The sequence below is a fragment of the Pogoniulus pusillus genome, chromosome 22 (assembly GCF_015220805.1).
Source record: "Pogoniulus pusillus isolate bPogPus1 chromosome 22, bPogPus1.pri, whole genome shotgun sequence".
Lineage (NCBI taxonomy): Eukaryota > Metazoa > Chordata > Aves > Piciformes > Lybiidae > Pogoniulus > Pogoniulus pusillus.
In genome coordinates, this window is record NC_087285.1 from 3,238,984 (window position 1) to 3,299,931 (window position 60,948).

At 53.9% G+C, this 60,948-nt stretch overlaps 2 protein-coding genes across 5 annotated transcripts; one reads left to right on the top strand and one right to left on the bottom strand.

Moving 5' to 3' along the window:
* Positions 1 to 14,099: 14,099 nt before the first annotated feature.
* Positions 14,100 to 43,959, top strand: DELE1 (DAP3 binding cell death enhancer 1). Of its 3 annotated transcripts, none has more exons than XM_064161475.1 (12): positions 14,100 to 14,479; positions 14,640 to 14,751; positions 14,963 to 15,083; positions 15,404 to 15,547; positions 24,291 to 24,358; positions 26,480 to 26,573; positions 27,336 to 27,478; positions 28,943 to 29,101; positions 31,509 to 31,601; positions 37,126 to 37,282; positions 38,098 to 38,347; positions 40,219 to 40,785. In XM_064161475.1, exons 1-11 carry the CDS (start codon positions 14,373 to 14,375, stop codon positions 38,337 to 38,339), a joined length of 1,440 nt encoding a protein of 479 aa, XP_064017545.1. In that variant the 5' UTR covers positions 14,100 to 14,372; the 3' UTR covers positions 38,340 to 38,347; positions 40,219 to 40,785. The 3 variants fall into 3 exon arrangements, with proteins under 3 accessions (XP_064017545.1, XP_064017546.1, XP_064017543.1); XM_064161476.1 differs by having other exon boundaries at positions 40,413 to 40,785; XM_064161473.1 differs by lacking the exon at positions 40,219 to 40,785 and adding an exon at positions 43,345 to 43,959 and having other exon boundaries at positions 14,101 to 14,479.
* On the bottom strand, positions 43,357 to 59,346 carry PCDH12 (protocadherin 12). 2 transcript variants are annotated; one of them, XM_064161472.1, is made up of 5 exons: positions 58,941 to 59,346; positions 54,567 to 57,299; positions 54,004 to 54,098; positions 52,201 to 52,352; positions 43,357 to 43,721 (listed from the first exon to the last, which is right to left on the bottom strand). In XM_064161472.1, the coding sequence occupies exons 2-5, from the start codon at positions 57,171 to 57,173 to the stop codon at positions 43,357 to 43,359; spliced, it is 3,219 nt and encodes a 1,072-aa protein (XP_064017542.1). In that variant the 5' UTR covers positions 57,174 to 57,299; positions 58,941 to 59,346. The 2 variants fall into 2 exon arrangements, with proteins under 2 accessions (XP_064017542.1, XP_064017541.1); XM_064161471.1 differs by lacking the exon at positions 58,941 to 59,346 and having other exon boundaries at positions 54,567 to 57,374.
* Between the last annotated feature and the right edge of the window lie 1,602 nt (positions 59,347 to 60,948).

The window sequence follows — 60,948 nt, forward strand, 5'->3', positions numbered from 1 at the left end:
CTCTCGCTCAGTGACAAGAGCGCAGCTGTTGCCATCTTTTACTTACCTGCTGTGTGCAATATTTAGCTGGAGGGACACTGAAGTTTTCTGTTTTGTTAGTTATCAGGTCAATAACTCTCACCTTATCACTTCAGTTTCCATTCTGTTGATAAAACCTGTCAGCCTTCCTTGAGTGGTTCCTGGCCCCCAGAAGAAATCACTTTAAATTGGCACAACCAAGTGAATCTGGAAGGGATGTGCTGCTGCCTTAGCAAAGGGAAGGGGATGGGGGGGGGGGGGGGAAGGACTGCAATTTCTCTCCCTCTTCCTCCAATGTCCAAGTGTGTTGAAACCCTTCCTAGGCATTCAGCAGCTCGAGTCAGCTCGGGTCTTTGACTATGGCCCAGAGGAGATGTCTGTGGAGCTGAAATTGATATGTTTAAGTGCAAGAGACAATAATCATTTCTTGGAGTATGAGCTAAAAATACCCAGAAGAAAGTGGAATTCGTAATGGAGATTTTAAAGATCTGTGACATACCAGAGCCTGCACAGGGGGGTTTTAATGAGAGAGGAGCCAATTTAATTGGTCAGTGGGAGCAGATGCTTTGCTGGGTGAGCGGGCTCCAACCTCTCACATTCCACTTTAATGCCAGGAGCATCACTGCTGTGCTTAACATGGCTGCGACAAGCCCATGTCAGAGGAGCGCTGCTGTCAGGCTGGGAAGAACCTTGATAATCAACGTCTCTGGGTTGTCAGATCACAAGAGCCCAGCCAAGAGGAGGAAGCACTAAAAAGAAGAGGCCAAAGCTGACAAAGGAACCTTCCAAAAGGTAATTGCATGACCGACCGCCTGCCCGGCGCCATTTGTTTCAGCATCATTATGCCAGGCGTGAGGCTAAAGCCACTTGGAGAGCCCCTTAACAAGGAGCTGCTGAGCATCAGGGTTCAACCCAGCAGGCCTGCCCTGGGAAAATCACTCTGCAGTGTGTGACAGCCTCACAGGACACACACACACAGCCCCCACCCCCCCCCCAAAATAACTTTGCTGGACCCTTCAATTAGAAGCCATCACTGCGCGGTGCTCCGCTACTTGTGGCACTGCTCATCAATCAGGTTTGCTGTCACCGTGTCTCTTCTCATAGCAGTCACCAGAACGCTCTGAGCTCCCTCCAAAGGCATGTGACATTTACTGTCAGGGGCTGTCAACACCACAGGATTCTCCCAGGGCCTCGGAGTTCATCACAAAGCCACAAGATGTAGCCCCAAAATGCTCTCCCACTTCCAGCTCCGGCTTACAATGAGTGACTGAGGAGCTTTGCAGCGCTCAAGGGATGACTGAAACGGGGGCTCCAGCTACAGCTTCTCCCAAACACCTTCTTCTTCTCCTTCTCCTTCTCCTTCCCCTTCCCCTTCCCCTTTCCCTCCTCCTTCTCCTTCTCCTTCTCCTTCTCCTTCTCCTTCTCCTTCTCCTTCTCCTTCTCCTTCTCCTTCTCCTTCTCCTTCCCTTTCTCCTCCTTCTCCTTCTCCCTCTCCTCCTTCTCCTTCTCCTTCTCCTCCTTCTCCTTCCCTTTCTCCTTCTCCTTCTCCTTCTCCTTCTCCTCCTCCTTCTTTGTTGAGATACTGGAAGCTGTCCAGAGAAGGGCAGCAAGGCTGGGGAGAGGTCTGGAACACAAACCCTGCAAGGAGAGGCTGAGGGAGCTGGGGGTGTGCAGCCTGCAGAAGAGGAGGCTCAGGGCAGAGCTGATTGCTCTCTACAACTACCTGCAGGGAGGCTGTAGCCAGGTGGGGTTGGGCTCTGCTGCCAGGCAGCCAGCAACAGAAGAAGGGGACACAGTCTCAAGTTGTGCCAGGGGAGGTTGAGGCTGGATGTTAGGAGGAAGTTGTTGGCAGAGAGTGATTGGCATTGGAATGGGCTGCCCAGGGAGGTAGTGGAGTTGCCATCCCTAGAGGCGTTGAATCCAAGCCTGGATGGGGCACTTAGTGCCATGGTCTGGTTGATTGTCTAGGGCTGGGTGCTAGGTTGGACTAGATGAGCTTGGAGCTCTCTTCCAACCTGGTTGATTCTATGATTCTCCTCCTTCTACTGCTTCTTCTTGTGACAAAAATGCAACCACATGAGGACAGGATTGAAGCCTCTGAGGAGAAACTTCTTTTGTGTGAGGGTGCTGGAGCCCTGCAGCAGGCTGCCCAGAGAAGTTGTGGAGTCTCCTTCTGTGGAGAGATTCCAAACCCACCTGGACATCTGTGATCAGCAGGACAAAGAAGATTCAATCTGCCCCTCTCGTCTGCTCTCATGAGATCTCACCTGGAGTACTGCATCCAGCTTTGGTGCCTCATTCAGCTCTGCTGCCCCATCCAGCTCTGCTGCCACATCCAGCTTTGGTGCCTCATTCAGCTCTGCTGCCCCATCCAGCTCTGCTGCCCCATCCAGCTCTGCTGCCACATCCAGCTTTGGTGCCTTATTCAGCTCTGCTGCCCCATTCACCTCTGCTGCCCCGTTCAGCTCTGCTGCCCCATCCAGCTCTGGTGTCCCCAGCTTAAGAGGGACATGCAACTGCTAGAGTGGATCCAGAGGAGGTCACAAAGATGATCAGAGAGCTGGAGCAGCTCTGCTATTTGGACAGGCTGAGAGCTGGGACTATTCAGCCTGGAGAAGAGAAGGCTCTGGGAAGAACTTACTGCATCCTTCCAGTACCTGAAGGGGCTACAGCAGAGCTGGGAAGGGACATTTCACGATGGCTTGTAGTGATAGGACAAGAGGCAATGGCTTTGAGCTTGAGGAGAGAGTTAGATTGGAGATTAGGAAGAAATTCTTTCCAGTGAGGCTAGGGAAACATTGGAACAGGTTGCCCAGGGAGGTTGTGGATGCCCTCTCCCTGGAGGTGTGCAAGGCCAGCTTGGATGAAGCCTTGAGCAACCTGTTCTAGTGGGAGGTGTCCTTGCCTATGGCAGGAGGGTTGGAACTGGCTGATCTTTGAGGTCCCTTCCAACCTAAGCCATTCTCAGAATCTATAAACCTATGAGTCTATGAATCTCAGGCAATCTGCTGTGGCAGGTTTAGCTTTAGAATCACAGAAGCAGGTTGGAAAAGACCTTTGAGATCACTGAGTCCAAGCCATCACCCAACACCTCCCAATCGACTAAACCATGGCCCCAAGCGCCTTATCCAGCCTCCTTTTGAACACCTTTTAGGTTGAGCTTCTGGCTGTGCTTTAGCAGGAGGAGGGGTTGGGATGAACAATCCCTTCCAAAAGCCTTCTTTCCAGAATGCCCCTCATGATGAGCAAGCTGGGATGGTTTCCTGTGATATTTAGCCTTGCCTTCCTGCCCATTGATCCCACATCTGATGGCTGTTTAACGACACGGTGACCTAAGAGGAAAAACAATGTATAAGACCTAATAAATTGCAGCTGGCAGTATTGACAGAGTGTGTCGAGGCACGTTTGGCTTTGCAGCAGCATGCTATGAGGAATCTAATAAAGGAAAACAAACACATTTTCTTTGTCTGTGAGCTGTGAAACTAAATCATCTGTAATTAGGAGGTTTGGAGTAGGCTTGGTCGAAGTCGGAGAGTGGGGAGAGAGGGGAGAGGGTTTGAGCTGTAAATTTCTGGCTTGTTGTGTCTCAATGGTTTGGTGTTTCATGAAGTTGTTGTGCTCAGGATGCAGGAAAAGGAAAATGGAGATGAAAACTAGAAGATCAGTGAAGGGCAAGACTCTGTCCCACATAGAGTCATAGAATGGTTTAGGTTGGAAGGGACCTCAAAGATCAGCCAGTTCCAGCCCTCCTGCCACAGGCAGGGACACCTCCCACTAGAACAGATTGCTCAAGGCTTCATCCAACCTGGCCTTGCACACCTCCAGGGAGAGGGCAGCCACAACCTCCCTGGGCAACTTGTTTCAATGTTTCCTAGCCTCACTGGAAAGAATTTCTTCCTAATCTCCAATCTAACTCTCTCCTCAAGCTGAAAGCCATTGCCTCTTGTCCTATCACTACAAGCCATTGTGAAATGTCCCTTTCCAGCTCTGCTCTAGCCCCTTCAGGTACTGGAAGGATACCAGTGTCTCATCACCCTCAACCTGTGCCAGTCTCTCACCACCCTCACTGCAAAGAACCCTTGCCTAACATCTAGTCTGAATCTCCCCTCTGCCAGTTCAAACCCATTCCTCCTCCCCCTCCTCTCATTATAAGACCTTGTCAATAGTCCCTCCCCAGCCCTCCTGTAGCCCCCTTCAGATACTGGAAGGCCACTCCAAGGTCTCCTCAAAGCCTTCTCTTCTCCAGCCTGCAGAGCCCAAACTCTCTCAGCCTGTTCTCATAGCAGAGCTGCTGCAGCCCTGTGAACATCTTTGTGGCTTCCTCTGGACTGGCTCTAACAGTTCCATGTCCTTTTTGTGCTGGGGGCTCCAGAACTGCACACAGGACTCCAGGTGGGCTCTGGAGTAGATATCAACTTACTAATTAGGTGTCCAACCTAAATCTCCCCTGGGACAACTTGAGGCTGCTTCTTCTCATCTTATCATTTGTTCCTTGGGAGAAGAGACTGAGCCCCACCTGGCTCCAGCCTCCTTTCAGGGAGCTGTAGAGAGCAATGAGGTCTCCTCTCATCCTCCTTTTCTCCAGGCTGAACACTGCCAGTTCCTCAGCTGCTCCTCACCAGTCCTGCTCTCCAGACCCCTTCAGCAGCTTGGTTGCCCTTCTCTGGACCCACTCCAGCACCTCAATGCCCTTCTTGTCAAAACAGGCCCAGAGCTGAACACTGAACAAAAGAGTGCTTTCAATTACAAGGTTTTTTAAAAGGCCTCAGAACATCTTTAACCTCAGAGAACTTCAGTGTTTATTTTTAACTTGCCCTCTCCAATCAGCCTGGCTTCTTCTTTCCACCAGCATAAATACATTTCACTGAGGGGCACAGCATTCACTTCACTGAGGGGCACAGCATTTACTTCACTGAGGGGCACAGCATTCACTTCACTAAGGGGCACAGCATTTACTTCACTGAGGGGCACAGCATTCACTTCACTAAGGGGCACAGCTTTCACTTCACTAAAGGGCACAGCATTTACTTCACTAAAGGGCACAGCATTCACTTCACTAAAGGGCACAGCATTCACTTCACTAAAGGGCACAGCTTTCACTTCACTGAGGGGCACAGCATTTACTTCACTAAGGGGCACAGCATTCACTTCACTAAAGGGCACAGCATTCACTTCACTAAGGGGCACAGCATTTACTTCACTGAGGGGCACAGCATTTACTTCACTAAAGGGCACAGCTTTCACTTCACTGAGGGGCACAGCATTTACTTCACTAAAGGGCACAGCATTCACTTCACTAAGGGGCACAGCATTCACTTCACTAAGGGGCACAGCATTCACTTCACTAAGGGGCACAGCATTTTCTTCACTAAGGGGCACAGCATTTACTTCACTAAGGGGCACAGCATTTATTTCACTGAGGGGCACAGCATTCACTTCACTGAGGGGCACAGCATTCACTTCACTGAGGGGCACAGCATTCACTTCACTGAGGGGCACAGCATTTACTTCACTAAGGGGCACAGCATTTATTTCACTGAGGGGCACAGCATTCACTTCAGTGAGAGGCACAGCATTTACTTCACTAAAGGGCACAGCATTTATTTCACTAAGGGGCACAGCATTCACTTCACTGAGGGGCACAGCATTTACTTCACTAAGGGGCACAGCATTCACTTCACTAAAGGGCACAGCATTCACTTCACTAAGGGGCACAGCATTTACTTCACTGAGGGGCACAGCATTTACTTCACTAAAGGGCACAGCTTTCACTTCACTGAGGGGCACAGCATTTACTTCACTAAAGGGCACAGCATTCACTTCACTAAGGGGCACAGCATTCACTTCACTAAGGGGCACAGCATTCACTTCACTAAGGGGCACAGCATTTTCTTCACTAAGGGGCACAGCATTTACTTCACTAAGGGGCACAGCATTCACTTCACTAAGGGGCACAGCATTTACTTCACTAAAGGGCACAGCATTCACTTCACTGAGGGGCACAGCATTTATTTCACTGAGGGGCACAGCATTCACTTCACTAAGGGGCACAGCATTCACTTCACTAAGGGGCACAGCTTTCACTTCACTGAGGGGCACAGCATTTACTTCACTAAAGAGCAAAGCATTTCTTGCCCTAAAATGACTGTGTGATAGCAAACAGAGTTTTCTCAGCCTCTTCTCTTGCACTCCCCCTGCTGCCCCACTGACCACCAACATCTGAGTCCAACAACCCTGGCAATTTTCCACCCCATCCCTAGTCCATTAACCCAATTCAGATCTCATCACTTTGCTAAGATGATGCTATGGGAAACCATGGCAAAGGTCTCATTGAAGTCCAGGTAAACAACCCCTACTGGTCTCTCCTTGTTCTCCGAGCCAGTCTCACCACAGGGTGGCAAGGCATGGTTGCTCTTGTCAAATCCATGCTGGGTATTCCAAATCACCCTCTTGTCCTTCACATGCTGGAAACAAAGCTTCCAGAAGAAGGTGTGCCAGCACATCCAGAGATCCAGGCTTCACAGAACTGTCAGGGTTGGAAGGCAACCCAAGAATCATCCAGCTCCAACCTGCCTGCCACCATGGGCAGGGGCACCTCACATTAGATCAGGTTGCTCAGAGCCACATCCAGCCTGGCCTTAAAGACTTCCAGGGAAGAGGCTTCCACCACCTCCCTGGGCAACCTGTGCCAGGGTCTCAGCACTCTCAGGGGGAAGAACTTCTTCTTAATATCCAATCTGAATCTATACACTTCTAGTTTTGTTCCATTCCCCTCAGTCCTATCCCTACCTGACAGCCTAAAAAGTCCCTCCCCAGCTTTCCTGGAGCCCTCTTCAGATACTGCATGGCCACAGTAAGGTCTCCTGGGAGCCTCCTCTTCTCCAGACTGAACAGCCTCAACTCTTTCAGTCTGTCTTCATAGCAGAGCTGCTGCAGCCCTCTGATCATCCTCATGGCCTTTCTCTGGACACATTCCAGCACCTCCAGATCTTTCTTGTACCAAGGGCTCCAGAACTAGACACAGTACTCCAGGTGTGGTCTCACCAGAGTGGTCTCAGCAGCATGTCTAGATCATTCCTTCTCCTTACCTTTCTAGTACAGTGTCCAGCTCTCCTTACCCTTCTAGTATTGTGTCCAGTTCTCCTTACCCTTCTAGTACTGTGTCCAGCTCTCCTTACCCTTCTAGTACTGTGTCCAGCTCTCCTTACCCTTCTAGTACTGTGTCCAGCTCTCCTTACCCTTCTAGTATTGTGTCCAGTTCTCCTTACCCTTCTAGTACTGTGTCCAGCTCTCCTTACCCTTCTAGTACTGTGTCCAGCTCTCCTTACCCTTCTAGTACTGTGTCCAATTCTCCTTACCCGTCTAGTGCAGTGTCTAGTTCTCCTTACCCTTCTAGTACTGGGTCCAGTCCTCCTTACCCTTCTAGTGCAGTGTCCAGTCCTCCTTACCCTTCTAGTGCAGTGTCCAGCTCTCCTTACCCTTCTAGTACTGTGTCCAGTTCTCCTTACCCTTCTAGTGCAGTGTCCAGCTCTCCTTACCCTTCTAGTACTGTGTCCAGTTACATAACTGCTTGAGAGAGTCCAGCACTGAGCCACAGAGATGATGAAGGGAATGGAACAACTCTGTTATGAAGAGAGCCTGAGGGAGTTGGGCTTGGGGCTTGGAGAAGAGGAGACTGAGAGGTGACCTGATCAATGTTTATAAAGATGTGCAGGTGAGTGGCAGGAGGCTGAGGAGGAGTTTTTTCCCTGTGAGGATGGCAGAACACCAGGACAGGCTGCCCAGGGTGGGTTTTGGAGTCTTCCTCTCTGGAGATATTCAAAACCCACCTGGATGTGTTCCTGGTGTGATCTGGTATAGGTAATCCTGCTCTGCCCTTTTACATAGGATCATTGCTTGGAAAAGACCTTTAAGATCACCAAGTCCAACTGTTAAGCCAGCACTGCCAAGTCCACCACTAAACCATGTCCCTCAGCACTACAGTCATCACAATCCTCTCCTGAATACTGTGTCCTTTCAAAGTGGCCTTGCAACGACATTGGCCACTTCCCCCAGCACCCTTGGGTGCACAGAACAGAACTCCCACCACCACCAGGCAGAAAATCCCTAGCAAGGCACTCTGCACCTGCAGCAATTCCTCATGGCTTGTCACCTCTTCCTTCTCTATGCCTTTTCCACTCCCTGACCACAAGCTGCAAGGACACAAACTAGCTGAGCTAGAAAGACACAAGAAGCAGCCCTTGTGCTGTCCTCCTGCCTCCACAGTTCAAGCAGTTTCTCTCTGTGTTTAATTCTTCAGCTGTGTTACTCCACACCAGCCTCCACCTCTGCTCTTTGCTATCACAGGATCACAGCAAGCTAGGGATGGGAAGGGACCTCTGGAGATCTTTGAGTCCAACCTCCCTGCCAGGGCAGGACCATACAATCTAGCTCAGGTCACACAGGAACACATCCAGGCAGGGCTGGGAAGTTTCCAGAGGAGGAGACTCCACAGCCTCTCTGGGGAGCCTGTATCTTAGCTTTGAATTGATCTGGACAATCCCTTCCTCATCTTTCAGAATCCCCCCTCTGATCTCACCTTCATAGCTTCACAGAATGGTTGGAAGGGACCTTAAAGATCACAGAATCACAGGGGCTGGAAGAGAGCTCCTAAGCTCATCCAGTCCAACCCCCCTGCCAGAGCAGGATCACCTAGAGCAGATCACACAGGAACACATCCAGGTGGGTCTTGAGTATCTCCAGAGAGGGAGACTCCACTGTGATCATCCAGTTCCAACCCCCTGCCAGGGGCAGGATCACCTAGAGCAGATCACACAGAAACACATCCAGATGGGTCTAGAGTATCTCCAGAGAGGAAGACTCCACAGCCTCCCTGTGATCAGCCAGTTCCAACCCCCCTGCCAGAGCAGGATCACCTAGAGCAGATCACACAGAAACACATCCAGATGGGTCTTGAGTATCTCCAGAGAGGAAGACTCCACAGCCTCCCTGTAATCAGCCAGTTCCAACCCCCCTGCCAGAGCAGGATCACCTAGAGCAGATCACACAGGAACACATCCAGATGGGTCTTGAGTATCTCCAGAGAGGGAGACTCCACAGCCTCCCTGTGATCAGCCAGTTCCAACCCCCTGCCAGGGGCAGGGACACTTTCCACTAGCCCAGGTTGCTCAAAGTCTCATCCAACCTGGCCTTGAACACCTCCAGGGAAGGGGCATCCCCAACTTCTCTGGGTAACCTGTGCCAGTGTCCCCCACCTTCACTGGAAAGAATGTCTTCCTCCTCTCCAGTCTCAGTCTCCCCTCTTCCAGCTCAAAACCATTGTCACTCCAAGCCCTCGTAAAAAGTCTCCTCCTGGCTTCCTTGTAGGCTCCTTTCAGGTACTGGAGACCCAGTTTCAGCTGTGAAAGACAGAAAGGCAGAGCAACTGCATAACAGACATCATCCCACTGCTGTGGCATCCTCACAAGATGAATCAAACCAGAGCAGCTCTGCAGCTGCAGAAAAGACAGAGGGCATCACACAGCAAAACGCCAGGGACTCGAAAGGGAGCAAGGCCTGAGAGTGTTCAAAACACAGTGATTAGCCAAGGAGAACGTGGGTGAGCAAACACCAACACATTTAAGTTTTCTGAGCATTAATTACTGATATCAACTTGATGAGCAAGAAAATGAAGGCAAGACCCACAGAGCAGAGAGGCTGATGCAGCTAATTTTCATCCCCAAACAAACTGTGGCAGCTTAGGAAACACCCAGCTACTAGCACCAGACAATCACAAACACATTTACTAGAACAAGCAACTAAATGACTTTGTAATTACAGTGTTAAGCCAAATCTGGGGTGAGAAAGGATAAAAAGATTTGTGTCCCATACGACACACCAGGCAAAAAGAAAAAAAGGAAAGAGATGGAAAAGCAGAAGGAATTTAGTAGGTCCAAGCAAAGCTGATGAAAGAGAATATGGGATCATAGAATCATAGAATCAGTCAGGGTTGGAAGGGACCACAAGGATCAGCCAGTTCCAAGCCCCCTGCCATAGGCAGGGACACCTCAGGCTGCTCAGAGCCTCATAGAAGCAGTCAGGATGGGAAGGGACCACAAGGATCAGCCAGTTCCAACCCCCTTGCCACAGGCAGGGACACCTCAGGCTGCCCAGAGCCTCATAGAATCAGGCAGGGTTGGAAGGGACCACAAGGAGCAGCCAGTGCCAACCCCCCTGCCATGCCCAGGGACACCCTACCCTAGAGCAGGCTGCACACAGCCTCAGCCAGCCTGGCCTCAAACACCTCCAGCCATGGGGCCTCAACCACCTCCCTGGGCAACCCATTCCAGCCTCTCACCACTCTCCTGCTCAACAACTTCCTCCTCACCTCCAGCCTCACTCTCCCCACCTCCACCTTTGCTCCATTCCCCCCACTCCTGCCACTCCCTCACAGCCTCAAAAGTCCCTCCCCAGCTTTTTTGGAGCCCACTTCAGATCCTGGAAGGCCACCAGAAGGTCACCTGGGAGCCTCCTCTGCTCCAGCCTGCACAGCCTCAACTCTTTCAGTCTGTGCTCACAGCAGAGCTGCTGCAGCCTCTGAGCATCACTGCAAGGCCACTATCAGGTGAAGCTTAAATGCATTGCAAAATGCTTTAGTTCCAGTGTTTGTTCACCATGAGGCTGCCTAGAAACCTGAAACAGAGATTGGGGCTGCCTAAAAACCACTTTTCCCCAAGCAGGACTGTTCTCACCTGGGACCTACTTCGATCCACTCTCCTGTGTACAGCCCCACCACAGCTGCGTGGTCAGAGCCTTGGGGCTGCCACAGGAGCTGCTTTTTCTGCTGGCACAGGCTCTGAAAGGAAAAGATTTGTAATTACATGCCCAAAATAAAAGAGAAAAGCATCTCCTGGAAAGCCACACTTGGAGCTGAACTTGCAGCCAGCCAAGCATCAAATATGGGTAATACTGCCCAGGAACAATGTGTCCATAAGAGGAATTACCAGCAAAGAGAACACCATATTCTGGAAAGAGAGACAAACTGCCAGCATGAGCAAGAATTTCTGTGCCTGTGGAAGGAAGGAATAAAGCAGAAAGTACCTTGTTGAGCTGGAATGAGCAGAGGAGTGGCAATATTCATGCTGGTGGAGGAAAGCACCGGGGTAAGGCGACTATAAAGCCTATCTCCTCCTCGCACTGGCATGCCAGGCTCTCGGTTGGGAACTCTGCCATCTCCTGTCCTAACACCGTTGGAACAAACACACTGGCAGGCAGCAGGCAGGAGCTCAGAAGAGGCCTCTGCCAGCACCATCCATCACAAAGAGAAGAGGTGGACACAGGTTCACAGACAACCCAAACGTTTCAGCGCCGCATCTTGACGCAGCCTCTTTCAGGCATCCCCAAATGCTGCACGTTCCTCCTCGCCTCCCAAACGTCATCAATCACATTGCTGATGAGAGGAAGATTAACTGACTGAGGTTCTGATCACACCTGAAATGATTTTGCTGCTCTCAGAAGAGGACCTTGCAGGATGCAATTTCTCTTTGTCTAAACTCAGAGCGCTGGAATAGGCTTCCCGAAGAGGTTGTGGGAACCTCCTTCTATGGAGGCTTTCAAGGTCTGTCTGGATATAGACTCATAGAATCAGACAGGGTTGGAAGGGACCACAAGGAGCAGCCAGTGCCAAACCCCCTGCCACGGGCAGGGGCACCTCAGGCTGCCCAGAGCCTCATAGAATCAGGCAGGGTTGGAAGGGAGCACAAGGAGCAGCCAGTGCCAACCCCCCTGCCATGCCCAGGGACACCCTACCCTAGAGCAGGCTGCACACAGCCTCAGCCAGCCTGGCCTCAAACACCTCCAGCCATGGGGCCTCAACCCCCTCCCTGGGCAACCCATTCCAGCCTCTCACCACTCTCATGATCAACAACTTCCTCCTCACCTCCAGCCTCACTCTCCCCACCTCCACCTTTGCTCCATTCCCCCCACTCCTACCACTCCCTCACACCCTCAAAAGTCCCTCCCCAGCTTTTTTGTAGCCCCTTTCAGATGCTGGCAGGCCACAAGAAGGTCACCTGGGAGCCTCCTCTGCTCCAGCCTGCACAGCTCCAACTCTTTCAGTCTGTGCTCACAGCAGAGCTGCTGCAGTCCTCTCAGCATCACTGTAAGGCCACAGCCTCTGTGTTCCTCTCTGTGCTCTGTGTTAGATAGCATTGTCCTGCTCTGGCAGGGGGGTTGGACTCGATGATCTCCTTGGGTCCCTTCCAATCCTGAGCTTGTGAACTCACACCCAAATGTCTCCCTGCCCTGCTGTGGCAGGCTGCTCTGGGTCAGGAGAAGGTTAGCAGTAATTAGGTTTATTAGGTAAGCACAGGCTCAGGTATACCTCAGCACTCCCCACTGCTAATTTGTCCCCTATGTTTAGTATCTTCATCAGTGACACAAACAGCAGGATCAAGTGCACCCTCAGCAAGTCAGCAGGTGACACCAGCAATCAAGCTGAGTGGCACACTTGACTCACCTGAGGGACAGGATCCATCCATCAGGACCTGGACAAGTTGGAGAAGTGGTTCCATGGGAACCTCATGAGGTTCAACACAGCCAAGTGCAAGGTCCCACAGCCCTAGGTCAGGGCAATCCCCAGTGTCAGTCCAGGCTTGGGGGTGAAGGGCTGGAGGGGAGCTCTGTGGAGAGGGACTTCAGGGTGCTGGAGGGCACAAAGCTGGACATGAGCTGGCACCAAGCACTGCCAGCCTAGCCTCAGCCTGTCCTGGGCTGACCCCAGCAGTGTGGGCAGCAGGGGCAGGGAGGGGATTCTGCCTCTCTGCTCTGCCCTGCTCTGCTGTGCTCTGCTCAGACCCCCTCTGCAGGGCTGGGGCCAGCTCTGGAGTCCTCAGCACAGACAGGGACCAGAGGAGGCCACAGCAGTGCTGGCAGGGCTGGAAGGGCTCTGCTGTGAGGCCAGGCTGGGAGAGCTGGGGGTGCTCAGCCTGGAGAAGGCTGCTGGGAGACCTTCTGGTGACTTCTCAGTGCTCCGAGGGGCTGAGCAGGAAGCTGGGGACTGAGTTTTGAGCAGAGCCTGTTGTGATGAGACATGGTTTGAAGGATTTAAACTACAAGAGAAGATTCAGACCGGAGAAAAGGAAGAAAGCCTTTATTGTGCAGGTGGTGAAACACAGCCCCAAGATGGCCCAGGGAGGTGGGGGATGCCCACCCCTAGCTCCAGATGAGGCTGGCTGGGGCTGCGAGCAACCTGCTCTGCTTGTACATCCCCCTGCAGGTAGATTGGATCAGATGAGCCTTGAAGGCCCCTTCCAGCCCAACCCCATCTGTTACTCCATTGCAAGTGCTCACCCCAGGCCTCAGGGACCCCTCACCGAAACCCCAGACCCGCAGCCCAACCTGCTCCTGCTTCCCACCGGGGGATGTACCGGCTGGAGCCACGGGGGATATCATAGAATGTCATAGAATATCATAGAATATCATAGAATAACATAGAATAACATAGAATATCATAGAATATCATAGAATACCATAGAATCAGCCAGGTTGGAAGAGACCTCCAAGCTCATCCAGTCCAACCTAGCACCCAGCCCTATCCAATCAACCAGACCATGGCACTAAGTGCCTCATCCAGGCTTTTCCTGAAGACCCCCAGGGACGGTGCCTCCACCATCTCCCTGGGCAGCCCATTCCAATGCCAATCACTCTCTCTGTGAAGAACTTCTTCCTAATATTCAGCCTAGACCTACCCTGGCACAACTTGAGACTGTGTCCCCTTGTTCTATTGCTGGTTACCTGGGAGAAGAGGCCACCCCCCACCTGGCTACAATGCCCCTTCAGGTAGTTGTAGACAGTAATAAGATCACCCCTGAGCCTCCTCTTCTCCAGGCTAAACAGGCCCAGCTCCCTCAGCCTCTCCTCAGAGGATTTGTGCCCACAGGCCTTCCCAAGCACCTACAGGACACCGCTCGGGCGTCCAGGGAACCTGCCCCCGCCCAGCCCAGCGCTACCAGGGCTTCACACAGGCTGCTGCAGCATCAGCATCCCCCGGCCCTGTCCCTGCGGCCGCCCCGGTGCCGCGGCGCCCTCCGCGCCCTTCCCGCGCCGCGCCGGGGGCGGGCCGGGCCAGGCCGAGCGTCGCTCTAGCCCCTGGCGGCCCTCTCGATGGTATGGCGCCGCTCTGGCCCTAACCTCCCGCTGAAGCTGCTCCTCGGCGCTCTGCCCGTGCGGGCTCCGCTCTGCCCCGCGGTGCCGGCTGCAGCCGCTGCCCCTCGGGAGGGCCGCCGCCACCGGCGGGGCCCTGCTGCCGCTGCGGCCTCTCGATGGCCTAGGCCGGCGCCGCTCGGCAACGCGCCCTCCGTGGCGCCGCGGGGTGGATGTGGCGGCTGCTGCTGGGCCGCGGCCTGGGCCGCTGCCTGCCGCCCCCCGCCCGCCCCGCCTGCACCGCCGGCCCCGCCGCCGACCGCGGCCCCAGCCCCGAACGGTGAGTGCGGCCCGGCATGGGGGGGGGGGGGGGGGGAGGCCGTGAACTGGCGCGCAGCGAGAGCCGGATGGATGCTGGCCCAAAGACCGCTGTGAGCTGGTGGCGGTGAGGGTGCCTCAGGGCCGGGTTCTGGCTTCACGGTGTTCTCTGCTTGGTTTAGAGCTCCCGGTTCCCAGGATGGACGGCCCCGGGATGGCTCGGGGCGAGGAAGAAGGCAGCAGCCCCTGCCCTGCCTGGAGCTGCGCTGCGGCGTGCTGGAGGCGGTCACCTGGGTGAGGAGCTGCTGGCAGGGCCGGGTGGGCTCGGCTGGCAGGGATGTGGCCTTGGGGGTGGGAAAGGGAAGGAGAGCAGTGGGACCTGCTGGGAGAGGAGTCCGGGTAAGAGAGCTCCCAGAAATGGATCTGTGGATAAGCTGCTACGTGGAAAAGGGACAGAAGGAGAGCTCGGGGCTCTTTTCCTTGATGTGTGCCTTCTTTTCTTCAGGGAGCACTCGGTGCATTGCTTCTGCAGCTGGTCAGACAGATCTCCTGGCTGAGATCGCTGCCGGACACCAGGAGAGAGCGCAGGACTCTCTGGCTTTCATCACTGCCCTCTCAGCAGACAGGTTAGCAGCTCTGGCTTGTGAGAATGGATTGGGCAAGCCTGCTAACTCCTGATATGTTAACCAAGACTGGAAGGCAGCAGTGAGAAGCTGATGAGCAGCTCTCAAGCTGTCTGGGGAACCTCATTTGATTCTTAATAATTTGATGCAATCCCACCTGGCATCCTGCACACTCTTACCCTTTTTTTTCTGTCCTGGACTGTGCACCCTGGACTTTGCTCTTGCTTGGCTTTGTGGCCAGAGCAGAGAAGGGCAATGGGTAGCTACACAGCCTGGTGTAGGCACTGCACAGCTAATGAGAACTGGTTTTCACTCTATTCTAGTGGTGACTGATACCTCAACCATCTGTCCCAGTGCACAGCTGGAGGCTCACCTCCTGCAGAAAGTAAGCCCAGAGGTCCTACCGGAGAATTCATCCTCAGGCATCCCCTCAGGGCAAGGAGACAACCAGCCCTGGGCAGAGGCAGGTATGTGCAAGTGTGCTGTGGGGCAGGCTACTCGTGGCAGGAGGACTTCCGAGTCTAAATCTCCCCAAGGCAAAGCTAGGAGCCAAGAAATGTGTAGCCATTTACTGACACTTGAGGAGGGAGGTTAGAGTGAAAAAACCCAAGAACTTCAGAGAGATGAATGCAGAGTCCAGAGACAGGAGGAAGAAAGCTCCTGAGGGCAGGGAGGAGCCTGTGCTGTAGCTGCGGGTGAGATTGGCTCTGGCAATACTGGACTGCTTTAGCAACCTGATTACAGCATCCAGCTTCTGTTCTTTTATTGTGGACAGATGTTTACAGTCAGAAGGCTTCAGGCAACTAGTGCAGCAGTGATCTGGGAGGCTTGTGTACATGGTGTGAAACTAAAGGGATTCTTTCCTCGCTGGAAGCTGAGGATGTACTGACGAGTGCTGATGCTGTAGATAAAGACAGTGGCAGGAGGTATCAAAGACGTTCTTATTAAAATGAGTTTTCTAAAAATAGGAAGATACACTGCAGAAAGAGGAAGTCTTATCCAAGAAAGCATGTCCTAAATGATGAATTTTAAAGTCTTATCAAGGAAGATCAGCTGAGGCCTACAACAGGACTACTTTCAAGGTGTATAAGCACTAATAATGGCTTCAGGAAAGTTGTTAGAAGCAGGAAAGCTGCTGCAGCAAGGAGGAGAGGAGACAGCATATGGTCATGGTGTGGAAGAGGCACATAAAAAAGCCAATCTGTTGATGGTGGCTAGATAATGTAAGCTGTTGCAGAGAAAGGCAGAGCAGTTCCCTGTTCTTTGCTTGCTTCCATATTTCTGGCTTCTTTCAGTGCTGACTTAAGCTACTGCCCATCACTGCATATCAAAGCCACCTCCTGCCAGAGGTTATCAGTCCCATCACTTGGCAAATGGAGCATTTTGTTTCCGTGTCTCCTAATTAGCTCCAGGAAAACAGCCAGGTTAATTTACCTAAACAGCCAATTAGACCCATCTGGTTTTGCCTGGAGCATATTAAGAAGCACTCAGACACAAGGCTTCCCTGGTAGGTTGCTGGACCTGGGCTTCTGGGAGAAGTGGTGGGGAGTAAGTGGAGACAGTGATGCTTTCAGTTGGCACAGCTGAACGTTCAGGGGTGTCTGTGTCTGACAAACAGTTTCCTGCTGAGAGACAACAGGAAGAGCTTTTAGGCAAACTGATAAATGGAGCAGTGACAAGTCACCAAGGCCACATGCTCTTTGTTGTTCAGATGTTCTTCAGAAGCAGTGAAACCACTGAGCCTTCCATGAGGGGTTGGAATCCAGTGCTTGAATCTGTTGTGTCACCTGAAGGATGAGCACTGACAAGTTGGACCCTGTTTTTATAAAAGGGGGAGGAGGGGAAGGGTTGTTTGAGCCACAGGACTGCTAAAAAGGTAATTCTGCATTGGTAGAGACTGTGTTAGAGAATAGAGGTGTTGGATTCAGGATGAAAGGTGCCAGTCTCTTTTTGGTGGTGCCCAGTGATAGGACAAGGAACAATGGTTATCAGCCTCAACACAGGAGGTTCCACTTCAGCATGAGGAGAAACTTGTTTGGTCTGAGGGTACTGGAACCTTGGAGGAGGCTGCCCAGAAAGGTTGTGGAATTTCCCTCTCTGGAGACTTTTAAGACCTGTTTGGATGCTTTCCTGTGTGACCTGCCCTAGGTGACCCTGCTGTGGCAGGGGGGTTGGACTCAATGTTCTCCAGAGGTCTCTTCCAACTCTTAGTCTATGATGTGTGTGATACCTGAGTGAGTCTGCTATGTCAAAGCAGAGCATCAAAGGGCTTCTGAGGATTTAGAGAGCTATTTCTCAGGCTGAGTTGTGATAGGTTGGACTAGACGATCTTAGACATCTCTTCCAACCTGGTTGATTCTACGATTCTGTGATTTAAGAGAGCTGTAGATGTAGTAAGAGTCCTTTGGAGAAGACAACAGGGGTGTGGAGCAAGATTAGCCAGCACTTGGCTTTCTGAAAATCGTTGAGCTAGAAACCTGAAAGATCTGGAGAAATAAGGCTGGTGTGAGAGGGAAACAGAGAGGCTGCTCTTGGGCTGGTGACTCCTTCAAGTGCAGTAAGTAATTCTCACATGGAAAGCTGTTACTGGTGGATTCTGCAAGTCCTTTGTTGAAACATGTTCTGTTGGGCACAGTCAGCAGTGATATGGAAAAAAAGGTGACAAGTGAAGTGACAGAAGCAGCAAATGGTGGAGAATTATTCAGGACAGTCAAATCTGAAAGTCACAGCAAAAGACTGCACAGGAACTAAACCTAGGGATGGTAATCCCAAGGTAGGTTAAATGAGTATAGGCAGGGGAGCGCAGCTGTAAATACACCGAATGAGGAGTGTCACATTAATTATACTGCAGAGGGAGCATTTAAAGTCACTGTGGATATAGTTTTGATAAGGTTAAGTCAGTGCTCAGCAGCAGTGAGGCCAATTAAATGTTAATTATTGGAAAGGAAGGAACTGAGGACAAGGCAGTGTCGTGGGTTTGTGTAAGCCTGGTGCAGCCACGTCTTGATCGCTTGAGGAAAAGACACTGACTTGAAAACAGCAACAGAAAAAGATGACAAGGAGACAATTACACAGAGACTGCCTCTTCAGCTTCATAAAGAAGTGGCAGAGCTTTGTGAAGCTAAGTGTCCTGGGCTGCATCCAATGCAGGGAGAGCAGCAGGACAAGGGAGATGATTCTGCCCCTTTATTCTGCTTTAGTGAGCCCCCACCTGCAGCACCGCATCCAGTTCTGGAGCCCCCAGCATAAGAGGGATGTGGAACTGTTGGAGCAGGACCAGAAAAGGCTAAAAAGGTGACCACAAGGCTGGAGAACCTCCCCTATAGGGACAGGCTGAGTTCAGCCTGAGGAAGAGAAAGCTCCATGGAGACCTTAGAGCACCTTTCCAGTACCTGAAGAGATCTACAGGAGACCTGGGAAGGGATGCTTGACAGGGGCTTCTGGTGATAGGATGAGGGGCAGTGACTTGGAGCTGGAAGAGGGGAGATTGAGACTGGAGATTTGGAAGAAATTCTTTCCAGTGAGGGTGGGGAAACACTGGCACAAGTTGCCCAGGGAGGTTATGGTGCCACTGGCACAGGTTGCCCAGGGAGGTTATGGATGCCACTGGCACAGGTTGCCCAGGGAGACTATGAATGCCACCTCCCTGGAGGTGTTCAAGGCCAGGCTGGATGAGACCTTGAGCAACCTGGTCTGGTGAGAGGTATCTCTGCCCCTGGCAGGAGGCTTGGAACTAGGTGATCTCTAAGGTCCCTTCCAACCTGCCAACTCAAACCATTCTATGAACCTATGAATGTTTGTCAGAACAGACATCCTAAAAGGCAGCACAGGAATGGTCAGGTAGCAAAAAGGCAGGAGGCAGTAGCTGTTTGGCCAGGGCAGAGGTAAATTGTGGAACTCATTGCTATGGGCCAGAAGTAGAAATGACTTCCAACAAGTGATTAGGGAAAATTACACATCCAAATTGGACTTAATTGGTCCAGCCAAAACCTCCTGCTCAGAAGATCAGAGAGCAGCTGACTGTTGGAAAGTTCTGCCAGGAAAAAGCATGACTTTATTATCCCTGTTCCTTACCCTTTCTGCCCAAACATCCACAACCAGCGGTTGTCAGAGGCAATATATGTCAGGAATAATTTGATTTTTTGCTTGCTACATAAGTCCTCAGGTTGCATTCTCACATTAGGCTGTGCACCCATTTGTAAGGGGGGGAGGGGATTTGTTGAGGAAAGGCAGAGTGAAGAGATTCACTCATTTGCCCTCAAGAGTCTTAACCAAAATGCCTCGTTCTGTAACGTGAGAAGCCCTGGAAAGCTTTCCATGGGAAGTTTGAAAGTGAAGCTTGGGGATGTCTTTCTCTCAGACTGTGTTTTGCTGTCTACAGACAAAGCTGCCTGAGGATGAGGGAGATTTAGGTTTTTTTCCTGGTGTTTAGCTGCTGCAAGAGAATGAGGCTGGTTAAATCTGACTGCAGCAAGAAGCTGGGGAGAGAGCAGAAGGAAGGGAAGGGCAAACGTCTGGCAGAGGATGCAGGGGAATCTGGTAGCAAAGCTTTGCCATTAGAGAACAGACCTCCAGGGCTCAGAGTGGAGCAAAATGTACCTTCAGTACTCCAGTCTGCTGTTGCCAGCCGTGGCAAAGTTGCTTCTAGAGAGAATTCCATGTCCTCAGCCTTTGATTTCAGTGTTTCAGCTGATTCCCAGCCTTGCTTGTGCTGATCTGCACACACAGTGACAATCTGCTACCGCCGGCAGCTACTTCATTACCTCAAGTGGCAAAGATCTTTGTGATGGATCCAAACATCCCAATTTCTGCAGATGAGCCTTTCCAGGTTTAGCCTGACACACTGTGATAGAATATATTGCTTTTAGTGTGTTTAAAAAAGAAAACTTGAGGAAATTCATTTAGAAGTTGCCTTAAATAGGGCTCTGGATGTTACCATCAGCAAAGTCTTCGGCTGCATGATCACATCCCTTTCTTTTTCCTTCATGCAATTCAGACCTCACTCAAAGGTTTGGGATCTCTTTTTCCCCTTCCTCTGGAAGGTAAAGGCATGTAGTGAAGGAGGAAGTGATTACAACCAGCCTCAGTGTTACAGCAGCTGAATGCTGCCCTGGGGAGTTGTATTTTACCCCTGGCAGAAGTGTAAAATTTGTTATTTCAATTCGGAGATTACAGACATTTCCAAACTGTGTTTTCATTTCAAAGCACAATGAAACCAATTGGAAACACTAACATTTTCCATGAGGCAGAAAGCCTGGATTTTATCCAGCTCTTGTTGTGCATTTGTTCTTAGGAAGTGTGTTTGGATGTTTTGGGATGAGCGATCTAGGCTGTCTAGGAGGAGGTTTATTAATTCCTTGTTTGGAGGTAGCTTTGAGCAAGATTTGATTTGCACAGGATGAATGGTGAGGAAATGCAAAGTATTAGCTGCTGAATATGTGAGGGTTGGGCATCTGGTGCACTGAAAGCTGCAAGGTTGCATGGAGAAATCAAAAGGATGGATAGTCCTGTTACATGGTGTTAGGAGAAGGAGAAATAAAGTTAGACAGCAAATACATTGAGTGCTGTGTCCAGTTCTGGGCTCCTCAATTCAAGAGAGATGTTGAGGTACTGGAAGGTGTCCAGAGAAGGGCAATGAAGCTGGGGAGGGGCCTGGAGCACAGCCCTGTGAGGAGAGGCTGAGGGAGCTGGGGGGGTGCAGCCTGCAGCAGAGGAGGCTCAGGGCAGACCTCACTGCTCTCTACAACTACCTGAAGGGAGGTTGTAGCCACCTGGAGTTGGGCTCTTCTGCCAAGCAAGCAGCAACAGAACAAGGGGACACAGTCTCAAGCTGTGCCAGGGCAAGTTGAGGCTGGATGTTAGGAGGAAGCTGTTGGCAGAGAGAGTGATTGGCATTGGAATGGACTGCCCTGGGAGGTGGTGGAGTGGCTGTGCCTGGAGGTATTGAAGCCAAGCTTGGCTGGGGCACTTAGTGCCATGGTCAGGTTGATTGGGCAGGGCTGGGTGCTAGGTTGGGCTGAATGGCCTTGAAGGTATCTTCCAACCTGGTTGATTCTATGATTCCAGCTCTGGCATTCCCAGCTTTTGTGTGCTTTGAATGTACAACCTAAAGAATAATACCATGTGGTTGTGTGTGTGCAGTGTAGTGATCAGATTGTTCAAAGCCCAGTGCCTAGGAATTTCACAGAGTCCCAGCATGGTAGGGTTGGAAGGCACCTTTGGGAATCATCCAGCCCAACCCCTCTGCTACAGGAGTGGCACTCACAGCAGCTTGCTCAGGGTCACAATGTCCAGAACCTGAACAGAAGGTAGAATCTTCCAGTGAGAAAGATGAGGTGGTTGTGTGTCTGCATGTGTGAGCATAACTACTGATCAAGGAGATCTTGTAGTGGCCTTCCAGTATCTGATGGGGGCCTACAGGAAGATTGGGAAGGGACTATTGATAAGGTCTTTTAATGACAGAACCAGGGATAATGGATTTAAACTGGAAGAGGGGAGATTTAAACTGGATGTTAGGAAGAAGTTCTTGACAGTGAGGGTGGTGAGACACTGGCACAGGTTGCCCAGAGAGGTTGTGGAGCACAGAAGCACAGATTGAAGATCACATTCTGTGCTTCTGTGCTCCACAACCTCCCTGGAGGTGTTCAAGGCCAGGTTGGATGAGGCCTTGAGCAACCTGTTCTAGTGGGAGGTGTCCCTGCCTATGACAGGGGTTTGGAACTGGATGATCTTTGAGGTCCCTTCCAACCTAAACCATTCTATGATTACCTTGGCTGGAGTGACAACTGGAAATCAGGTTTGCCGCAGCACTCTTGCTCCTTGGGTGAGTGAGACTTTGCAGATAAGAGTCTTCTTATGAGTAGTGTGGCCAGCAGGTCAACAGAAGAGATTCTTTCCCTTTACTTTGCTCTTGTGAGACCCCCTCCTCAAATACTGTGTCCCATTCTGATGTCCCCGCCTGGCCTAAGTGACCCTGCTTTGGCAGGGCGGTTGGACTCAACGTGCTCCAAAGGTCCCTTCCAACCCCTACCATTCTATGGCTCTGTGCTTCTGTGATGTTTAATTTGTTTTAGCTCCCTGCTTTACAGCTTGAGAAGGAGGATGGAGAGACACAGGGAGGGCACAGCTACTTCTGGTGTTAGCAGCACTGCCTTGAAGTGATCCAGACGTCAGCACCTGGTGTTAGGTGCTCAGAGGAATCCAGCTGCTGGTGGTGATGCAGGTTAAAAATAATTGGCCTCAGTCAGCCCTCTCCTGCTCCTCCTCTTTGCTGGAGGTCACCATCCTCTTAGAGTAGCTGGTGTAAATGCCTGTGTAATCATCTCTGGCACAGTGCTGTTAAGAGCAAGGTGGCTTAGCTGCTGCTGTAGATGTTTCTGTTAGATAATGCTGATTGAAAGTGGTGGGCTAGTGGCTGAACAGATGGTTGTGCTATCGTATCTGAGAGGGCAGGCAGGAGCGAGCAGGGCACGTTGAGGGGTGATAACCTCAGCCTGCAGAGGCTGCAGCCAGAGTGGTCTGTCTGATTATCCCTGGGAAGAGACAGAAAGAAAGAACTTAGCAGCTGAACGTGAGCCAGCAGTGTGTCCAGCTGGCACAGAAGGCCAGTGGCATCTTGGCCTGTATCAGGAGCAGTGTGGCCAGCTGCACCAGGGCTGTGCTGGGACTGGGCAGGCCTCACTGTGTGTAGCCCTGGGCCCTCGCTGCCAGAAAGATAATGAAGTGCTGGAGTGGGTCCAGAGGAGAGCAAGGAGACTGGGGAGGGGGCTGGAGGGAAAGTCTGATGAGGAGGGGCTGAGGGAGCTGTTCAGCCTGGAGAAGAGGAGACTTAGAGGGGACCTTATCACTCCCTTCAACTACCTAAAAGGAAGCTGTAGGCGGGTGGGGCTCAGGCTCTGCTCCCAGGCACCTTGAGACGGGACAAGAGAGCATGGTCTGAAGCTGTGCCAGGGGTGGGTAAGGTTGGATATTAGGAAGCACTTCCTCAGGGACAGGTGATTAGGCACTGGAATGGACTGCCCAGGGAAGTGGTGGAGTCACCACCCCTGGAGGTGTGTAAATAGGAGGTCACTACACCTGGAGGTGTTCTCCCAGGCAACCAGCAATAGAACAAGGGGACACAGGCTCAAGTTGTGCCAGGGGAGGTCTAGGCTGGCTGTTAGGAGGAAGTTCTTCACAGAGAGAGTGATTGGCATTGGAATGGGCTGCCCAGGGAGGTGGTGGAGTCACCATCTCTGGAGGTGTTCAAGAAAAGCCTGGATGAGGCAATTAGTGCTGAGGTCTAGTTGATTGGACAGGGCTGGGTGCTAGGTTGGACTGGATGAGCTTGGAGCTCTCTCCCAACCTGCTTGATTCTATGAAGATTTGCTATGGCACTTGGTGGCATGGTCTGGCTGATGTGGTGCTGTTAGATCATAGGTTGGACTTGATGATCTCAGAGGTCTTCCCCAGCCTCACTGATCCTGTGATAAGGAGCTAGGAGAGCAAGCAGCTAAGTATGAGATCTTGGTGCGGTGCCCTGGGCGGTGGGGACTGGAGCGCAGTTCTGACATGTGCAAGCTTAAGCAGTTAGGAATGCGAACGAGGTGGCAATTTTACCTTCCCTGGGACACTGGTGAGAGGGGTCACCACTTCAATGACAATGCTGAAGATTGAAGAAGAGTGGCAAAAAGTCCTAAAATTAATCAGCTGTGGCAGAAAAGTACTTGAGTTGAAAGCCAAGAACAGTGCAGTCTGTTTAGAATCACCGGCAAGAATCGAGAGAGGCTGATTAGTCCTATCAGGACCTTGAAAAGGAGAATAGGATTTTTAGTGAAGAAGAGGAAGAAAAGCCTAGAAAAGCCAGAGCCTAAGAGCAGAAACCAGATGTATTTTAATTTGAAATGAAGCAGTGATTACAAGCTGCTGGAACAAGCTTTTCAGAGGGAACAGCGGGTTCTCAGCTTCTTGGTGTCTTCAAACCAAGTCCGGGGGCCTGTCTGGAGGAGGTTTTTAGCCAGCTGTGGATTACAGGGCTGTGTTCACAGGCATTTGGTTGCTTTTGATAGAAAGGGCAGATTGCTTGGTGGTGTTCTTTTGGTCTTCATGTACCTGAGTGAGTGGGTGGTCAGCCTTATAGGAAAGAGCTATAGAATGGAGGGGAGAGGAGGAAGAGGCAAAGCTACAGCATTGCTTTACCCTGCTTCTCCTGTTCTTTGTTTTGTACTGTAGGGGACTTCCAAGGGGAGTTCCAAGACCCTGAGAGCTGCAGCCTGGGCCCAGTTCTCCCCACTGCAAAGGTATGATTCCCTTTTCACATCCTCCCTCTGCATCTAGCACCCTTCCCTACAGGAGAGTTCCTCAGGGTGACCCCAAGCACAGTCTGAGCAGTCCACTTGCATGCAAGCCTGGAGGCTGCCCCATGCAGCTGCAAGCCAGGAGAACCTCCAGGTTCAAAACCAGGTGATAAGGGGAAGTTCTCCTTCCCTTCTGCTTTGCTCTAGTGAAAAGCTTACAGTAGAGGCTACAAAGATGCTGAGGAGCCTGGAATATCTCTGAGAAGGAAAAGCTGAGAGCCCTGGGGCTGTTGAGCCTGGAGAAGAGCAGCCCCAAAGGGGATCTGAGCAATGCTCAGCAAGAACTAAAGGGTGGGGTGCAAGAGGATGGGGCCAGACTCTTGTCAGTGATGCTCAGTGACAGGACAAGAGGCAGTGGGCACAAACTAGAACCCACGAGGTTCTATGTGAACAGGAGAATAAAATTCATGAGGATACTGGAGAGAGGTTGTGGAAGGTGCCTAAAGAGGTTGTGGAGACTCCTTCTCTGGAGAGCTTCCAACCCCCCCATGGCATTGTGATCCTGGGCAAGCTGCTGTGGGTGCCCTGCTTTAGCAGTGGGGTTGGACTGAATGATGTCCAAAGGTCCTGCCAACCCACACTGCAATGGGCTTCTGTGAGAAAGAAGGATGTGATGTGATGCCCTCTGCTTTCACCAGAGCAAAGGTCCAGGAACTACAGGCTGGCATCTCCATCGTTCAAGGTGTCTGTGTAACAGGAGCGCTGGTAGAAAAGTATGGAAACAAAATGGGGGGGCAAAACCCACCCCAAATCACACAAAAGCCCTCAGCCCTTTCCAGTGGCACCACTCTGCTCTCGTGTATTTGCATTTTGATGCAATCTCTCACTAGGTGATTACGTGCTGTTGCTATTTTGGTTTTTACCAGACAGCCCATGACTGGAGAAGGTGGTGTCACTCCTCCTAAAGCTGCAAATCAGGACTGGCTCTTGTCTGTTAGAGAGAGGAAGAGACCTGGGGCTTGAAGAGGGTGCATCAGCTTGAGAGTCACAAGGCTGCAAAGGATATTATTGTTCCTGTTGTGATTAAACCTGCTAATTCCTTGCAAATCAGTCTTGGGTGCAGACAATTCCCTATTTTAAACATCAGTCAGCTGAGCAATTGCTCAAGGACACTGTGGAGACAGCAGGGGTAAATTCAGTGTTTAACAGAGTGCAGTGGCAGTGTCCTCCTCTGCCTCCCCCACCAGAAAGCTTCATCTGCTGAGGGGGTGAGCGTTGAGCTCCCCGTTCCGGGAGGTCCCACTTGTGCGGGGCTGGAGGAAAAGTCTGTAGCTCCTTTGTAGTGTCAGGAGGTTCCAGGGAGAGGAGGGGAGCTGGTCCATGCCTTCTCCTCCTGTGAGCAGCCCTGAGTGCTGTGTGAGCAGTAAAGCTGGTGGGTGACAAGGGGCATTTTTGCTGGGTGAGGTCCCCGAGTTGCAGAGGCACCTCAGCCCCTGCGCAGTGTGTGCCGCTGCCACTCGATGGCACTGCATTTGGAAGTCAGGCTGGGAAACTAAAGCTGCAGGCCAGGCAAATCCTCTTCCACCCACCTCCTGGAGCTGTGGGGAAGTCAAAAATCCTGTTCATTACTGAGAATGAAAAGAGCTTGTCTGTGCTGGGCAGGCTTTGAGCAGTGTGCAGTGCTCAGGAAGCTGGCAGGGTGGGCGCAGCTGGAGTGCTGCAGAGTGGATACAAATGTCAGGGCAGCTTTGGCAGAGGCTGTTTGTGCTGCTGGCGTGATGCAGGAGAGGGAACAAAGGCTGGTGGCACTTCTGAACGGGGGAGTTCTGAGTGGTGTCAGGTATTTGGTGTCAGCAAGGGCCTGTTGCTGTCTGAGAGGCTACACCAAGCTCTCTGGCTGCAGGACAGGTGAGCAGTGTCTGTGCAGCCTCCCTAACAAGCTGATTCTCTCGGATAGGGAGAGAGATCTCTTCTGTTTTTTTGAGGACACATGACACCAGATGACATCACCCTCTAGATAACTATAGTACAGTAGCAATCTGTCTGGCTGCTCAGTTTCCAAGAAAGACTCTTGTATGTGTTTTTTTTTTGCTGCCTTAACAGCTTTCTTCTTTAACTCCTCAGGGTGACCCAGCTCAGCGAGGGCGTTTGGAGGAAGCTGCTTTCCAATTGCAGCAGATTTTCCGGATTGACATTTCCATTGCATTGAACATCCTTGGTAACATGGACCTGGATTTGTTTTCTCCTTAAACCACATATTTCTCTTTGTTGGTTTGGGTTTGGGGTTGTGGGGTTTGTTTTTTTTTTGTTGGAGGACCTCCAAATGGTTGCAGGTCTTGTGTGAAGGCAGAGATGTCGCATACTCAAGCTGAAGCCTCCTTTCAGTTGTGCTTTGAAAGATTTATTGCCCTCTGTCCTGTTTTGCCACCTGATTTATATCAGCATATTTAAACTCAGGCTTGGTTGAAGCTTGCACTCCTGTCCTGACACTTAGCAGTTGGAAGTGAAGCCATCTCTGTCTTTTTTTTTTTACACCACGAGCTGTCGTATCCTTGTATCCTTTTTCATTATCTGAGCTCTTCACTCTTCCTGGCAAGCTGAAAAAGGAATTGCAGAGTTGCAGCTCTAAGGAGAGCTGAAGGAAGATGTGATGATCTAAGAAAAAAGTCCTTGCCCTATATACACCACTAGTTGCAGCACTGAATAAGCATGGCACTTCTGTGCAAGCCATACATTGTGTTAGCCCATCATCCTTCTCTGCAAGGAGGCTGGAAAAAGCCCTAAAACTCAGTGGTGCCATTTTTCCTGTGGCAACTTTGGGGTGGAGGGTCCATGAGCCAAGCTGGAAGTGGACCCAAAGCACTTGGCATAGGCCAGTAAAAAAGCCCAGTAGCTGCTGGGGGGGGAAATTTTGCTGCATTGTAGGCTGCATTCTGTTTGGTTTCTTTACCCCTGGTTTGTCATGTTGGTTTCTTCTCAGGGATTGAAAGCATGAGAGCAGGCCACTATGGGATAGCCTACAGCTGCTTCAAGCTGGCAGCAGATCGAGGCTACAGCAAAGCCCAGTTCAATGTGGGTCTGTGTTATGAGCATGGCAGAGGCACAGAAAAAGACTTGGAAAAGGTATCTGTGGCTTGTGGGGTTGGATACTTTGGGCACAGAGCAGCAGAGTGCTTTTTAGGGGGTGCAAAGGTGGTTTTCCTCTCCTTTTGCATGGGTGTGGCACTCTCTGAAGGCTCGTTAGAAAGTGCTGGAAATAATAGAAAGTGGAGCTGTGCAGTGCTGGCCTCAGTGTCACAGATCCCTTCAGAGAGGTGCTCCTTAAATCCCCTTTCTCATTGCTTCTGAGGTCTTCTCATAGGTCCACAGGCTGTGCTGCTAGCACCCAGGAGAGTGTGAGGAGAAAACTGTCATGTTGCTGTATTTAAAACAGCCCTGCACATCCCAGGGCTGCTTTCCATCTCCAGCCGGCTGCTTTGGGTACCTTAACTAGAGCTGCCACCTAGTGCAGGCTGGCTGTAACCAGCATCTTTTGGAGCTGGAAAGATCTGCAAAGGCAGCTTGTTTCCAGCAGTTGTGCAGATCCTTGTTGGCACAGAGTCAGCTTTGCTGTTGTTGGCCCAGGGCCACCCCCTTCATCGTGGGGAGTTTTGAGTAGAGAAGGCAGAGTGGTTGGAGGGCTGTTGGGCAGTGGCACTCCATTGTCTCGCCTCAACTATCTCAGTTACCAGCACTGAGCTCTGCCAGCCTGGCCCCAAGCAGATCCCCAGCAGCAGGAGCAAGGGAGAGGGTTCTGCCTTTCTGCTGTGCTCTGCTCAGACCCCACCCTGCAGTGCTGGGGCCAGCTCTGGAGTCCTCAGCACAGACAGGGACCTGTTGTAGCAAGGCCAGAGGAGGCCACAGCAATGCTGGCAGGGCTGGGAAGGGCTCTGCTGTGATGCCAGGCTGAGAGAGTTGGGCTTGTTCATTCTGGAGAAGGCTCCAGGGAGAACCTGGTGGCCTTTCAGTACTTAAAAAAGGTTGATCAGAAAGCTGGGGATAGAATTTTGAGCAGGGCCTGTTGTGACAGGACAAGGGATGATGGTTTGAACTGAAAGAGGAAGCTGGGGAGAGGAGGGGAGGGGAGGGGAGGGGAGGGGAGGGGAGGGGAGGGGAGGGGAGGGGAGGGGAGGGGAGGGGAGGGGAGGGGAGGGGAGGGGAGGGGAGGGGAGGGGAGGGGAGGGGAGGGGAGGGGAGGGGAAGAAATGTTTGACACCGAGAGTGGTAAAACGCAGGCCCAGGTTACCCAGAGAAGTGGGAGCTGCCCCATCCCTGGAAACATTCCAGGTGAGGTTGTTTGGTGCTCTGAGCAACCTGCTGCAGTTGCAGATGTCCCTGCTGACTGCAGGAGGTTTGGACTAGATGTGACCTTTAAAGGTCCCTTCCCACCCAAACCAGTCTATGCTCTCGACAGGGAGGTGTGGGATAGCTGCTGGGGTAAGCATGTGCAGCTTGTGACAGATTAGCCTGTCCTGGGCAGAGGGGAAGCAGGTGCCCTTTGAGGACAGGTGTTCCCCAAGTCCCACAGGGCTGTTTCTCTTTTTCCAGGCAGCTTTTTATTACTGGCATGCAGCCAGCAGCCAGCACCCCATGGCACAGTACCGCTACGGCAGATACCTCCTGTGCCACGCACCTGGCAACAACTGGCACAGGCACCAGGAGGCACTCACCTTCCTGGAGCAAGCAGCTGTGGCTGGAATCACAGAGGTTAGTGTCTGCAGTGTGGCTGTTCACAGGAGGGAGCCAGCAGAGGATCATGGCTAAAGGATTTGAAGACATCCTGTAAAGCAGCATCTGTGGGACTGGAAGCAAAATGCTTTGTTTGTGTGTTTCTGGCAGTGTGGAGTAGGAGACAGCCCTGGGTGCATGTGGGAGGCAGCTAGGTACCTGCTGGGTCAGCAGCTTTGGGTCTCTGTTGGGCTTTTTCATGTGGCTCTTGGTTTAGCTGCATAGATTAGACCATTGGTTTAGGAAAACTGACCTGACCTTTTCGAAGTTGGCCAAGATGGGACTTGGGAGTGCTGGTGGATGAGAAGCTAAGTGTGAGCCAGCAGTGTGCCCTTGCAGCCCAGAAAGCCAAGCAGAGCCTGGGCTGCATCAAAAGAAGTGTGGGCAGCAGGGTGAGGAAGGGGATTCTGCCTCTCTGCAACACTCTGGTGAGACCACATCTGGAGTACTGTGTCCAGTTCTGGAGCCCCTGGTACAAGAAAGATCTGGAGGTGCTGGAATGTGTCCAGAGAAGGGCCATGAGGATGCTCAGAGGGCTGTAGCAGCTCTGCTATGAAGACAGACTGAAAGAGTTGGGGCTGTTCAGTCTGGAGAAGAGGAGGCTCCCAGGAAACCTGTGGCCATGCAGTATCTGAAGAGGGCTACAAGAAAGCTGGGGAGGGACATTTTAGGCTGTCAGGTAGTGATAGGACTGGGGGGGAATAGAGCAAAACTAGAAATGGGGAGATTCAGATTGGATGTTAGGAAGAATTTCTTCCCCATGAGGGTGGTGAGACACTGGCAGAGGTTACCCAGAGAGGTGGTGGAAGCCTCATCCATAGAGGTCTTTAAGACCAGGCTGGATGTGTCTCTGAGCAACCTGATCTAGTGTGAGGTGTCCCTGCCCATGGCAGGGCAGTTGGAAGTGGATGATTCTTGGGGTCCCTTCTAACCCTGACAATTCTCTGATTCCATGGCAAACAGCATCCTGGCCTCTCTCAGCAGTACAGTGGCCAACAGGACCACGACAGTGATTGTCCCACTGTCCACTGGTAAGGCCACACCTTGAGCACTGAGTTCAATTTTAGGTCCTTCAGTACAAGAAAGACAGTGAAGTGCTGGATAAAGTCCAGAGAAGGGCCATGAAGGTGGTGAAAGGACTGGAGAACAGGACTGGGGAGGAGCAACTGAGGGCACTGGGGTTGTTAAGTCTGGAGAAAAGGAGGCTCTCTACCATGCCCTGAAATGAGCTTAAAGCCATATGAAGCCAGAACAACAGGAAGTGGCCTCAAGTTGTGCTAGGAGAGGTTTAGGTTGGATGCAAGGAACAATTTCTTGCCTGAAAAAGTTGTCAAGCCCTAGAACAGGCTGCTGTTGGAAGTGGTTGAATCCCCACCCCTGATGGTGTTTCAAAGAGGCAGAGATGTGATGCTGAGGGCCAGGATTTAGCACCAGCCTTGGTAGAGTTAGAGAATGGTTGGGTTTGATAATCTTGAAGATCTTTTCCAACCAAAAGGATTCTGTGTTTCATCTCCTGATGCAATTAGCATGAGTACAGGTTGCTTTGGGTGGAAGAACTTCCTTGAGATGCTTGAATTTAGAACAGATCCTCATATTGTGTCTGGGAGCTTTCGAGATGATTCATCCACATGGATCTGTGTACCTTGCCCTCCTTTCCCACTCTTTAGGAGCTGCATTGAGGCATGTGCCATCTTGTCTTTCTGGCAGTCCCTCTTGGAGCACACTGTTCCAGGACGTGCATCTGCTCTGTCTTATGGACAGCTCACGAGTGGGAGCCTTTCTCTGGCTCTGACTTTCCACAGTGCAGTTTGAAACCATATTCTGGGCCTTGTGCCGTTAACGTGGTGAGGTTCACTGCTCACTGAGTGGAGTTCTGCAGATCAAAAGTCCTTTTTGTGTGTGTTTGTCAGCTCAGAATGGCTTTTACTTGGACATAGGAAGGTTGGGGAGGGACTCTGAAGAGGAGCTTGTGTTGATAGGACAAGGGCCAATGCCTTGAAACTGGAGCAGGAGAAATTTAGGTTGGGCATCAGGAAGAAATTCTGCACAGTGAGAGTGATAGAATACTAGAACAGGCTGTGCAGGGATGTGGTTGAGTCCCCATCCCTGGAGCCATTCAAGATCAGACTTGATATGGCCCTGGACAGCCTGTTCTAGTTGGTGGTGTCCCTGCTGCCTGCAGGGGGGGTTGGACAAGAGCACCTTTGAAGGTCTCTTCCAACCCAAAGCAATCTGTGAATCCCAGCTTCTCTCCACAGGCTCTGCAGCAAGCAGGATGCTGGGCACACATCTTGCCCCAGTAACCCTGGCATTCAAGCATCTTGCTCCAAAGCTGAAGTTCTGCAGGAGGCTCCTGGCTGATGTGTGTTGTGTGGTTTCATTGCAGGCCCAGGCTTATCTTGGAGTGTTCTACCTGAGGGGCCTGCAACCGAAGGAAGAGAGAGGTCTGAAGTACCTGCTGCTGGCAGCCAAGAGTGGTGTGAGTAAAGCCTTTGCAAGTCCTGATTGTTCTCTGCTTGGGATCATTGCAGGTCACAGGTGGCATGTTTCAGGGCTTCTTGGAAGTGAGTTAGTGGCAGGGCTGGAGAGCAAAATGTGAAAGGGCAGGTTGGAGCCTTGGTGCATCTTGGAGAGGAAGCAGGCCTTGGGCTGCTGGCCCTACAGAACAGGAATGGAAGAACAGCCCTGTGGGCCTGGGGTGGTTCTTGCAGCAGTGCTTGTGTTCATCAAGCAGAAGTTGGCAGGTTTCCCCTTGTGGAGCATCCACACCCTCTTCTGACAACCTCTTTCACTGCTGTTGGAACTTGGAATCATAGAGTTTAGGCTGGAAAAGACCTTTCAGATCGTCAAGTCCAACCATCAGTGCAACACTGCCAATGTCCCTCAGTGCCATACCTCCATGGCTTTGAAACTCCTCTAGGGATGATGACTACACCACTCCTTGGGCAAGGCAACCTGTCCCAGGGCTTGACAAACCTTTTGGGGAAGAAAGTTTTCTTAATGTCCAACTTAAACCTCCCCTGGTGTAATTCTGAGGCCTTTTCCTCTGATCCTAGCTCTTGTTACTTGGGAGACCAACCCACACCTCACTGCAGCCTCCTTTCAGGCAGCTGTAGAGATCAATGAGGTCTCCCCTCAGTCTCCTCTTCTCCACACTAAACACCCCCAGTTCCCTTAGCTGCTGCTCCCCAGCACTGTTCTCCAGACCCTACCCAGCTTTGTTGCCCTTCTCTGGACTTGCTTCAGCACCTGAATGCCCTTGAAGTGAGGGACCCAAAATTGAACCCAGCACTCGAGGCATGTCCAAACCAGTGCTGAGTGCATAGGGACAATCTCTGCCCTCCTCCTGCAGGCTACACTATTGCTGGTACAGGTCAGGCTGCTGGTGGCTTTCTTGGCCACCTGTGCACACTCTGGCTCACCTTCAAAGCTCATCCAGTCCAACCATTCTCTTAACTCTATCAAGGCTAGTGCTAGACCATGGCCCTCAGCACCACACCTCTGCCTCTTTGAAGCACATCCAGGGATGAGAATTCAACCACCTCCCTGGGCAACCTGTGCCAGTCTTTGAGAACCCTTTCAGTGAAGAAGCTTCTTCTAATGTCCGACCTAAACATCTCTGGTGGTGGAACATGAGGCCATTTCTCCATGAGATCATTTATCTGCCATTTCCTGACCATCAGAAAATCTAGCAGGAGTTACCAGGACTACCCTCCAGGTTTCTGCATGCTTTGATCACAACCATGCCAGCTCCTTGTACCCCATTATCTTTCCCACCTCTGCTTCCCAATGGATCCTGGGCTGTAGAGCTCCCACAGCCTGGTCTCTGGTGCCAGCCTCCTGCATAGACTCCCTGAAATGTACCTCCTGATGTTCTGCTGGCAGAAATGCTCCATGATATGTGAGCTTTAAGGTCCCTTCCAAGCCAAAGCATTCTGGGACTCTAGGATAATGATTTAGTCTGGATTACTTTGGGACTGTGGGGGTGCCAAGAGAGATTAATCAGTGCTCAAAGCTAATCCTGCTTGGAGAAGGTCTGTGTGGTACCTTCATGATGATCTCAGACTCTTGAGGAGTTGGACAAGGTGATCTTGAATGTCTCTTCCAACCATTCTATGGTATCATTTAGTTGGCTTTACTTTGGGACTATGGGATGCTGAGAGGAACTATTTGGTATTCAAGGCAAATCCTGCTTGGAGAAGGTCTGTGTGGTACTTTCATGATGCTTCAGACTGGTTGGTTGGGAGTTTCACAGATTCATAGGGTGGTTTAAGTTGGAAGGGACCTGGAACATCATCCAGTTCCAACCCCTCTGCCATGGGCAGGGATACCTCCCACCAGCCCAGACTGGTCATCCATCCTAGCCTTGAACACCTCTAGGGAGGGGGCATCCACAGCCTCCCTGGGCAATCTGTGCCAGTGTCTCCCCATCCTCACTGGAAAGAATTTCTTCTTCATCTCCAGTCTCAGTATTGCCTCGTCAAGCTCAGAGGGTAGATTTAGTTGGACTAGATGATCTCTAAGGCCCCTTCCAACCCAACCCATTCTGTGTTCCTTTCCCATTACCCTCTTTAGACACCTAGAAGACCCCTGGAGCTGGGTGAGGCAAGGCCAGCACCATTCAGCTCTGACTTCAGAAAGGAGAAACAGACAGAAAAAGTCAGGGGCTCAGCGTTTCTGTCTCAGCTTGTTCCTCTGTGCTGCAGCTCAAGGAGGGATTCTTGACAAGTGTTCTTCCAAACACAAGGAAGCTTCAGAGACCTGCTTTTTACTTTGGTTGCCACTTCTTATCCTCCTCCCTTATTTACTCTCTGCAGCCATGGAATCTAAAAACCACACCAAAGTGTTGTGGGGGAGCCAGGCCTGACCTCGGCGATGTCAGCGCGGCGCCGGCGCTGCTGCCGTGCTAATTTGGGGATCTGTTCTCCTGCTGGGCTTGTCTCTGAGGTGTTCATCAGCCAGGAGATGGCTAGTGGAATACTTCATACTCACTTAACCCCGTCTCTTGTCACATCTGAAGTGCCAATCCTTCAACATGTTTATCTCCTCTCTGAAGAAGTTTGTTGCTGTCAGAAACCGAAGCTTGCAACATTTTGCAGGGCACCCACTCAGTGAGCTCTTCGCTTCCCTCTAGCAGCTACATCCCCAGACAGCAACACTTGCAATATGTTCTTTCCTCATGGCTTCATTAAAACTTGCTTCTGAACTTCCTTTCTTCTTCTCTGGTGCTTTGCCAAGCCTTGTTTAGATCATGCTTCTGGCAGGCACACGCTGAGCCACATTGCTGCCTTTCTTTGCTGGAGAAGGTCTGGGTGACCACTGGTCCATGAGGGATTTTCAGTGTCTGTACAAGCAGCATCTTGCTTCCTTGCTCTCTGGAGGACCTTTTTCCACCTTGCTCTCTGGGGGGGGGGACCCTGTTCCTCCTTGCTCTCTGGGGGGTAACCCTGTTCCTCCTTGCTCTCTGGGGGGTAACCCTGTTCCTCCTTGCTCTCTGGAGGACCCTGTTCCTCTTTGCTCTCTGGGGGGGAACCCTGTTCCTCCTTGCTCTCTGAGGGGGAACCCTGTTCCTCCTTGCTCTCTGGGGGGGCCCTGTTCCTCCTTGCTCTCTGGAGGACCCTTTTCCACCTTGCCTTCTGGGGGACCCTTTTCCTCCTTGCTCTCTGGGGGGGGACCCTGTTCCTCCTTGCTCTCTGGGGGGAACCCTGTTCCTCCTTGCTCTCTGGGGGGGGCCCTGTTCCTCCTTGCTCTCTGGAGGACCCTTTTCCACCTTGCCTTCTGGGGGACCCCGTTCCTCCTTGCTCTCTGGGGGACCCTGTTCCTCCTTGCTCTCTGGAGGACCCTGTTCCTCCTTGCTCTCTGGTGGGCACCCTTTTCCTCCTTGCCCTCTGGGGGACCCTTTTCCACCTAAAGGATCTCAGATAAAGTTCACAGCCAACACGTAAATGTGTCAGGGGTTTCTGTTGGCATCTCCAGCAGCATGGGCAGCAGCAGCAGGGAGAGGATTCTGCCCTTCTGCTATGCTCTGCTCAGATCCCCCTGGCAGTGCTGGGGCCAGCTCTGGAATCCTCAGCACAGACAGGGACCTGTTGGAGCAGGGCCATAGGAGGTCACAGCAATGCTGGCAGGGCTGGAAGGGCTCTGCTGTGATGCCAGGCTGAGAGAATTGGGCTTGTTCAGCCTGGAGAAGAGAAGGCTCCAGGGAGACCTTCTTGGTGGCCTTTGTGCTTCAAGGGGCTGATCAGAAAGCTGGGGACAGAGTTTTGAGCAGGGCCTGTTGTGAGAGGACAAGGAGTGATGGTTTGAACTGAAACAGGGAGTTTCAGAGGAGAGAAGGAAGAAATGTTTGACCCCGAGGGTGGTGAAACACAGGCCCAGGTTGCCCAGATAGGTGAGAGCTGCCCCATCCTTGTAAGCATTCCTAGTCAGGTTGTGTGGAGCTCTAAGCAACCTGCTCTGGTTGCAGATGTCCCTGCTGACTGCAAGAGGGTTGGACTAGCTGAGTTTTAAAGGTCCCTTCCCACCCAAACCATTCTATGATTTGTTCAGCTTGGTTTCCACTGCCTTTACTGTGGAATATAATTAGGTGGGGCTGAGCAAGATAGTGGTGTTGGAGATGGCCAGCATGATGCTGCTGAGGTGGCTCTTCCAACACTTGGCAGCAAGTACCTCTGTGGCATTTCTTTTGTCTTTATGAGACTTCTGCATGACCTGCAGTAGGGCAGGCCACAGGGTGTGCTCAGGGTTTGGGTGTGCTCAGGATGTGGGTGCAGTCAAGGCTGCCCAAGTCCCCTTAGCCCTGAGACAATCCATCAGGATGCTCTGCAGAGACAACAGTTCCTTTGTTCCTGTGATGGTGCTCTGGATTATAACAGCAGAACAAGGGGACACAGTCTCAAGTTGTGCCAGGGCAGGTCTGGGCTGGCTGTTAGGAGGAAGTTCCTGGCAGAGAGAGGGATTGGCATTGGAATGGGCTGCCCAGGGAGGTGGTGGAGTCTCTGTGCCTGGAGGTGTTGAAGCCAAGCCTGGCTGGGGCACTTAGTGCCATGGTCTGTTTGGTTGGGCAGGGCTGGGTGCTAGGTTGGGCTGGGTGAGCTTGGAGCTCTCTGCCAAGCTGCTCACCTCTATGATTCTATGAATTTAAGTGGGAAGGGATATGACTGAAGATGAAGGAGGGGAGATTTAGGCTGAAGATGAGGAAGATGTCTCCAGTAGGGAGGCACTGGCACAGGTTGCCCAGGGAGATTGTGGATGCCCTCTCCTTGGAGGTCTTCTAGGCCAGGCTGGTTGAGACCTTAAGCAACCTGGGCTGGTGGGAGGTGTCCCAGCCCAGTACAAGGGGATTTGGAGCTGGATGATCTTCAGATTCCCTTCCAACCTATCCCATTCTATGAATTCTGTGCATCTATGAAGGAGCAGAGTCCTTGGGCCGTTCATCTTGCAGAAGAGCAGTCCCAGAGGGGATCTGAGCAATGCTCAGCAAGAGCTGAAGGGTGGGGGGCAAGAGGATGGGGCCAGACTCTTCTCAGTGGTGCCTAGCAACAGAACAAGGGGCAGTGGGCACAAACCAGAAACCAAGAGGCTCCATCTGAGCAGGAGGAGGAAATTCTTTGTTGTGAGGGTGCTGGAGGCCTGGAGCAAGCTGCTCTGATTGATTTATTTTGGAGTCTCCTTTTCTGGCCATCGTCCAACCCCCTCCCTGGCCGTCGTGATCTTGGGCAGGCTGCTGGGAGTGCCCTGCTTTGGGCTGGGTGATCTCCAGAGATCACTTGTAACCCCCACCATGCTAAAATTCAGGGATTCTGAGTTAGAGCTGCTCAAAGAGGAGATGAAATTCCTGCAGATAGGATCTGAGAGACAGAGGAGTAAACTTGAGAGGAGGTGACCAAGGATAAATCGGCAAACTTCAAAGAAGGTGTTACAGCCTCTCTCTTCTCCTTTCATGTGCTGTTGTCACTTCTCCCTGGTGCCAGGCTGATGGCTCTGCTCTCTCCTGTGGCTAGCATGCCCAAAGCAGGTACCACGTGGGTGTTTGCTATGAGAAGGGTCTCGGAGTGCAGCAGAACCTGGCAGAAGCAATGAGGCACTACCGGGAGTCAGCTGCTGCGGGGAACCGGAGCGCTCGGGAGCGGCTGCGACTGTTAGAAGAGGAGGTGGAAGGTACCAGGGGTGGGGAAGGAAGAGGGTGTGTGGGGTTCTCTGGAGGTAGTCACCCCAGAAAAGTGAGGCCTGGATTGCCTGAGGAAAGATAGCACAGGGCCATGGCAAGGCTCCCTCTTTACTGAAGGCAGCGCTTTGCTTTCTCGGTTCTTTTTGCTGCTTTCTGGTTGTTTCCAGTCAGGCTGAAGTAGAAGAATTGGTCCCACAGTGTGATGTGTCATTAAAAAGCTTGGCCAGCAGGTGAAGGGAGGGGATTCTGCCACTCTGCTGGGCTCTGGTGAGACCCCACCTGCAGTGCTGTGTTCAGCTCTGGAGCCCCACAACACAAGGAGGATGTTAGAGCAGGTCCAGAGGAGGCCACGAAGGTGACCAGAGGGCTGGAGAACCTCCCCTCTGAGGACAGGCTGAGAGAAGTGGGGCTCTTCAGCCTGGAGAAGTGAAGGCTCCAGGGGACCTTACAGCAGCCTTCCAGTTCCTGAAGGGGGCTGCAGGAGAGCTGGGGAGGGACTTTTGAGAGAAGCATGGCGTGAAAGGACAAGGGGGGATGGCTTCAAACTGGAAGGAGCTCTGTTTAGATCAACCATTAAGAACAAATTGTTCACTGTGAGAGTGGTAAGGCACTGGAACAGGTCTCCCAGAGCAGCTGGGGAGGCTTTAAGCATGGAAGTGTTCAAAGGCAGGTTGAGTGGGGCCTTGAGCAGGGTGGTCTAGTAGGAGGTTTCCCTGTCTATGGAACAAGATGATCTGTAAGGCCCCTTCCAACCCCACCTGTTGTGTGACTCTGTGATCAGCACCTTGCTTTCCTCTCCTTTCAGACGCATCACTGAAGCACAGCTTCCCCTCTGGAATAAGAGCCTCCTCTTCTAGCCCCTCTTTCTGGGCTAGAGCAGGCCTGCACACCACCCAGCCAACACAGCCTGCCCTCACCCTGCCCCACTCTTGGAGTGCAGATGGACTCCATGTGATGTTTGGTGCTGCAGGATGGAGCCGGGGCCTGAGAAACAGGACAGCACTGCTGGAGCTGCAGCGCTTGGAGCCTCACCACTGCTGCTTCTAGAGCAACGGGTAAGGGAGACAGGCAGGGCAGGCAGCTCATCCTTTCTCTGGACCTGGCAGCAGGCTAGCAGGGAGTGGAAGGAGAAGGCTTTCTTTTAATGGAACAGGAGCCATTTTTAAATGCTAAGGGGTTGAAAATGAGCCTTGTGAGATCTCCTGTGGCCTGTAGCGGTAGGACGAGGGGCAGTGGTTTCAGACTAGAGCAGAGCAGATTTAGATTGGATGTTAGGAACAAGTTCTGTCACTGCAACAGGTTTCCCAGGGAGGTAGTTGAGGCCTTTATCCCTGGAGATACTCAAGGTGAGGCTCAACAGGGCTCTGGGCAACCTGATGTAGTTGAGGATGTCCCTGCTGACTGCAGAGGGGTTGGACTGGATGAGCTTTAGTGGTCCCTTCCAACCCAGACCATTCTGTGCCACCAGGTTTGTTCCTCAACCTTCCCAAACAAGAACCTTCTTTTGCTCTTACATTTTCACTTAGAGCTTTGTACAGACTCCTCCACTGATTTGGGACTATGGTCCAAGTGCACATCTTGCACTTAATCACCATATGGGACTGTTGAGCCTGGAGATGAAAAAGCTCCAGGGAGACCTAAAAGAGGCCTTCTGGTACCTGAAGGGGGCTACAAGAAAGCTGCAGGGGGACTGTTTGCAAAGGCCTGCAGGGACAAGATGAGGGACAGTGGTTTGAAGTTAGAGCAGATTTAGATTTGGTGTTAGGGACAAGTTCTGCACCATGAGGGTGCTGGAACACTGTAGGAGGTTTCCCAGGGAGGTAGTTGACTCACCTTGGTATATTTCCAGGGATGGGACCTCTTGACAAAGCCCTGAGCAACCTGATCTAGTGGAGGATGTCCCTGCTGCCTGCAGGGGGGTTGGATTGGATGAGCTTTGGAGGTCCCTTCCAACTCAAACCATTTTGAATCTATGTTGGCAGCTAACTCTGAGCCTAACCTGCACCCTCTGAGGCAGGCTGATGTGGCTTCAAGGCTGGCTAGCAGTCTCCACAGTGCTTCTGCTGCCAGCAGAGTCTGTGCTTGTCTCTACTTCACCATCGTGGCAGCTTAGTCCACTTTCAAACCTGTGCTAATAGGGGAGTGAATTCTGGCTATTAGAGCACAGGTTTTGGTGGGGTATGGCTCATGGAACTGGTGGGAGTAATGGCTGTCCTTGGGCTTCCTGCACTGCTGTCACTATCCTTTGGTCCCAAATTCCCTTCCTGACAGAGTGGTGAGGGATTGGCACAGGCTGCCCAGAGAGGTGCTGGAGTCCCCATCCCTGGAGGTGTTTAAGAAAGGTGTGGCCGTGGCACTGTGGGACGTGGCTTAGTGGCCATGGTGGGGTTGGGTTCATGGTTGGACTGGATGATCTTAGAGGGTTTTCCCAACCAAAATGAGTCTATGATTCTGTGGCATTCCTTCAGCTCTAGCAGCCAGCTGCTGCCTTGGGTACACCTCTTTGTATCACAACAAGCAGGGTTGGCTTTGGAATGTGTCATGTACGCGCTTGCTAAGCAGGCAGCTCCTTTTCACTGCTGCGGGCAAGGGATGCTCCCAGCAGGCAGCAACCTCTGGCAGGCAGGCAGCAGCTGGTAGGATAATTTCTTGCCCTGGAGTAGTTGAGTCCGGAAACAGCCATTTGTCCCCACCAGTTTAAACTGGTTCAAGGGCATCTGTACAAACTCTCTGGCTTCCTGTAGCCACGCTGCTGCTCTCGGGCGCTTTGCAGCCTCTGGCAGACAAAGGCAGTGGCCCCATCCTGAACTTGCTATGGTCTCCATTCAGCAAGGGAGGAGCTCAATGCATCTGATTGTTCTTCTGCACTGCTCTGGTCTGTCTTTCTGCCCAGACCAAGCTTTCTTAATCCATTTCCTTTATCAAGCAGGATGCAATCAGCAGGAAACTCCTCGGGTGGATATCCTACGCCGCGATAATCCACGCGGTGCTTACGCTGCGGTCAGCACAGGACGGGGCAGGGGGGTAGGGAAGCAGTTTGAAGAGTCAGGAAACTGAACCAAGAGAGAAGAATTTGGCTCCTTTTTTTATCTGCTGCTTAGGATGTATTTTTGTTTAAAGCTTGTCCACTGACAGGCAGATCAAAGTAACTTGGCAGAGGAAGACGTGAGGTGGTGCAGTGCGTTTGTCCTCCATGCGTGCTCCTGGGATGCCGAGGAATCCCTGCAGGCTGCATCTCCTCACAGCCACAGCTCTGCCTCCCTCCTGCTTTGCACAGCTGCATCCCAGACAGAATTTGGCTGCTGACATTGTTGTGGTGCAGGAGCCTGTTTTGTTTGTGAAACAGAACAGCAAGATACTTCCGTAGCAGCAGGGCTGGGGCAAAGCCATCAGCCAGGTTTATTACCAGAGATGGAGTCATCTGTAAAGCACTTTGGAGACTCCAGGTGCAGCAGTGGATGTTTGGGATATTAAAGAGCCTTACCTGGGGAAATCTCACTCTGTTGCTTTTGTCATTTGCTCCCAGGAGCAACAGAAAGGGATAACTCTTGTGTAGTCTGGTTTTAAATGAGTTGTGTGATCAGCTTGCTGCTGTGGCTCTGTCACCTCTAGGTGTGTGGAACAGGAACATGGGGAGGACACTGCTGAGGTGCTCCAGGATCATGTCTGCTGGGCTGAACAACTCAGCAGTAAAATGCAAGCCAAAAATCTCACCCAAAGACACCTGATTCAACAGCCCTACCGTGAGCAGAGCCACAGATTGAGCTGGGTTGGAAGGAACCTTAAAGATCATCCAGTCCCACCCCCCTTGCCATGGGCAGGGACAGCTCCCACCAGCCCAGGTTGTTCATAGAATCACAGAATCAGGCAGGGTTGGAAGGGACCACAAGGATCACTCAGTGCCAACCCCCCTGCCATGCCCAGGGACACCCTACCCTAGAGCAGGCTGCACACAGCCTCAGCCAGCCTGGCCTTAAACACCTCCAGCCATGGGGCCTCAACCCCTTCCCTGGGCAACCCATTCCAGCCTCTCACCACTCTCCTGCTCAACAGCTTCCTCCTCACCTCCAGCCTGAATCTCCCCAGCTCCAGCTTTGCTCCATTCCCCCCACTCCTGCCACTCCCTCACAGCCTCAGAAGTCCCTCCCCAGCTTTTTTGGAGCTCCCTTCAGATGTCACAAGAAGGTCACCTGGGAGCCTCCTCTGCTCCAGCCTGCACAGCCCCAACTCTTTCAGGCTGTGCTCACAGCAGAGCTGCTGCAGCCTCTGAGCATCCTCCTGGCCCTGCTCTGGACACTCTCCAACATCTCCACAGCCCTCTTGTAATGTGGGCTCCAGAGCTGGCTGCAGTCCTCCAGGTGGCATCTCAGCAGAGTGCAGTAGAGGGGAAGAATCACCTCCTTCACTCTGCTGGCCACACTTGCTGCAGCCCAGGCTCTGCTTGGCTTTCTGGGCTGCAAGTGCACACTGCTGGCTCATGTTGAGCTTCTCATCCTCCAAGGCATGTCTTTGGAGGCAGGTGTGTTGTGAACTGTGGTGTCTGGAGAAATCAGAGACAGTGGTTTGAAACTGGAGCAGGGGAGGTTTAGGTTGGACATCAGCAGGAAGTTCTGCATGAGAATGGTACAATGCTGGAAGAGGTTGCCCAAGGATGTGGCTGAGGCCCCAGCCCTGGAGACATTCAGGGTCAGACTTACTGCGCCCTTGCACAGCCTGGTCTAGTCAGAGGTGTCCCTGCTGGCTGCAGAAACGTTGGACAAGATGACCTTTGAGGGTCTCTCAGTCTGGGAAGTCAGGGCAGTGTTTTTAACATCAAGGTGATGGAGCAGAGCCAGCAGTGGTGGGGACACAGCAGCAGTGGCCCTGTGCTGTCACAAGGGGAGGCTGACAGGCTCCTCCTCAGCGAGCAGCGCTGCTGTGCATTGCTAGCAGCAGAGGAGGCAGCTTAGCCTCGTTCCCATAGCTTGACCCACTTCTTGCTTACCCAGCCACTTTTCCCAGCACCCCCCCAGATTCATTCTGGGGGTTTGTGTCATACTTGGAAGGCTCAAACTGTGGTGCAGAAGACTCCTGTGGGTGGTGCACCTACCTGCCACCCGCGCAATGCCGCATAAGCCTGCAGCTGCGCTCCAGATGCTTCTGCCACCATTCTCCTGCTCTGCTCTGCAAACCTCCAGGGCTTGCAGCACCTCTGTGTGTTTCCTTTGTCACTGGCACCTGGCTCCTGGTTTCCTGCACAGGCTCTGCCTCCTGGCTGACGTTCACACAGAGCAAAGCAAAAAGCCTTCACGTGCTTGAAGCTTGCCACTGAACGTTTCCAAGCGGCTTTTTCACGCTTCCCTTTTCCCAGGTTACCTTTGGCAGACTCCAGCCATCTGTTGTCTGCTTCTGGGCAAGGAGTAGCTTCCAAAATCCCATGGCCTCAAAAGAGAGCTTGGAGAAAGAAATTGTGGGTTGTAGGAAGGGTGCCAGTGCTGGGTTTGGGGTGTTGTACAGCGTGCCAAGCTGACGGTGGTAGAACCACGAAAGCTGAAAGGATCAGGTGGGGACAGGAGGCAGATCTCCCCTTCCTGAGCTGCCACTTCAGGCTTTCTGCAGAGCCACCATTACATCAGCTTGGGCCAGAGATGGTGGTGTGAGGGGCAAAAGTGATTTTATTTAAATAAGAGCTGAGATCCTGGAGCTCTGCAGCACATCTGCAGTGTTTGTCCGTGCTGCGCAGCCTGGGCTCACAAGGGTGTAGCTGACTCTGGTGTGCTTGTGGTTAACCTAATAGCCCCCAGCCCCTCCATCAGCTTGGCCTGGCAGGAGAAGACCCTCCCGTGTGTGATGGGAAGGTGGAAGAGGAGGAGAGCAAAGAGGGCAAGGACAGGGTGGGTAGAAAGGAACTAAACAAGGTGAAATCAACCATGGAGAAATTCGATGGGGTGAGGCAAAGGGTGAAATATGCCTGTCATGATGGGTCTGGACAGGGGTGAAACACTGACCCTGTTAAAGCACACGTGTGCACCCCAGCTGCAGGATGAAACTGACTCTCCTCTCCTTTGCACAGCCACCCAGCTGCCTACACGACAGGAGTGCTGTCTTCCAGTCCCAGGCTCTTCCCGTGCGCCGACAGCTGCCGCAGGAGCCCTGAGCCTGTCTCGTTGTGCGCTTGGACCTTCTGGGACAAAATCATTTCAAAGAGGGTGCTCATTTCTGAGAGGAAGGTGCTGGCCAGTCTCGTCCCAGCAGCATTTGAGTCAGCCCCAGCACCTTTACCAAAGGTTTCAAAGGTCCTCGGTTGCTCCTGCCTTGCAGCTTCCTCATCCTGAGGTGAACGTGGAGAGTCGGGGCAGAAGATGTTGTCCTTGTAGCTGCTGGTGAGGGGCAGGGAGAGCCGAGCCACCCATGCTGGGTCAGCAGCTGTCAGCCTCTTGAGGGCCAGCTCTGGAGGGAGTGGGAAGGAAAAAAAAAGAGCTGTTGGTTGAGACATGAAGCAGAGGAGCAGACATGGAGCAAACATGGAGCAGACACGGAGACAAAGAAGAAAGCAGAAAGAAAACACTGCCGAGACAATGCCAGAGCTGGGAGATTGTAAACAGGTCTAGAGATAAGCTACCAGCAGCACCATCTAAATCAGCAGCCTGAGCTAAAAAAACCAAACTAAAGCAGGTTTCAGGCTCTTGGGGTTTTGTCTTTTGGGTTTGTTTTTCATGTAAGCAGCATAAGGGTCGCTTTGCTTTCTCGGTTGGTGCAGCCTCCAGTGGCACTTCGCTAAAGGGCAGTCAAAGCGAGGGGTTAGGACTGCTTGAAAGGGAGGCAACAATAGAAAGCTTCCAGAGGAGGGGGAAGTGTGGGGCAGAAAGAAGGTCACTGGTGGACTTCCACTCTAGGGAGGGAGTTTGCTGCTGAGCAGGCATAGTGAAACTGCAAAGAAATAGGTTCTTGTGCAAACAATAACAGCAGCAGAAGAATGAACTTCTGGATGATGAAGTGCACAGCTGGGTGGCTGAAGACCAGCGAGGGAAAATTGAGCTGTAAAGTAGTTGTTGATCAATTGGGAACAGATGAGGAGCCTGCTGTGGGTGTGGGCTGCAGGCTCATCACTGTGCCACTAATGTCATTCTGCCTCAAGATGGGCAAATGAAATGATGACAGTTGGGTGGTCAGGCTGTTCCCTGTTGGCATGGAGACAGCCATGGGGTTGTTAGAAGGTCTGCTGAGATAGGGTTAGGACTACTGTACACAGATCTGTAGGAAATGGGGGGGTCTGAACCACAGAATGGTAGGGCTTGGGAGGGACCTCTGCAGCTCACCAAGCCCAACCTCCCAGCCAAGGTAGAATCACCTAGGGCAGGTTACACAGGAACACATCCAGGTGGATTTGGAATGCCTCTCGAGATGGAGACTCCACCACCTCTCTCACCAGTCAGTTCCAGGGCTCCATCACCCTTAAATTCAAGAAGTTTCTGCTCAGGTTTAGATGGAGCTTCTTTTATCCAGTTTGTGCCTGTTACTCCTTCTCCTGCCACCAGGCACTGCTGAATAAAGTCTGCTCCCACTTTCCTGTCACCCACCCTTGAGTTATTGATCAGCATTGATGAGATCCCCCCCTCCCTCCTCAGCCTGCTCTTTTCCAGACTATAGAGACTCCATTCTCACAGAGCTGTTCCAGTTCCTTGATCAGCTTTGTAGTCCTTTCTAAAGACAGAAGCAGAGGGGAAACTCTTGAGATGAAAGCAGGGGCAAGTTCAGGCTTACAGTGGGGGGACCCTGAGGGTTGTTGAGCCTAAGGAAGCAAATCCTCACTGGGGACCTGACCACAACTTGCAATTATTTGGATGAGATAAGCCCTGACAAAGGAAGTGCTGAAATGCTTAAAATAGTGCTGGCAAAAGAAGAGGTGATTACAACTGCCCAGGAATAAACAGCTACTGGAAATTAAAGGAAGGACCCCACAGCAGGCTGAGCCTAGAATAGCTTCCTCATCAGACAGCAGGGAAGGAAGCAGAGCTCTTGTTTGTCAAGGTAGAGTTTCCCAAACAAGAGCTTGCAGACAAAGTGTGCAGTGGATAAACAAGGCTGCGTGATGTGGTGCACAGCCACTACCTCCAGCCCCACACTGCTTCAGCCCTGCAGCCCCTGGGGGAGGTTGGGGCAACCACTGAGTTTGGGAGAATGACTGAGAGCAGCAAAGCCAGACCTGGTGTCTGCTGACAGACTCCAAGTCCCAGTCAGAGGGCAGGAGCTGCTGTCATGACAATTATGTGATCCTAGCTTACTTCAGGGGGTTGGAGCAGCTCTGCTACAAGGCCTGGCTGAGGAATCTGGGGTTGTTCCACCTGGAGAAGAGAATGCTCCAGAGGGACCTAATAGAGGCCTTCCAGTAGCTGAAGTGGGCTGCAGGAAGGCTGCAGAGGGACTGTTTGCAAAGGCCTGCAGGGACAGGAGAAGGGCCAATGTTAGGATAGGATAGGGCTGGGTGCTAGGTTGGACTGGATTGATCTTGGAGGTCTCTTCCAACCTGGTTGATTCTGTGATAGTAGAGAAGAGCAGATTTAGATTGGATGTGAGGAACAAGTTCTGCACCATGAGGGTGCTGCAACACTGCAGGAGGTCTCCCAGGGAGGTAATTGAAGCTCCATCCCTGGAGATACTCAAGGTGAAGCTCTGAGCAACCTGATCCAGTGGAAGCTGTCCCTGCTGCCTGCAGGGGAGCTGGACTGGATGAGCTTTGGAGGTCACTTCCAACCCAAACCATTCTATGATTCTGTGAAAATGACCTCTAAAAGGAGGGTCCCCATCTGATGTGTGTGTCCTGCTGCTTCCAGAAGACAATCATACAACCATAGAAGTGATTTGGTTGGAAGAGAGCTTTCAGCTCATTGACTTCTTTAACCTAAGACCACTGTGGCCATTAAACCATGTCCTAAAGTCAGTACACTGCCAAAACCTGGGGCACATTTCCCTCAGTCACTGAATTAAGTTCCTTTTCTTGAGCAACTACATAACTGGGCCTTGTTCTCTGTCCTGGGAGAATACCTCTGTGCTGGGGTGGGATGGGGGTGAGGGCTGGGGTGCAAACCTGGGAAGGAGAGAAGGGCAGAGAACATCACTGAGCTCACAGCATCACGATGGTTTGGGTTGGAAAAGGTAAGACTCTAAGATCACCCAGTCCAGCCATCAACCCAACACCATTAAACATCCCTAAGCACATGCAGGAGGCAGCAGCAGCAGGACTACCCCAGGGCTCAGCACAGGCTGAGGACTGGCCTGTTGGAAGGCAGCAAAGGGAAAAAGGCCCGGGGAGGGTCCTGGGGGGTGGGAGGTTGCCCATGAGCCAGCAGTGTGCTCTTGTGGCCACAAGGGCCAATGCTTTTCTGGCCTATGGTTAGTAAGGTCAGAGAGGTTCTCCTCCCCCTCTACTCTGCCCTGGTGAGGCTGCATCTGGAACATTCTGTCCAGTTCTCTGCCCCCCAGTTCAAGAAGGACCTCAGGGAAGTGCTGTGATGCTGTGACTACCCTGTTAGGCAGCTGCTACATGCAGCAGCAATCCCTGCCTGTTGCATTGACACCCTGAGCCATCATCATGGAATCAAGCAGGTTGGAAGAGACCCCCAAGATCATCCAGTCCAACCTAGCACCCAGCCCTGTCCAGTCATCTAGAGCATGGACCCACTGCCTGCACTGCTGCCACCAGCAAGCCTGTCTCACTGACCACAGAAGTGCATGGCTGCAAGAGCAAACAGAGCAGGAGAGGACCACCCCTAGCACACCCTCTGGCAGCTACAGCCACTTGTACTGCCCCAAGCCAACTCCAAAGCCAGAAGTGACAATTTTCTTTCAGCTGAAGTCTCCAAATTCTCTTGTGCAGCTTAGCTTCCAGCATTCCTCCCTACAATCACAGTCCTTCAGTCTCAATGCCTGCTCCTTCAGACATCTCCAAGGGTGTCCCATCTGGTTTTGCTCTACAACATCCACCACGCTCCTCAACCTGCAAGAAGCCACTGCCATTGCCTGGAGCTTTGGGTGCTTTGGCTCTTGAGCAGGACACTACAGTAGCCTGCTCTCTGCAGGGAGAGCCAAGACTCAGGGTGGGGACTGCTGGTCCTGTACCTGTGAAGCCTGGTCACTGAATTTGGCTGATAACTCATCACTGCCTCATTGTGATGGTGTCTGGGGAGGGGTGGGTGGGGTTTATAATCAATATGGGGTTTATAACCAATAAAGTTCTTTCATCTGCTGCTGCAGGCCCTGTTTTGCTGTTGGAGGTAGATGCTAGGTTCAGTGTGGAGCTGCTGGAGGGTAGGAGAGCCCTGCAGAGGGACCTGGGCAGGCTGCATGGGTGGGCAGAGGCCAAGGGCAGGTTCTGCACTTTGGCCACAACAAGCCCAAGCAGCACTGCAGGCTGGGGTCAGAGGGGCTGAGAGCAGGCAGGCAGAGAGGGCCCTGGGGGTGGTGGCAGAGAGGAGCTGCAGAGGAGGCAGCAGTGTGCCCAGGTGGGCAGCAGAGCCACTGGCATCCTGGGCTGGGTGAGGAGCAGTGTGGGCAGCAGGAGCAGGGAGGTTCTTGTGCCCCTGTGCTCAGCACTGCTCAGGCCAGCCCTGGAGTGCTGTGTCCAGTTCTGGGCTCCTGCCTTGCAGAGAGCTGCTGAGGTGCTGGAAGGTGTTGAGAGAAGGGCAGCAAGGCTGGGGAGGGGCCTGGAGCACAGCCCTGTGAGGAGAGGCTGAGGGAGCTGGGGGGCTACAGCCTGCAGCAGAGGAGGCTCAGGGCAGAGCTGGTTGCTGCCTGCAGCTGCGTGCAGGGAGGCTGTAGCCAGGTGGGGTTGGGCTCTGGTGCCAGGCAAGCAGCAACAGAACAAGGGGACACAGTCTCAAGCTGTGCCAGGGCAGGTCTAGGCTGGCTGTTGTTAGGAAGTTGTTGTCAGAGAGAGTGATTGGCATTGGAATGGGCTGCCCAGGGAGGTGGTGGAGTCACCATCCATGGAGGTGTTGAAGCCATGCCTGGCTGGGGCACTTAGTGCCATGGTCTGGTTGGTTGGGCAGGGCTGGGTGCTAGGTTGGGCTGGGGGGAGGTTGGAGCTCTCTTCTCACCTGCCTGGTTCTATGTTAGCAGACAGTGGTGAGCTGAGCTCACATCTGGGCTCTTCCAGCAGAAGCCAGCAGCTCTCTGGCGGGGAGGGATGACTGGGGGCAGTTCCTCCCCCCACTGTGAACAGCACACAGCCTGGGCCAGCTGCAGTGATGTTCCTGAGCACAAGCCATGCTTCCTTCCTGCCTCGCTCAGGATGCAGGTCCCCAGCTCTGTTTGTGTTTGGGAGGGGAGGAAGCAGCCCCAGCAGCGCCGTTGCTTTTTTGGGAAGGTCTGGGCTGGTGGGAAAAGTTCTTTTGCATCAGTCAAGCAGGACACCTTCATCACTCACACAATCCCAGCGTGGTGGGGTTGGAAGGGACCCCTGGAGATCATCCACTCCAACCCCCCTGTCCTGCTAAAGCAGGGCACCCACAGCAGCTTGCCCCAGATCACAGTGACTTGGAGGGGTTGGAAGCTCTTCAGAGGAGACTCCACAGCCTCTCTGCACAGCCTGCTCCAGGCCTCCAGCACCTTCACACCAAACAAGTTTCTCCTGTTCAGATGGAACCTCCTAGCTTCCAGTTTGTGCCTGTTGCCCCTTGTGCTGTCCCTAGACACCACTGACAAGAGTCTAGCCCCAGTCTCTTACTCCCCACACTTAATCTCTTGCTGAGCATTGATCAGATCTCCTCTGGGACTGCTCTTCTCCAGCCTCTCAGCCCCAGGGCTCTCAGGCTTTGATCCTCAGAGATGCTCCAGGCCCCTCAGCAGCTTTGTAAGCTCTGCTGGACTCTTTCAGCAGTTCCCTGTCTCTCCAGCTCTACTGCATGGGCAGGAAGCCACGTTGGGAAAGCCTCAGCATCCAGGGAACCAGTGTTCACTCTGGAATTCCACTCACATGGAGAAAGAGGTTAGAAAAAATGAAGAGGTTTGGGAAAGGGCTTAGGAAATCAAATCCAAGCAGCACAGATGACACTTCACTGTTACCCTTCTCTATAGCAGAGACTGAGGGGTTTTTGTCCTGTCTGGGCAGGACTGGATGCAGATAAACCTGCTGAGCAGCTCTGTGTACAGCACACCACTGGGGTGGAGCTGGACAAGCTCTTCACTCTCTGCTCTGGGCTGCAGGACCTGTAAATCTGGGGAAGCTTGTACCTTGTTTCACCCAGCCTCTGCTTCACCTGCAGCTCTCCTTCCTCCCAGCCTCTGCTTCACCTGCAGCTCTCCTTCCTCCCAGCCTCTACACCGCCTGCAGCTCTCCTTCCTCCCAGCCTCTGCTTCACCTGCAGCTCTCCTTCCTCCCAGCCTCTGCTTCGCCTGCAGCTCTCCTTCCTCCCAGCCTCTGCTTCACCTGCAGCTCTCATTTATCCCAGCTTCTCCTTCACTTGTGGCTCTCCTTCCTCCTAGCCTCTGCTTCACCTGTAACTCTCCTTCACTTGTGGCTCTCCTTTCTCCCAGCCCCCACCCTTCACTTATGGCCTTCCTTTCTCCCAGCCCTTCAACTGCAGCTCTCCTTTCTGCCAGCCTTTTCTTTCTATGCAGCTCTCTTTTCTGCCAGCCTTTTCTTCCTCTGCAGCTCTCCTTTCTCCCAGCCTTTCCTTTGGTTGCTCCTCAGAGGAACAACAGGGCAGGAAGGCAACACAGAGGGGCAGCCTTGGTTCTCCCTTTGAGCAAGGGCACAGAGAACATCCAGCTCTGGAAGTCAAACCACCACAGCAGCAAACCTCAGCGAGCTCCTCTTGCTGTGGTGGAGCAGGGAGGCTCCACGGTGAGAATTTCTGTGGCAGGACATGAGTCAGCCCAAGCCTTTCAAATTGAAATGCCAGGAGAAGAGATTTTTTTTTCCCTTCCCCTCAGAACAAATCAATAAAAGGAGCATGTAGAAAATGTCAGCCCCAGATGGCATTCACCCTGCAGTGCCCGAGGAGCTCGGATATGAAATTGCTTGGTTTATTAGCTGCTGTTTGTTAACTACTGCTCCAAACGAAGGGGCTGTCAGGAGGAGGCAGGGTGGAAATGGTGGCACAGGTCTCTGAGGGCATCAAGGGTTCATAGAAACCTCTGGCTGTGAGACTCAGCAGACAGCCATGGAGGCAAGGACTGCCCTGGCATCTGCAAGGTGAGGAATTGTGTGTGGGAAATCTATTTGTGCCTCTGGAAGAGGTGGGTGAAGAATAAACCAGAATACCTCCTTCTAGCACCAGTGCAGATGAATCCTAAACACTGCTCACAGCTCTGGTCACCACATCTCACAGTTTAGTGAGCTGCAGATGAAGGAAGGGCTGGGAGAAAGGAGAGTCACAAGTGAAGGAGGGACTGGGAGAAAGGAGAGCTGCAGGTGAAGGAGGGACTGGGAGAAAGGAGAGCTGCAGGTGAAGGAGGGACTGGGAGAAAGGAGAGCTGCAGGTGAAGGAGGGGCTGGGAGGAAGGAGAGCTGCAGGTGAAGGAGGGGCTGGGAGGAAGGAGAGCTGCAGGTGAAGGAGGGGCTGGGAGGAAGGAGAGCTGCAGGTGAAGGAGGGGCTGGGAGGAAGGAGAGCTGCAGGTGAAGGAGGGGCTGGGAGGAAGGAGAGCTGCAGGTGAAGGAGGGGCTGGGAGGAAGGAGAGCTGCAGGTGAAGGAGGGGCTGGGAGGAAGGAGAGCTGCAGGTGAAGGAGGGGCTGGGAGGAAGGAGAGCTGCAGGTGAAGGAGGGGCTGGGAGGAAGGAGAGCTGCAGGTGAAGGAGGGGCTGGGAGGAAGGAGAGCTGCAGGTGAAGGAGGGGCTGGGAGAAAGGAGAGCTGCAGGTGAAGGAGGGGCTGGGAGAAAGGAGAGCTGCAGGTGAAGGAGGGGCTGGGAGGAAGGAGAGCTGCAGGTGAAGGAGGGGCTGGGAGAAAGGAGAGCTGCAGGTGAAGGAGGGGCTGGGAGAAAGGAGAGCTGCAGGTGAAGGAGGGGCTGGGAGAAAGGAGAGCTGCAGGTGAAGGAGGGGCTGGGAGAAAGGAGAGCTGCAGGTGAAGGAGGGGCTGGGAGAAAGGAGAGCTGCAGGTGAAGGAGGGACTGGGAGGAAGGAGAGCTGCAGGTGAAGGAGGGACTGGGAGAAAGGAGAGTCACAAGTGAAGGAGGGGCTGGGAGGAAGGAGAGCTGCAGGTGAAGGAGGGGCTGGGAGGAAGGAGAGCTGCAGGTGAAGGAGGGACTGGGAGAAAGGAGAGTCACAAGTGAAGGAGGGGCTGGGAGGAAGGAGAGCTGCAGGTGAAGGAGGGACTGGGAGAAAGGAGAGCTGCAGGTGAAGGAGGGGCTGGGAGAAAGGAGAGCTGCAGGTGAAGGAGGGACTGGGAGGAAGGAGAGCTGCAGGTGAAGGAGGGACTGGGAGGAAGGAGAGCTACATTCAGTGATGGGTTGGAGACAGGAGATGAGCTGAGACTAGACCAGTCCAGCCTGGTAGGAAATAAGAGCCTGATGGGCTCTGTGGGTATACAACATCTTGAAGGGCTTGACAAGGACAACTCTTCACCCTTCTCATTCTGCATGGACCACAGAAGTCAACCTCACAGATCAGCTAAACAGCAGCAGATACACCTGTGGGGACTAAAGCCCTACCAAGGGGGATCAAAAGCAGGGGAAATGAAACAGCACCACCATGAAGCTCAGCAAGTCCTTAGGCTGTATACCCTCTGGTACCAAAGCACAGGATGGTCCAAAGGCTGCTCTCCTATCTGGCATCTGCCACTCTCAGAGCCATCCTAGGTGATGAAGTGTCCCCTGGCTTGCTGCAGGCTAACCGGTTGTGTCTTCTGAGTGGGGTTGTGTGTTACGTGAGGAGATTGCACTGCCGGAGCCCTCCACCAGCCCCAGCGTGCTCCCAACAGCGAGGCCACCTTACCTGCCTGTGGCTCCAGGAGGGTCTCCAGCTCCTCCCCCACCAGCTGCTGCACGGAGAGCTCAAAGCCGCTCTCTGAGTCGCGATCCTCCGCCTCGCTCTCGCCGTGCCCGCTGTCCTTCGTGCTCAGGCAGTCGGCATCCAGCCCCGCAGCCCTGCCGGGGGGCGAGACGCTGCAGTCACCTCAGCCCTGCCCCATCCGTTCCTCTGATTCTGATTGCTGTTACCTCCAAAGCTGACCCAGACATGGGATGTGAGCATCCCCTTAGGGTCCCAGCACGGTGAGGGTTGGAAGGGACTCCTGGACATCATCCAGTCCTAACCCCCACCTGCTAAAGCAGGGCACCCACAGCAGCTTGCCCAGCAGCACAGTGGAATTGGAGGGTTGGAAGCTCTGCAGAGAAGGAGACTCCACAACCTCTCTGGGCAGGCTGCTCCAGGCCTCCAGCACCCTCACACCAAGCAAGTTTCTCCTCCTGTTCACATGGACCCTCCTAGCTTCCAGGTTGTGCCTATTGCCCCTTGTCCTCTCACTGGGCACCACTTGGCCCCATCCTCTTGCCCCCACCCCCGACTTTGTCTCTTGCTGAGCATTGCTCAGATGCCTCTGGGGCTGCTCTTCTGCAGGCTCTCAGCCTTTCCTCCTCACAGAGCTGCTCCAGGCCCCTCAGCACCTCTGTAACCTCTGCTAGAATCACAGAATCAACCAGGTTGGAAGAGAGCTCCAAGCTCATCCAGTCCAACCTATCCCCCAGCCCTAGCCAGTCAACCAGACCATGGCACCAAGTGCCTCATCCAGTCTTTTCTTGAACACCTCCAGGGATGGTGACTCTCTCCAGCAGTTCCCTGTCTCTTTCAAACTGGGGAGCCCAGAACTGGACCCAGTACTTCAGATGTGGCCTCCCTGTGGCAGAGTAGAGGAGGAAGAGAACCTCCTTCGACCTGCTGGCCAGAGCCTCCTTCATGCACCCCAGGGCATTAGCCCTCTAGGTGCATTGCTCACAGCCCCAAAGCCATCATCACTTCAGTCCCCACAAAAGCAGTGGGATCAGGAGTGGATCCTGATCCAACCAGGCAAGGAGCACCACAGCCCAGTCTTGCCCCAAGCATCTCTTCGTCTGCATCCTCAATAGGTGGAGTGGATGAGTGAGGTGGAGAAAGCTGTGCCTGGCCATGGCCTGGGCAGGTGGGGACAGATGGGATGGGGCAAGGCAGTGAAGCTCTGGCATCTCTGGGAGTGTTCACCCAGCGCTGTCAACAGCATCATTTACTGGGAACACCATGTGGGTTGTCTCTGGGAATGTTTTCAGCACACAGCTGAGATATCTCAGACTTGGTAGAGCTGAAGAATGATTTGACTTAATGACCTTAAAGGTCTTTTCCATCCAGATTCCATGATCTATGGATCCTTGGTAGTAGCCTCCTAGCCTGGGGACAGATGTCCTGCACTCATGCCAACTTGGCATCTCTGAGAAAGCACCTAGAGCCATGAGAGAACTCATCCTGCTGCCTCCAAAGCTGGCAACCTCTGCCCTCCCAGGTGCCCCTTCCCATCACATTTGGATGCAAGGATGAGCACAGACAGAGCTGCCAAAGGTGCACCAGGAATGAGGCAAAGAGCAGCTCTAGGAAGGTGCTGGACACCAACTCAAAGCCAGGACCTCAGGAGCACAGGGAGGACCTTTCTCCACAGCCTCAGGGGATGAGGCTTTGCTTCGTGTGGCTCCTGCTCTCAGAGCCAGAAGGGCTGAAGCAGATGCCTCAAGTGACACAGGGACCACGGCACAGAGAAGGGAAGAGCCTTACCTGCTGCCGTTCTTGGCCGTGTACTTGTTCCCCCTGTGGTTTGTCCTGGGCTGGAACTGGCCCTGGTGCAGCAGGGAGAGCAGCTGGGAGATTTGCTGTAAGCAGGAAAAGCCTGGTTGAGCCCCTGCAGTGGCCACTCAAGCTGCTTCCTGCCAGGATGTCCCCTGTGGACTTCCCCTCCCCGGCCTCCTTACAGAGCTTCCTCCTCCTGCAGATGGCTCAGCACCCCCATGAAGAAGGACAAACAAGCGGCTGGGCAGCCCACCTGGCCCCACTGCTTCCCCTGCCTGCCAGCCCCTGCCCACACTCTCCCCCGGGGTTGTCCCCTTCTCCCCGTGGCAGCCATTCCCCAGGCCAGCTCCCAGGGTGGTCTGGTGGGTGCGGGGAGCCCCTGTCTGCCGTGGGGTTCATCCCACCCAGCCCAAGGCCAGGAGAGCCAGCCAAGGACCAAGGGTGCCCTTTGCCACCAACCACCACATTATGCAAAACCTGGGCAAGGAAAGGTTTGGGGGTTGGGGGGGGGGGTGTCTGTGCTTCCAGTAACAGTGCTGGGCAGCTCCTACCTGCACTGGTGGGGACTCCATTGCAAACTCCCCACTGGGGCTCTGCTCTGCCAGCGCCACCAGCGACAGCCGGACCAGGCTCCTGAGGATCTGCTGGTGGGGCTGGGGGTGCCCAGGCTCCCCAGCACCCACAGGCTGGCTGGGTGGCAGCAGGGGCTCTCCCATGGGTCCCTGTGGTGGCTTCACCAAGCTCTTGCAGTGCAGTGGTGTCCCCGGGGGGCTCACAGCTTCCTTGGCTGAAGTTTTAGGTCTGTGGGGCTGGCAGGGCCGGCGCTGCAGGATGGGCAGGTTGAAGGTCTCTTGCTCCTCCTCTGAGTCTTTTTGGGTCCTCTGATTTCTCAGGGTCCTGTAGAGAGTGGGAGTGAGGTGGAGAGGAGCTTGTGGGGAGCTTCCTGGTGCTGGGGCAGTTGTGTAGGGCAGATCCTCCTGGCAGGAACGGGGAGGCTCATCCTCCCGGGGCCGGCCCCGGAGCAGCGGGACGAGGTGGATGTCTGCCTTCTGGATCTGCCTGTGTGGCTTCTTGAGCTGCTGCTGCCTGCGGGCATCCTCAGCCTCCCTGCAGTTGTAGGCCATGCCATCCTTCTGCTCCTTCTTCCTCAAGGACAGGGTTAAAGCCAAAAGGAGAAGGCACCCGCCCAGGAGAGCAGCCAGGCAGATAATGACCAGCACAGAGGAGCTCATCCAGCCGGGATCCTGGGCTGAGATCTTGGAGAAGGAGCCGTGGCGCCGGAAAACCAAGCGGAGCCGTGCCAGGGTGTGCAGGGGCACGTCCCCCCCATCGCTCACCCGCACCACCAGCTCCCGCTCGCTGCCCGCCAGGCTGCTGGCATTGCTGGCATTGAGGAAGACCTGCCCCAAGAGAGGGTCCAGGATGAAGAGGCCAACATCATCCCCACCCACCAGATCATAGCGCAGAGCTCCGTTGATGCCCGAGTCCACATCGCTGGCCACGATGGTGAAGAGGAGAGGAGTGCCAGCACACGACACCAGTGTTGCATTGGGCACTGCCACGGTCCCCTGGGCGCTCCCATTCCCAGGCACCACCCAGAAGCACCCAGTCTCTGCGTTCACCAGGACGGAGAGCGCAGCCACACCTCCCACCAGCGCCGGCGTGGTGATGACAGGAGCGTTGTCGTTGCGGTCCAGCACTGCCAGCCTGATGGAGACGTTGGATGCCAGCTTAGGGTGACCAGCGTCCTCCGCAGCCACCAGGAACTCCAGCTGCCTCACCTGCTCGTAATCAAAAGCTTGGAGGGCAAAAAGCTCCCCAGTGGCAGGGTCGATGGAGACGAGACCCGAAGCAGAGGCGTCCAGGATGCTGTAGGTGATTTTGCCGTTGAAGCCCAGGTCAGGGTCGGTGGCACGGACGGTGAGCAAAAGGGCAGGTGCTTCGCTGTTCTCAGCCACGGCAGCCTCGTAGCTGGCCCTCTCGAAGGAGGGGGCGTTGTCGTTGACATCGCTGATGCAAATGGTGAGGTGCTTCAGCACAGCCAAGGAGAGGTCCCCCTGGTCCCGCACCACCAGCGTCAGGTTGTACTCGGCGCGCAGCTCCCGGTCCAGCGTGGCGTTGGTCATCAGCACGTAGCTGTGGCTGTTGGTCCTCTTCAGCCTGAAGTGCTCACCCCCTTGGCTGAGGGAGCAGTGCACCTGCCCGTTGCTTCCCGAGTCGGGGTCGCTGGCCGTCACCAGAGCCACGAAGCTGTCCTTGGGGAGGGCTTCGGACAGCACCGGCACCCTCCCGGCCCAGGTGACGTGGACCTGGGGAGCGTTGTCGTTGACATCCAGGACCTTGACCAGGATCTTGCAGTGCGCCGGGATGGGGTTGGCGCCCAGGTCCCGGGCTTGCACGTCCAGCTCGTAGGCGTGGGTCTCCTCGTAGTCCAGCGGGCGCCTCAGGACCACGCTGCCCGTGCGGGCGTCGATGCCGAAGGCGCTCAGCACCTCCGGCGGTGCGTGCCTGCTCAGGCTGTACTCGATCTCCCCGTTGGGGCCCTGGTCGGGGTCGGTGGCCGTCACCGTCACGAGGAGGGTCCCGGGAGGAGCATCCTCCCGCACCTCGACCGTCAAGGAGCTCTCTGCGAAGACGGGGCTGTTATCGTTGGAGTCGAGGACGGTGACTTTAATCAGAGCAGTCCCCGATCTGGGGGGCTCCCCGTGGTCGGTGGCCGTCAGCACCAGGTCGAAGGAGGAGTGCAGCTCCCGGTCCACTTCCTTAACCACCACCAGCTCCGCGTGCCACGTCCCGTCAGAGCTGGGGACGACCTCCAGCGCGAAGTGCTCGCTGGGGGTGAGGGCGTAGGAGCAGCGGGCGTTGGGGCCGGCGTCGGCGTCCAGGGCTCTGTCCAGCGGGATCCGTGTCCGCAGGGATGCGCTCTCCGAGATCTCCAGCTCCAGCTCGGGCGTGGGGAACCGCGGCGCGTTGTCGTTCACGTCCAGCACCTGAACCTCCACGTGAATCAGGGCCAGGTTGCGGGCGGCCAGCACGTCGAAAGAGACCCAGCAGGCATCGCTGTGCCGGCACAGCTGCTCCCTGTCCACCCTACCGGCCGTGCTGAGCGCCCCGTCCCCGCTGTCCACCCGCAGCGGGAACCTGCCGGGGGTCTCCATCAGCTGGAAGGTGTCCGACGTGTCGCCGCTCTCGCCCCCCTCGAAGTGCTCGGCCAGCGTCCCTATCACCGTTCCAGGCGGCACTTCTTCGAACACCCGGTACTGCACCGTGAAGGTGGCCACCTCCTGGGCATCGGCAGAGAGGAAGAGGTACCACCAGAAGGCTGGCAGCTGGAGAGCGGAGCGGCTCAGCAGCAGCATGCTGCAGGTGAAGCCCACCGCCCCGCTGCCCGGGCACGCCGCCGCGGGCCTGCCCGCCCGCCGCCCCATGCCCACCCCGTCCTTACGGCGAGCACCGGTGCCCAGCATCCTCTGACATCTCCGTGCCCCAAAGGCCACCAGCGGCGAAGGAAGAGAGCTGGCGAGCGAGCCCAGCGGGCGTCCCCCAGCCTGCCATCCCCGGGGGGCAGCCAGGGGAACCAGCTGCTGCCCAGGCTGGCAGGCTCAGCCCGGCGCGGAGGGGACCGCAGCTGCCACCAGCAGCGCTGCGGCAGGCAGGCAGGCAGGCAGCAGCGTCCGGGCGGTGCGGGGCCGGGAGGTGGTCCGGCCGAGCTTCCTACCCAAACCCCACCTCCAGGAAAAGGGAGGCCCTGGCTGGTACAATGCCTGGGCGGGGTGGGGGCTCCTGGGGGGGCTGCTCAGCTGGTAGAGGGGTGTGGAGATGCCCGAGGTACCAGCCCCGGGGCCGCCCTGTCATCTCACCTGAAGCAGCACCCTTGGCAGAAGGCTCAAGTCCTGCGGACAGCCCCTGAGCCACCTGCGAAGGCTCAGGTGTGCCTCGGGAAGGTCTGCACAGAATCATTTCGCTTGGGAGAGGTCTTTCAGACCGAGTCCAGCCGTTAAGCTAAGTCACCACTGAGTCGTGTCCCTCAACACCACAGATGTCCCAATCAGAGTGTCAGGGGCTGGAAGGGACCTCCAAAGCTCATCCAGTCCAACCCCCCCCCTGCCAGAGCAGCGTCCCCTAAACCAGATCACACAGGAACACATCCAGGAAGGTCTTGAATATCTGCAGAGAGGGAGACTCCACAGCCCCCCTGGGCAGCCTGTGCCAGTGCTCTGTCACCCTCACAGGGGAAAAAATTCCTCCTCCTGTTTCCAGGGAGCTTCCTCTGCCTCAGCTTCCACCCTTGCCCCTTGTGCTGGCACTGGGCATCACCCAGCAGAGCCTGGCTCCAGCCTCCTGGCACTCACCTGCACATCTTTATCCACATTCATGGGGCCACCCCTCAGGCTTCTCCTCTCCAATCTCCAAGCCCCAGCTCCCTCAGGCTCTCCTTGCAAGGAACATGTTCCACTGCCATCATCATCTTTGTGGGTCCATGCTGGACTCTCAAACAGTTCCTTGAGGTCCTGCTTGAACTGAGAGGCCCAGAACTGGACACGGGACTCCAGATTCAGTCTCAACAGGGCAGAGGGGCAGGAGAACCTCTCTGACCTACTCACCACAGCCCTTCTAATCCACCCCAGAATGGCATTGGCCCTCCTGGCCACCAGAGCACATTGCTGGTTCGTGGTCATCCTCCCACCCAATAGGACCCCCAGGGTCCTTTTCCCCTTTACTGCCTTCCAACAGCTCAATCCCCAACCCATGCTGCTCCCTGGGGTTGTTCTTTCCCTGCTGCAAGACTCTCCCCTTGCCCTTGTTGTGTTTCATTCAGTTTCTCCCTGCCCATCTCTCAGCCTGGCATCCACAAGGGCCAGCAGTGGTCTTCTCTTGTACTCCCCCAAGGACTTATTCCCCACACTGCTGGAGCCCAGACTTACTTGGGTTCATTTTCATTGTGCTTTAATCCTTGCTGCTTGCTCTGCCTTTTCCTGTCAGGCTTCAGGGTCACCTTTCCCAGCATGATTGCATCTCTGCCTGGTTTGCAGCTGGGCACACCAAAATGAGCTGAGGAATCCCTGGGAGAGCTGCCACGTCAGACAGGGGCAGGAGGGCACACGGGAAGAAAGGAGGCTCTGGCTGACACAAGCTGTGTCCTGTCAGGCCTCTCCCCACCCCTGTGCCCATCTGTCCTGGCTAGCTCCCTCATCTTGGCACATGGCATACCTCCAGCTTGGCTCTGCTTAGACTTCCCCAGGGTCAGTGCTGCCCCAGCACTGACTGTGTACCACCAACCCCCCTAGAATCACAGCCTCGACCAGGTTGGCAGAGAGCTCCAAGCTCACCCAGCCCAACCTAGCACCCAGCCCTGCCCAACCAACCAGACCATGGCACTCAGTGCCCCAGCCAGCCTTGGCTTCAACACCTCCAGGCACAGCCACTCCACCTCCTCCCTGGGCAGCCCATTCCAATGCCAATCACTCTCTCTGCCAGCAGCTTCCTCCTAACAGCCAGCCTGAACCTGCCCTGGCACAACTTGAGGCTGTGTCCCCTTCTTCTGGTGCTGCCTGCCTGGCACCAGAGCCCAACCCCACCTGGCTACAGCCTCCCTGCAGGCAGCTGCAGGCAGCAATCAGCTCTGCCCTGAGCCTCCTCTGCTGCAGGCTGCACCCCCCCAGCTCCCTCAGCCTCTCCTCACAGGGCTGTGCTCCAGGCCCCTCCCCAGCCTTGCTGCCCTTCTCTCAACACCTTCCAGCACCTCAGCAGCTCTCTGCAAGGGAGGAGCCCAGAGCTGGACACAGCACTCCAGGGCTGGCCTGAGCAGTGCTGAGCACAGGGGCACAAGAACCTCCCTGCTCCTGCTGCCCACACTGCTCCTCAGCCAGCCCAGGATGCCAGTGGCTCTGCTGCCCACCTGGGCACACTGCTGCCTCCTCTGCAGCTCCTCTCTGCCACCACCCCCAGGGCCCTCTCTGCCTGCCTGCTCTCAGCCCCTCTGACCCCAGCCTGCAGTGCTGCTTGGGCTTCTTGTGGCCAAAGTGCACAACCTGCCCTTGGCCTGCTTCAGTCTCCTGCCCTTGGCCTCTGCCCACCCATGCAGCCTGCCCAGGTCCCTCTGCAGGGCTCTGCTCCCCTCCAGCAGCTCCACACTGCTCCTAGCTTGCTGTCATCTACAAACTCCCTGCTGCTGCACTCAATCCCTGCTCCAGACCATCAATAACAACATTGAACAGAACTTTCTTTGCCTAATTTCACTCCAAGCCCCCACCTTTGAGCAGCCTGCCTGGCTGATGGCCACATGGGCATGCCCAGGTAGCACAGCCTGGAGCTGTGCCATGTGTTCCCCCCGAGCAGGCAGCTGGCTGCCAGCAGAGCCCAGTTACCAAGCTGGGCTGTGCCTTGAGTCTCCAGCTAAAGGCACTCTGGAAAGGGAATCTCAGTGCAGGAGTTTCCTTGGCCATTATGGAGAGCAGAGCCCCTTCATGTCGTGGTTTGAGTCCCACCAGCCACATCATGGGGCTGAGGTTGTTCAGCCTCGGGTAGAGAAGGTTCCAGGGAGACCTTTCAGAGCTTGAAGGGGACTACAGGACAGCTGGGGAGGGACTTGCCATGGGGGCATGGAGTGATAGGATATGAGGTGCTGGCTTCAGACTGGAAGATGATCAATTTAGATCAGATATCAGGAAGAAATTCTTCCCCCCGTGGGGGTCATAAGGCACTGGAACAGGTTGCCCAGAGAAGCTGTGGAGGCTCCAAGCCTGGCAGTGTCCAAAGGCAGGTTGGATGTGGCCTTGGGCAAGGTGGTCTAGTAGGAGATGTCCCTGCCCACAGCAGGGGGTTGGAACCAGATGATCTTTAAAGGTCCCTTCCAACCCAAACCATTCTCTAACTGTTATCTTGGTCCTCACATCTACCAGGCACCCTCCAGCAGCCCTGCAGCTGCCACTC

Excerpts from the sequence above, each read along its gene's own strand:
- DELE1 (XM_064161475.1), top strand. The coding sequence starts at position 14,373 with ATGTGGCGGCTGCTGCTGGGCCGCGGCCTGGGCCGCTGCCTGCCGCCC. Across the intron at positions 15,084-15,403 it reads ACTGCCCTCTCAGCAGACAG|TGGTGACTGATACCTCAACC; the intron begins GTTAGCAGCTCT and ends ACTCTATTCTAG. Across the intron at positions 31,602-37,125 it reads TGCTGGCAGCCAAGAGTGGT|CATGCCCAAAGCAGGTACCA; the intron begins GTGAGTAAAGCC and ends TCCTGTGGCTAG.
- PCDH12 (XM_064161471.1), bottom strand. The coding sequence starts at position 57,374 with ATGCTGCTGCTGAGCCGCTCCGCTCTCCAGCTGCCAGCCTTCTGGTGG. Across the intron at positions 52,353-54,003 it reads ACGGCCAAGAACGGCAGCAG|GGCTGCGGGGCTGGATGCCG; the intron begins GTAAGGCTCTTC and ends GCCCCCCGGCAG. Across the intron at positions 43,722-52,200 it reads CCTCCTGGAGCCACAGGCAG|AGCTGGCCCTCAAGAGGCTG; the intron begins GTAAGGTGGCCT and ends CACTCCCTCCAG.